Source organism: Vigna unguiculata, chromosome 6, assembly GCF_037176805.1.
Source record: "Vigna unguiculata cultivar grain cowpea cultivar isolate G323 ecotype 2 chromosome 6, ASM3717680v1, whole genome shotgun sequence".
Lineage (NCBI taxonomy): Eukaryota > Viridiplantae > Streptophyta > Magnoliopsida > Fabales > Fabaceae > Vigna > Vigna unguiculata.
Genome location: NC_140797.1, coordinates 13354732 through 13426820, shown reverse-complemented (window position 1 = coordinate 13426820; position 72089 = coordinate 13354732). Strand labels below are relative to the sequence as shown.

General features: G+C 36.8%; 3 protein-coding genes and 1 pseudogene across 3 annotated transcripts; 1 reads left to right on the top strand and 3 right to left on the bottom strand.

Moving 5' to 3' along the window:
• Positions 1-18900: 18900 nt before the first annotated feature.
• Positions 18901-38279, top strand: LOC146885534 (uncharacterized; annotated as a pseudogene).
• A 10963-nt stretch (positions 38280-49242) lies between these two features.
• On the bottom strand, positions 49243-49650 carry LOC114171461 (uncharacterized). Its single transcript, XM_028056469.2, has one exon. The coding sequence runs from the start codon at positions 49648-49650 to the stop codon at positions 49243-49245; it is 408 nt and encodes a 135-aa protein (XP_027912270.2).
• Positions 49651-49986: 336 nt separating this feature from the next.
• LOC146885533 (uncharacterized) lies at positions 49987-50643 on the bottom strand. The gene is made up of 2 exons (XM_085674976.1): positions 50556-50643; positions 49987-50468 (listed from the first exon to the last, which is right to left on the bottom strand). The coding sequence occupies exons 1-2, from the start codon at positions 50641-50643 to the stop codon at positions 49987-49989; spliced, it is 570 nt and encodes a 189-aa protein (XP_085531102.1).
• On the bottom strand, positions 50644-57295 carry LOC146885532 (uncharacterized). Its single transcript, XM_085674975.1, has 3 exons — positions 53864-57295; positions 53343-53737; positions 50644-50785 (listed from the first exon to the last, which is right to left on the bottom strand). The coding sequence occupies exons 1-3, from the start codon at positions 57293-57295 to the stop codon at positions 50644-50646; spliced, it is 3969 nt and encodes a 1322-aa protein (XP_085531101.1).
• Positions 57296-72089: the final 14794 nt, after the last annotated feature.

Sequence of the window (72089 nt, the reverse complement as noted above, 5' to 3'; positions counted from 1 at the left end):
ACCAGTATGAACATAGCCACTCTCTTTGGAAAACCGAGGGAACATGAACTAGAGCTTGAAAGAATCAAGGAAGAAGAGGATGGAGAAAAGAGGCACACTATAGCCTTGAAGAGTGTTGCGAAATCTAGAACAAAGCTTAAGAAAACATAATCTGCAGATGACTCAAATGATGGAAATTCTGACAGTGAAGCCTTGAGTTTAATGGTAAGAAGGTTCTATAAATTCTTGAAGTTTAAAAATAAGACTAACAATAGCTATGCAGACAATAAGAGACTGTCCAGAAAGCAAAAACGTTCTAGCACTCCAACCTGCTATGAGTGTGGCAAAACAGGACACATCAAACCAGATTGCCCTGTACTCAAGATGAAACAGAAGCTGGAAGAGAAGACCAAGGCAAAGAAGCACAAGAAGAAAAAGAAAGCTTATATTGCCTGTAGAAGACAATGATTCCAGCACATCCAGTGAATTGGATGAGAGCACTGAGGAGGAAAACAATGTGTCTGATGGCTGGAACAGGATCCTCTAAAAGTAGTGTGAGTAGTTTCAAATATGAACATGATGAAAATAACTACTATGAATTGCTTGATGCCTTTAATGAATTACATAAGGAAGCCACGAAACTGCAAAAGTCAAATAATAAACATAGAGGAGAAACTAAATGGCTTGAAAGTAGAATAAAGCAACTAGAAGAGGAGAATGAAAATTTAATGTCAACACCCAATTTCGTCCGGATAAATGCATTTGTTTGGTTAAAATAATAATAATAATAAGAATATAAATAATATATAATATAATATAATATAATAATAATAATAATAATAATAATAATAAATAATAAAATAAAATAAAATAATATGTTTGGATTGATGGTAGGTTTTTTTTAACTTTAATTCTACCACGGGAAAAAGAAAAAAAAAGAAAAAAGAAAAAAACCAAGAGAAGGAAAATCTAATTTATTATCACACTCTTTTTATGAGCCCAAATATTTTACATATTTTTACCCCTAGTATTTGCTATTTACACTCCACATGACATGACAGAAGAGAACGTTTCACAATTTCTGTTTTTAGAAAAGGGTATAATATTAGGAGCCATTTTTTTTATAATAATTTGAATAAATATCTTGTATTTACACTTATGTGTCTCTTTCCGTTGTTAGTCGGGGAAGATATTATTTTAATTAGAAGCAAAAAGTATTTTTGATAATAATGCTTTTAGAGAATGGTACGATTTTAATATTTAGAAGAAAGTATTCCTGATAATAATTAGAATCAATTATATGAATAATATGTTATGATTACGATCTTTATGTGACAGAAAATATGATTCTAGTAATTACAGGCAATATTTCATTAATAATTATAATCAATACTGTAGATATTATGCAACGATTTAATAAGACCAATTCCTTCCCCATATATTTTTTTAAAATTAAATAATAGAATCTCAATCGTACCCCAAGGGGCCTATATAAGTACAAAATTTCTCTAATACAAGGGATAGAAAAAAAATTCGAAAAACCCTATCTCTTTTTTATTATAGAGCACACACACAAAAAGGGGTCACCTTAAGGTAAATTTTCTTTGCACGTAATGCTTTTCATGATTCTCTTATAACATCACATATATGATCGTTTGAATTGTTGTATGATTAAATGTGTTCGGGGTCCTCATGTTAGATGATTTTGGGTTTATCATTGATGTGTTCAACCTTTCTCTTTTCCTTTATTTTTTATCTTGGTACTTAAAAAGGTGTTTTTCGTAGACTTTAGTTCTCTAAAAAAAAATAATAATAAATAAATAAATAAAATAAAAAATTATATTTTCTTTTATATAAGTTGTGAATGTCATGTCAAGTCTCGGACTTGCTTGATAATCAAAACACTCTTTTATAGGCTTTTAATTCTTTTTTTTTTGAAAGAAAATTAGAAATAACAAAAAATGAAAAAATTATAAAATCATCTTAAATATCATGTCAAATCTCAGATTTGCTTGATAACTAGATATTTATCATGTAAAATCTAAGGTTCTCTTGATATTATTAATAAAATATACATATACATAAAAATCTAGAAAATTAAAAAAACAAAATAGTAATATCAAACAACAAATTTTTTATAAAGAACTATGTAACATCTCGTCTGGATATTACAAATTTTTTTAATAAAATAAGATAATAATATTAAATCCTCATTTATTAAGCTCCATTTTTCAAAACATGGGCAGTATAAAACTTTTATTACATCCGAAGTTAACTAAAATCCATAAAATTTAAAACTCAATTACAATGTCTACGGGTAGTAATATGAAATATTACAAATTCTTTAAAAACTCATAAAATATAAAACTCTGAGAATGTCCTCTCCCAACTAGCCCCGCTCCGGCTCTATGCCTCACTAGATCCACCTGCAACATCGACTGCTCCCGTGTACCGCGTACACGATCATCGCCAAACACAAGCAGATAGGGTGAGCTAACAAAATAAAACATATGCATCAATTTATATAACAAAACACACACAATCCAAGGAACTCCATCCTTTGATCTCATTTCACATGGACGCCAACATGTAATCCATGTTTTACATCTTTGATTGATAGTCTCAATATATCATTGCTGCCAACCTACAAGCCACCACTCGTAGGACACATACAGGAACATTCACTACTTCGAGCCACAACTAAAAGAATGCTCGTATTACCCTCCATCTTGAGTCATAACTCCATGAATACTCCAACATTTGACCCTTGAGATATCGCCCAAAGCCACGTAGACCACGCACATCCAAAGCAAGCAAAACACGATGTCTGCTTCATCAAAAATCGCCTGGCATTCCACACGAGTCGCCAGACGCAAAAGGTTTCTAGAACGTCTGGCGGGGGACACGTGCTGTCAGGCGCTAAGTGCCTCTGATGCTACTGTTTCCACAAGCATCGCCTGACGGGACAACCCTTATCGCCAGGCACAACACGCTTCAATTCTCTACTGGTTTTGTAGCCATCGCTTGGCGGTCAAACAACACCGCTAGGCGCTACACCAGTACTTGCATAATACTAGTTTTTAAGCACCCAAAACAAAGTAAAATAAATCCATTCACATTTCATATATATTCTCCACCTTTAAACCCATGCTAGCATTCAACTCTAACTTATGAATAACGCATGCTCAAACAAGTATAAGCAACATCATTCTAACAATTTAAGCACATGATCTTAGGCACCAATGCAAATTAATATTGACACACAAGCCTTCATCAATAACCAATTCTCCACATGTGACTAATCTAAAGGAACATTCAAATTGATATAGACTTACCACATAACCCAATAATGCTTCATTAGAAGTTACTTGAAATTATCAAGAGCTTAGTCATGTATTTCAAAGACTCAAAAATCAGCAATATGGAGTAACGTATATCTCTAGCTACTATCCTCCAAATCCAATCTCCACCGTTCAAAGTGAAGAACTTCATGTTATGGACCACCTGCCAAAATTTCACCTAAATCGGACGGTTAACGAATTGACAATTGCAGTTTTACGAAAACTGCGCAAACTAGAAAAAAATGGTGGCGCCTAGCGCCCATAAATCACGAAGGTTGCGCCTGGCGGTGCAAAACAGGCGCCTGGCGGTTCCTGTACCGCGAAAAGTACGAAAAACAATGTTTTTCGTGAACAGAACACCATGCACGTCTCTCGTATGGCGCCTGGCGGCCAATTGGGTGCTGCCAGACGGTTCCTACAGTTTCAGGAATCCAACAACCCTTCCCTTGCGCCTACGAACCTCAACCAGTCCAACCATCATGATTTCCTTCAGTTTCGACTCAATACTCACCACTCAAAGGTTTAGGATCACAATTCATCCAATAAGTTTGTAGTTCATTACGCAATTTGTTATACAATTTCCGAAAACCCCAATTCTTCCACCCTAACATTCATTCTTAGCCAATCTCATTTGATTCCTTCGCACTACCATGACTTTTCATAATTAATCCCTTCCTTTTCGTCCAAATGTTGTTAAAATGCCTTTTCCACCGAACCAAAGCAACCTAGAATATGCAAAACCCGAAAATCGAACCAAAACAAAAAGCATCGCTTGGCGGGTGTTCTTCACCGCCAGGCAGTTCATGATCAACCCAGAAACCTAGGTGGCGGGGCTTGCGTTGCCTGGCGGCACTAAGCTCACTGTCAGGCGATTCCTATTAGGAACTCAGAAAAATAGGCAAAATGCATGTGTCGCCTGGCGGCAGTTCATCACCCGCCAGGCGGTTTCTGGAAAAATTCCCAGAAACGCGAAATTCAACAAAAATAGACAGTGATCATGCAATAACATACGATACAACATACATTTAATTATTAACCAATTAAAACGACGTTAATCAGCTCCCCTAACCTGGAATTTCCTTTGCTTAGAGTTTGAATTATGAGTCTTCCCTTAAGCACCAATGACCTCGCTTTGATTCCTTCCAAAAAAAACTCTTCTTTTCATACCATACATACACTCACATGCATGTACTTGACACGTAACCACACACTTATCCTTTTGTACTCCTGGGCAAAATTAAGCAATTTCAAAACTTTGTTCTGAGGTGTTTTACTTCATATCAACACTAGATCAAAGGAATGAACCTTACTTTAGACAAATCAATATTCTAGAAATTAAGTTACCATGCATAAACAAATGGAAAGATTCTATTTTTCACACAGGAGTTAATCTTTTGAATTCACAAGACAATCAATTATGAAAGAAAGCACTCAAGTTAGATGTGTATTTTCTCACCAAAATTTGCTTAAGTGTTTTGGCTTGTGTTTTCACTCAAAATACTCATGCAAGTAAACACTTGTAATACTTAACAAGACTCTAATATTCACAAACTTTCAGAAAACATGCATTCAAAGATCATGAGGAATTTTTTACAGGTTATAATGGGGCCAAAGGTAGGAAAAAATTTAGGATTTTTGGGTTTTTGAAATAGTAATGTAGGAAGAATAATGGAGCATAATTTCAAAAACAACTCTTTTTCGTTGATTGCTTTGTTGCTCTATCTTTTTTTAGAAAGCAATTATTTTTTTCCTTTCAACACTTTTTCATCAACAATTTTTCCTTTTGCCATTTTTATTAATTTGTGGCTGAGGTACTCACCCACACACTTTATTCCTCAATCATTCCTGAACATAATCCATTAGCTCCTTCTTTCTTCCTAAGGTAGAATATGGTCTTTTTCTTTTCAAGGTTATGCAATAGGCTTAAAACAAGAAAAAAGAGGTTTAAAGCTCAAAGGGGCTACCAATGGATTAATATCAAGGTGGACTAATTTGGCCAAGTAGCTAAAAATAAGAAATGCCTCAGTCATATCAAATCATGCATATTCACCTAAGATGCAAAACAAAAGAGTCAAGTTAAACATTTGAGTATAAACAAACATGAGCAAGTCACTCAAGAAAAAATAGGAATGGCACATAGCGGTCCATCCTTTACATTAAGGCTCAAGACTCACAAGGTCAAATTCTTTCACAAAAGATTTAATCAAGAAATTCTCAAATCAACTCATTTAGCAAATCATAGAAACAATCCACTTATATCAACATGACTTTTATTTTTCCAGAATTATGATCATCCCAATTACTGAATCAAATCCTAAAAATCCAATGTCAATATGTTTTATTGAAAGCAAGGAAATATTTTTGGTGGATTTCTTATGAGATATATTGTTTAAAAGTTTCACTTAGTAAAAAGTTAATACTTTCACAATTTCCTCAAAAAGAAATCACAATTTTTTTTTATGAAAACAAAAAGGAAAATCCTACCTACAGTTTGTCTCCCCCACACTTATTTCAAAAAAAATGTCCTTAATGGACTTATTTTAGGAAGGAAACGAAAAAATTTGTGACTTTTGGCTCAATATGGTCATATGTCAAAATTTATTTTCTTTAATTTTACAAAGTACAAATCAGCTTGTACCATTTTTTTAATTATTAAATTTTTATTTTTATAAAAACTAAAAACAAAAACACATTTTTGAATTTTTTTTAAATTTTTCACTAAAATTTGAAACAGAAAACAAATATGCATGCAATTTAACTTTTCTATCAACAATGCTTTCAAAAGAATTTGAAACTAACCTCTTTTCCTTTTGAAGCAACCTTTCCTCTTGCTCTGCAGCTAAGTCAACAAAAATCATCACTAAAAATCTATTTTCATCATTCATATCAATAAACTTGATATGTGGAGTATGTGGCTTCATCTCAATTTGAGCATCATTAGGTGCATTCAGATGGTTAACCAGATCATCAGTAGTCCTTATAATCTCATCTTATGAGCTAAAATATGCACCACTTGAAGTAGTTGAATTTGCTGCTTCATCATTAACCAAGTCAGTTGTAGTAGTAGATGCTTCAGCTGCATCTATGAATATCGTTGGCTCTTCAACTGCACTTGGTTCCTCCATTGTATTGTCCTCACAACTTTGCTCCTAAAAAAGATCACCTATACTCATATCATCATCAATAGATAAAACTTTATATTCACATTGAGCATCATCAACATATCCATTAGTAGATATGTATGTGTGAGAATCTTCAATTTCTTCATAAGCAACATTTTTAGCAAAATTGATATGTCCATCAGTAGACATATTACTATGAGCATCATTATATCTATCAGTAGATATATCAGTGTGATGTGATTCTGGTGTTGGTTGATCTAACATTTGAATCGTGTACTCATTCACATCAGAGCTCAATTGTTCCATCCTTTGATTCATGCTCGTTAACATTATCATTTCATCCCTTTGCTCAACTATCGTCTTCATAAGTTTTTCTAAGGTGGCCTCCATAGCTTTGTCTTTCATTAGTTAACTTAAATCTTCTGACATTTGTTCAGCTCTAATGGCCAACTTTAGAAGCATATCTTCTATTTCTTGACAAAGTGCACTAAATTATGGGATTTCAGCAAATCTTGGATGGCATTGGAGGGTGGTATTAACAGTACAAAGTAATTCTACAAAGTTGTTGTTACTTGCATCCTCCATCATGTCATACAATACTTTATCATTTCCATACCATTTTTGCTCAATATCTTTGCATCGTTGATCAGCTCGCAACCTTTCTTCTGTGGTGTCTAATTTCTCTCTCAGTCCATCCATTAATAACACAACTTCCTTATAGGATGGTCCATTGATTGCTGCAACTTGTTGTGATGTTGCATGTTGTTGTTGTTGAGAACCAAATGGAACATATGATGGCTGGGGTGGACACTCAGAATATGGTTGTTGCTCATGGTATGATGGCTGCTCATATTCAATAAAAGATGATCTAGGATATAGATCATTTAGTTGACGTATAGTTAACCTACTTAAATCAGGTGCAGAAGTAGGTGTGACAATTTGCTGCTGATAATCATATGGATCATGTGGTTGCTATGGATAATAATTATAGTTCACTTGAAAATCACATTGTTGATTATTTTCATATGAAAAATGATTTTGCATTTTTGAAAGAGGTTTTCTGAAAAGAAATAAGTTGAAAGCTTGTTTAGTAGACTTCCAGGAAAGAGAGGTGTGTCTCAATGGACAACTTAAGTACCTTGTCTTTCCTTAGCCAAAGTGTTTCTCAACTAGTTTCACAAATTTCCCAACAAAAATCCTCAAACAAAAATTATGCTTAAAAAAAAGTAACTAAAAAAAATAACTAAAGAAAATAAAATAAATGTTAGAAAAAAAATTAAGATAAAAAAAAATGTTAGTGATAAACAAAAAATAAAATCAAAAGAAAAAAAATAAGAACTAAAATGATAAAAATTATAACCGTGTTCCCCGACAACGGTGCCAAATTTGATAACGATGTCGTCAAGCGATCAAATTAATACTACTTATTTATAACAACTTCAGTATTGTTAAGAAAGTAGCCAAAAAAATTAATATGGGTTAAGTTAACCCTAAGTCGTCTCCCAACGAACACGGAATTGATTTTTAACAAGTTAGTTCTTATAAAATCTTTACAAAATGGTTAGTCAAATAAAATAATAAAAATATAATAGATAAAGATAAGAAGATAAAATAAGACAGAAACAATATTAAAAAAAAATAGGTCGATTCCACTGCTTTTTCAAAATAGGATTCATCATTGGTTTCCTAAAGATTATTGTTATTGATTTCTTGTTTAAGACTTCAAATTAATCAATGTAACTTCTCAATTAATTTGTTGGCGTCCTTACTTTCAACCAAAGTAACTTCTCAATCAAAAGTAAAGACTTTGTAGATTAATCTTAGTAAATTTAACCAATGTAACTTCTCAATTAAATACTACTAATCCTAATCATGTCCATTCTTTTACCTCTTATATCTAGTAAAAAGCTAATTAACCAAAGTAACTTCTTGATTAATTCTAATCTAAGTTTTCACCTTTAATCAAAGTAACTTCTCAATTATTAGCAAAAATTCATTCAATCATATGAAGGTTTCTAAAATTAATCAAAGTAACTTCTCAATTAAAATTTAAAAACCCTTGGACTCATACGCAAGATCCAATTTTTTGTTGCTCTCTTCTTGGCTTAGCCAAACTTCTTCATTTTTTCAAGCTTTTCTTATCATCTTCATGCAATGCTTGGCTTGGATTTTTGTGCTTTTGATAATTTCTTATTCTTGGATTTATCTTTAAGGTGTCATGAAGCTTTAATCAATTTATTTCCGCACCTCCATGAGCTCAACTTAGCTGCAGCTGCACTAACACACCTCAAAATATCCAAAGAACATTTATGCAACTAAAAAGCTATTTTTAACATGTTTTGGTATCTCATGCTTAATAAACCCAATTATAGGAAATCCCAATTAAATCAATCTTTAAGAGCACAAATTCAATTAAATACCCAGAATTAAACATTAAATGAGGGCAAAAATACGCACTCATCAATAGTACATACCAAACATGCACTCACACGCATGTACTTGACACCTAGCATGGATTCACTTTGGATTCATGTCACAATGTATAAAGCATAATATTCATCCCATTGTTTTTTCATGCCACCTTGCATAGTACATACCATACATACACTCACATGCATGTGTATAGGTAGTTTCCAAATTTGTAGCATCTTGCATTTTCATGTCACTTTGCATAACACATAACATGCATCAACATATCTTGAAAAAAAGTTGCACTAAAATTAATTATTTCCTATTTTTTGTTAATAAATTCATGGAATTTTGCGAAAAGTGAAAAAAATAAGAGAAAATAAATTATTCTTTGGTCAAATCAGTTTGTTGAATAAATGGATAATTTTTATGAAAAGTGACACACTTTTGAAACTTTGCTCTAATTTGGGTACATGGAATTGCTAAAATTCACTTCCTTTCCCATCCCATTTCCCATCACCGTTCTCCAATAAACCTTTTCTTTGTATTCCATGGAGGATCATCATAAAGGGCATGTGCCTTAAAATGAATTAAAATTGAAGTAAGTCTTTGAACACAAAAAAAAAGGAAAAAATGAAGAAAAGTCTGCTAGACTGAAAACCCAAAAGGGCGGTCTAGGCAAAAAGTAAGACAACAAAAAAATAGAAAATAATACAAAAAAAAAATAAGGGCAAAGTAGGGGCAACCTCTGATGTGATTGAATTTTTTTTCCTTATGGATTAAAGCTTTTGAAATTAAAACAATCATGAGTTGAAATGATGTGTGGCCATGTTTCTTTATAAAGAAAAAATGATATTCCTTTGTTACCCATTTTGAGCCTATAAAAAAAATTAAAATTTCTTTTTAGTTACCCTTAACAAGGGTCACCTTCCCACTAAAGTTAACATGATGTTTGCATCTATTTCATTTGACTTGTTTTAAATAACCTTTATACCATTTACTTTGAGCCTTCATTATCCATTTTTTTATATCCCTTAGCCTTGGTCACAATACAAGCCTAATAAAGTCTACACAAATCAATGATTGGTTGTTGTTTTTCCAAAACTTTAATTTAGAGGAAAATATTTTGTCATGTTAAGAGGTTTGTCAAAAAAAAAAAAAGATTGAAAAAGTGTTCAAAGATTTGCTTTCAAACACTGGGGAGTTTATTTTTGGTTGACATGTTTCAATAGAGATCAAAATTAGCCCGAGTAGTCAAGTTAAATCAAGGTCATGCCTTCTCATTCTTTCATTCTTCATGTGTTTTCTATCATATTTTCTACTTTGATCTATCTTTCTCCTACCATTACTCATTATTCTCACCTTGAAATAAATTGGAGAGACATTTCACTTATTGTTCCTACGTTATAGTCAGATATCTTGAATTTGGACAATTATTGACTTTGTTTGTCAGGCTTACATTGCAGCAACTATTATGAAGTCTCCCATTATTTTCAACATTCTCATGCTATCAACAACTGGGCAAGCTCAAACACATTTTGCACCCCGAGACTAATTTGTACCCTCAAACTGGGGCAAATTTTAAAGTCTCCATCTTTTTTATCAATAACTAGACAAGCCCAAACACACCTCATGTCCTGAAGTTAACTCTTAACTATCAAATTGCGGTAACTCCTTAGTCAATTATCTCATCTTATCCCTTCTAAGATCTTTGGCAATTTCATGTATGTCACTCAAATAGTGTTCAAAAAGCAATGATTCAGGAAAAAGTTTCTCAATAAACTGATCAGACCAAAGGATACTTTTCAAAGCAAAAAATTAAAACAAAAAGATTCCAAAAATCTAAAAATAACAACAAATTGGGAATCAATTGAAATAAGTTTCATACAATGTAAAAAGTGAAAAAATACATGAGGGCATGCTTCATGCATAGATTCATACCTAATCATACATACATCATTCATATTTGTGAAAAGAAAAAAAAATTAAAAAACAAAGGAACTTTCATCATGCATTCGTACACTAATTCATACATCAAAGTTTCAACTTTGTTCATGTAAAAAAAACATCATAACATGTGCATCATAAACTAATATTGTTAGTGTTCAAAAAGAAAATCCATAAGTCATGCCAACATTATCATTCACCATGCATATTCGAAATAAACATAACAACATTATCACACATCATAATCAATGTTAAAAATAAATACAAAATATGCGCAAACATTTTTATGCACATATCATGTAAACGTTAGAAAAAGAAAGTCATAATAAGCATCAACACATTCATGCACTCATAAAAAGGAAATTCATAACATATGTTAGCATTTGCATGCATTCATACACATGACGTCAATTATCAAAAAAAAAAAAAACCAAGCATGTGTTAGAAAAATTAGGTTCTATGTAGTATTTTGTTCAAAAAGAAAAAAAAGTCATATACATGCCAACATATTCGTGCATATATCATATTAGCATATTCATGCACATATCATGTTATGTTAGCATATTCATGCAAATATCATATTATGTTAGCATATTCATGCATGCACAATCATCTAAACTCTCAAAAAGAAAAATTCGTAACATATGTCTTAATCATCATGCATCATGTACATACATCATAGTTCTTTTTCATGAAATGAAAATTTCTTGTCACTTTTGGGATCAAAACCCTCTTCATTCACATGAACGGTTGTCGAATCCTTCTGTTTCAAAACGAAGAAAAAAAGAAAGATACAAAATTTTGCTTCTTTAATATTTCTTGGATTGATAGTCCACTTCATTCATATGAATGGCCTACATGCCCCCTAGCCCAGTTTATCTGGCCCAAGCCCAGTTTCGCATGGGCCCCTAAGCCTAGCTTTGTTTAGCTCCTAAGCCTTGTTTATCTGGCCCAAGCCCAGTTTCGCACTGACCCCTAAGCCTAGCTTTGTCTAGCCCCAAGCCCAGTTTATCTGGCCCAAGCCCAGTTTCGCACTGGCCCCTTAAGCCCAAATTCATCTAGCCCTTCAAGCCCAGTTTAGTCCGTCCCAAGCCCAGTTTCATCTAGCCACCTTAAGCCCACTTTGGTTTGGCCCAAGCCCAATTTTGCATTGGCCCCTCAAGCCTAGTTTCATCTGGCCACCCCAAGCCTAGCTTTGTCTAGCCTTCAAGCCCACATTGATTGAAAAATAATTCTTCTATTTTTTCATAAAGCTTAAGTTGGAGACAAAAGAATGTGGTTGTAAATGTTGTTACTAAAGAAAAAAAATGATAAAACCTATGGGGTAAAGTCTTCCCATTAGCTTATTAGCAAAATACCCTAGGGCGATCCTTTCCATTTTACCAACGCTCAATAGAACAAATGCACCAAAATCACGTTTTTATACGATGAATCTAGACAAGGGCAATTTTTTTGTCCTCGTATAAAGTTTATCCTCCAACTTCATAAGTCTGCTTGTGTAGAATAATACAATTACATTATGATTTAAGTTATACCATTCATTTCCGATCCGCTAGAGGATCACATGATGTGTCGAAAGGAAATATTAAGCAAATGGTTTCTTGTGTTGACATTGGGTGTTAGCATTTGTTACGGCCTTCATCTTGTCTTTTGAGATGGCGAAGCGACATTCAGATGGAGTCGATGATCAAGGAAACAAAATGATTATAAATGCTAGTAAAAAATAATAACAAAAATCTTAATAATAAAGAGAGGAGCGAAGTAAATAGAAATATAACGAAATGGAAAAGACAAAATTGGCATAGGGAAATTTTGGAAAACAAGGTTAATTGGAATTCATTCATACATTCATGCATCTATGCATTCTTTTTTTCTCAAATATCAACTTGGTTCTCACGGGGTGATAAGTCCTTTTTGGAACCCTCTTCACAAAGTGGTAACAAACTGTTATTCTATATCGGCCCTCTACGAGGCAATGGTCAAGCCTAGGTTTTCTTTTCGTATCTCGGCCCTCTGCAAGGCAATGGTTGAGCCCAGGTTTTCTTTTGGTATCTCGGCCCTCTACGAGGCAATGGTCGAGCTCAGGTTTTCTTTTGGTATCTCGGCCCTCTACGAGGCAATGGTCGAGCCCAAGTTTTCTTTTGGTATCTCGACCCTCTGCGCGGCAATGGTCGAGTCCAGGTTTCGTTTGGTATCTCGACCCTCTGCGAGGCAATGGTCGAGCCCAGGTTTTCTTTTGGTATCTCGGCCCTCTGCGAGGCAATGGTCGAGCCCAGGTTTTCTTTTGGTATCTCGGCCCTCTGTGAGGCAATGGTCGAGCCCAGGTTTTCTTTTGGTATCGCGGCCCTCTGTGAGGCAATGGTCGAGCCTAGGTTTTCTTTTGGTATCTCGGCCCTCTGCGAGGCAATGGTCGAGCCCAGGTTTTCTTTTGGTATCTCGGCCCTCTGCGAGGCAATGGTCGAGCCAGGTTTTCCTTTGGTTATATTGGCCCTCTGTGAGGCAATGTTCGAGTTCTCCTTTTTTTTTCATTTTTGAAACCCAAACGAAATTAATGTTTTTATCTTTACTTATCTTTTACTACGATAATATAAAAATTTCACTTTCATATTATCTAGTCAAATCTAAGTAAAGAGGGGCAACTGTCAACACCCAATTTCGTCCGGATAAATGCATTTGTTTGGTTAAAATAATAATAATAATAAGAATATAAATAATATATAATATAATAATAATAATAAATAAAAAATATATATATATTTGGATTGATGGTAGGTTTTTATTAACTTTAATTCTACCACGAGAAAAAAGAAAAAAAAAAGAAAAAAGAAAGAAACCAAGAGAAGGAGAATCTAATTTATTATCACACTCTTTTTGTGAGCCCAAATGTTTTACATATTTTCACCCCCATTGTTCGCTATTTACACTCTCCACATGACATGACAAAAGAGGATGTTTCATAATTTCTATTTTTAGAAAAGGGTATAATATTAGGAGCCATTTTTTTATAATAATTTGAATAAATATCTTGTATTTACACTTATGTGTCTCTTTCCGTTGTCAGTCGGAGAAGATATTATTTTCATTAGAAGCAAAAAATATTTCCGATAATAATGCTTTTAGAGAATGGTACGATTTTAATATTTAGAAGAAAGTACTCCTGATAATAATTAGAATCAATTATATGAATAATGTGTTATGATTACGATCTTTATGTGACAGAAAATATGATTCTAGTAATTACAGGCAATATTTCGTTAATAATTATAATCAATACAGTGGATATTATGCAATGATTTAATAAGATCAATTCCTTCCCCATATATTTTTTTATAATTAAAGACTAAGATCTCAATCGTACCTTAAGGGGCCTATATAAGCACAAAATTTCTCTAATGCAAGGGACAGAAAAAAAATTCGAAAAAACCCTATCTTTTTTTTATTATAGAGCACACACATAAAAAGGGATCACCTTAAGGTAAATTTTCTTTGCTCCTAATGCTTTTCATGATTCTCTTATAACATCACATATATGATCGTTTGAATTGTTGTATGATTAAATTTGTTCGGGATCCTCATGTAAGATGATTTTGGGTTTATAATTGATGTGTTCAACCTTTCTCTTCTCCTTTATTTTTTATCTTGGTAATTAAAAAGGTGTTTTTCGTAGTCTTTAGTTCTCTAAAAATAATAATAATAAATAAATAAATAAAATAAAAAATTATATTTTCTTTTATATAAGTTGTGAATGTCATGTCAAGTCTCGGACTTGCTTGATAATCAAAACACTCTTTTATAGGCTTTTAATTCTTTTTTTTGAAAGAAAATTAGAAATAACAAAAAATAAAAAAATTATAAAATCATCTTAAATATCATGTCAAATCTCAGATTTCCTTGATAACTAAATATTTATCATAATATCAAACAACAAATTTTTTTATAAAGAACTACGTTATCCCTGATTTTCCAAATGGAAATACGTAGGAGCGACTAGGTACAATCCTCGTCGGGCCAAAAAAATAAAAAAATAATTTTGTTTGAATCTTTAATATTTTTGTGTGTTTTTTTATTTTGTTTGATTTTTTTGGGAATAACAAATATTTTAAACATCAAAATTATACTTTTCACACTTGATTAAAGAGGGAACCGTCTTAAGACGAGCGTTGTGAGGTGCTAATACCTTCCCCATACGTAACCGACTACCGAACCCAAATTTGGTTTCGAAGACCATTGTTTTAAGGTTTTTCTATACTTTTCCATAATAAACTATGGTGGCGACTCCTCTGTACTATTTAAAATTATTTTCGTCGTCCCGCCGCGATCTCGGTTGCGACATTTAATAACTAGCTTGGAAAAACTAGAAAAATCTGAGAAGCACTTTAGGTCCAAAGATGAAACAATCTCTCCCCAATGTGAACATTGCCTAGGACAACTAGAAAAGATAGAGTATTTGATGAAAACTCTCTCAAAATTCACTCTAGAAAGATCAAACCTAGATGTTGTGTTAGGATCTCAAAGGAGTGTACTTAATAAAGAGGGAATAGGTTACAATGGCAAATTTAATCCATTAGGCACCAGAAATATTCTAAATATGAGTAAACCAACATCTGTTATTTGCTCCTACTATTCTAAATTTGGTCATGCATCAAATTCCTGTTATTTTAAAAGTTGTGGGGTTTCTAAAGGAGAGTACAAATGGGTACCTAAAGGATATCTTACAAAGCCAATTAATAGTCATGTTACAAGAGGTGATAATAACAAAGGTCAAATTTTAGGCATTGCCAAGGTGAAAAGTGCCTCTTCCATTGTGATCAAGAACAATTGTTGGTTGAAGTACTCCCATATTTTGAATTTACTATATGTTTGTTCATTATAAAGGAAGTAAAATGTGCATTTTTCATATTTCCGCATAAATTAATCAATTAGAATAGCTTCAAATTGATTAAAATGGATTGTTATTGTGATTGTGTGTTTTGAGGGCTTGATTAAAATTATGTGCCTTGATTGCTACTAAATCACCTTTTGTTGAGATGCATGAGTTGATATTATACTATGTTTTGATAATGTGAGTGAAATTGCGTACCTTTATTGTTATTAAACCACATTCTGCTGATTTATATTATGTGTTTTACTAGCTAGCTAATCCATTAGGTAATTCTCTAATCGATTATCGTTTTCCTGCTATGGCTCATTTGCTTCTGAATAATACATAATTCATTAGATTAGTCATCTACTAGTATTATAATCCTTAACTGATTGTATGCACTCTGATGTCTTCATACTTTGCACTCTAATACTGCACTACTTAATTGCTCTTATGATTTATGCCTGTATGCACTCAGAGATACTGTTGTTGGATCTACTCATGCAATCAATACTTGCTCATTTGTTTATGCTTGTTTTTGTGCTGTTTATCTTTGCTGCTTGTATTTGGTACTTATGTTTGCCGCTCATACATATCATTTCACATATGCTTAACCCCTGCTGCCATGAATAAATTGTTATACTCTATGAGGTGATCTTAAATGTTACTACTCTTTTTGCTAATGTCCAAAGGGGGAGAAAGGTTGTTTTTCTTGTCTCTATGTTGCAGGACACATTTTGGCCATCATAAAAAAAAGGGAGATTGTTGAGAGGGGGAGCTTGTTCAACTCAAGTGAATATGGTTTTGATGATGTCTAAGGCTATGCATCACGTGCATCACTAGTTTAGGATTAGTCCTGATTTTCTATCTTTTGCATTAGGTGTTATAGATCAAGTATTACATGTAAAACAAGTTTGCATCAAATTGTGTCAACCATCAAACTCTTGAATGTGAACTCGTGAATAGATTAGCTACTTAACTAATAGATTAGATGAGGGCACTGCACTGATGCAGTGAAAATACACTCACGATAATCTATTAGGTAAATTCCTAATCTATTAGTCACTGCAGCAGAACTCTGGTATAAAATTAGTTTTGAAATCATTTTTAAAGATAGAGAGAAAAATAACTGAATTACTGAATTACGAATTGAGAGACTGCTTTTCTGAGATCTATAGAGTTCTTGTGCTTTCTTGAGAGATCATTCAAGTGAACCTTCAAGAAGATTGATGGTGGATTCAACCTTGATGGGTCAAGCTTGGATCTAGGATCAAGTGAAAAATCTACACATCCACTAGGTGTATTCGTTCCTATTCCTTTCTTATTGTATTTCTGTTTACAATTGATTCACTTTGTGAAATGAAGGTCTAGGTGCAATTGTGTGGATGCATTGCATCTAGGGGGAGTTCTTGCTTTGTAGATCAAGCTCCTTAGTCTTTAGGGTCTTGAATTATATAGATGCTCTTGTAATTCTTGTATCTCTATTGATTTAGTGAAATCCTCCTAAGTGGGTTGCTTAGGAGAAGACTGGACGTATTGAATCGAACCAGGATAAATTGTTGTGTTCTTTGTTTCTCTCATCTTTTATGCCTTTCTCAATTGCTTTACACATTTCATTAACACAGAACTATAAAACTGATTATTTGTAGTATAAAGATTAAAGAAACTTTCAAGATTCATTTAAAATCAGTAAAAGATTCAATAACCAATTCACCCCTATCTTAGTTGAGTTATATTAGACATATTTGTTTTAACATCATGATCATAATGAAATTGCAACACACATGTAATGGCATGTTAAACACTATGAATAAAACTTTGACACATGTTATGGTGCAATTACGCAATGTCATAAATATCTTTTAAAAGACCTTGTTCACACTTAGTGACATAATATGATATATTTCCATGGTTTAATTATATAATATATATGCAAACCAAGAGCAACAGTCAAAACATACTGATGAGTTCAAATTTTTGCCCTCATTTAATATATAAATTTGGGGAATTAATTGAATTTTATGTGCTTAAAGATTGATTTAATTAGGATTTGTGATTATTGGATTTATTGAGTAAGTTTGGTAAAAGTGGCGTAAAAATTGATTTTAGTTGCATAAAATATTATTGGATAATCTAAAAGTTCTCACTTTTAATTGAGACTGTACTTTGGTTAAAAGTGAGAACGCCAACAAATTAATTGAGACTTTACATTGATTAATTTGCAAATCTACAACAATAATTAATTGAGCAATAATCTTTAGATAACCGATGATGAATCTATTTTGAAAAAGCAATGGAATCAATCTATTTTCTTTACTATTGTTTATATCTTATTTTATCTTCTTATCTTTATCCTTCATATTTTTATAATTTTATTTGACTAACTCTTGTATAGTTTTATAAGAACTAACTTGTTAAAAATCAATTCCGTGTTCGTTGGGAGATGACTTTGGGTTGCTTTACCCTTACTATTTTGTTGACTACTTTCTCAACAATACTGAAGTTGTTATAGATAAGTAGTATTAATTTGATCGCGTCAACGACAGCGTTATCAAATTTGGCGCCGTTGCCGGGGAATACGGTTAGTATTTCTTTTATTTTGATTCTGTTTTTATTTATTTATTTTATTTTATTTTATTTTTTTATTTTTATTTTTTTATTTATTTTACGCATATACGTTTGATATAGTTTGTTATTTTGTAGTATCTAGTTTTCTGTTAATATATTCCAAGCAAAGTTCTATTTTTGTTTTGATTAAGAATTTCTTTTAAGAAATTTTTTGAGACTAGTTTGGAAAACTCTGTCTAGGAAAGACTTGGTATTTAAGTTGTCCACTGTGACGCACCTCTCTTTCCTGGGAGTAGACCCAACGACATCTTAACTCATTTCTTTCTTGAAATCTTTCTCCAAAACAAGAATAGGAAGAAAAAAAAATACACAGGGAAACACTTTCAGGTGGACTGCATAGTGCATGACTCTGGCCAATCCGGGTTAATTTTATCAACTTGATTCAGAACTTGAAAGGAACTTGCGTAAATCACGTAGGAGACTTGAACTCAGGTGTTCTACTGAAGGAGCACCATCATCATCTGAACCTACCACTGAAAGTGTACCACTAGAATCACCTCCGGTGATTAACATATCTTCTGATCCATCACCTGAACCAGAAATTCAAGAAGATAGAATGGAAGAAAGAACAATCAGAGAGTTGGCTTCACCGGATGCAGCAATTACACAAAACATGTGCATCCAATATCCAGATGGAAAATATGAGCTTAAGTCTGGGTTAATCCATCTTTTACCCAAATTCCATGGATTAGCAGGAGAAGACCCGTACCATCATTTGAAGGAATTTCATGTTGTTTGTTCATCCATGAGACCTACAACAGTGACAGAGGAACATATCAAGCTTAAGGCTTTTCCATTCTCATTACAAGATGCCGCTAAGAATTGGTTATACTGCCTTCCGCCAGGATCCATCAATACTTGGGAGACTCTGAAAAGATTATTTCTGGAAAAGTTTTTTCCAGCATCTAGAGTTGCTGCTATTCGCAAAGATATTTATGGGATAAGGCAACAAGAAAGAGAAAGTCTTCACGAGTATTGGGAAAGATTCAAAAAGTTATGTGCTTCATGTCCTCATCACCAAATAAACGAGCATCTCCTCATTCAGTACTTTTATGAGGGATTGAGTATCATGGATAGACAAATGATAGATGCTGCAAGTGGAGGGTCATTGGTGGACAAAACGCCAACAAATGCAAGACAATTGATTGAAACTATGGCATCGAACCATCAACAATTTTCCACAAGGAGTAATTCTATAACTCTATTGAAGGGAACCCATGGAGTAGAAGCTTCATATCTTGCAGATCACAAGAAATTAGAAGGGAAGTTGGATGACTTAGCGGCAATGGTAAGGACCTTGACAGACTTACAGAAAAAGCCTATCCCTTCTACTTTATGTGGAATTTGTGCTTCTACTAATCATCCTACAGAGGCTTGTTCTATGTTAAAAGAGACAGGGACGTTAGACAATGAACAACGTCAGGCATATGCTGCAAACATCTATGGCAATAATAGACCACCTCGGTAGCAATACAACCATGATCTGTCCTCCAACAAGTACAACCCAGATTGGAAGGAATATCCCAGCCAGAAATGGGGAAATCAACAGCCTCAACACCAACAAGTCTATGTTCCACCTCAATAGAGGTAACAACCACAACCAGCGGCAACCTCTGGTGATTCAAACATGGAGGCAATGATGAAAATGATGGCTGACATGATGAAGGGACAAATCAATGAGTTGAAACAGACGATGGAAGCAACCAATCAAAACTTGCAGAACCAGATTGGACAAATGGCAAATGAGTTAAATCAGATGAAGTCTCAACAAGGCTCGAGCAATTTGCCTGCACAAACTGTAATCAACCCGAGAAATGTAAGTGCTATTACTTTAAGATCGGGTAAGCAAATACAAGGCCTTGGGGATACTCAAGAAGATGAAGATAAGGACAATGAAGTGGTACCTAATAATGAAAGAGGAAGATCAGATGAAGCAACACAAGCAACATCTGAAATGCCTGCACCCAGTGATAACTCCAGGTTGGTATCCCCTAATACTTCCTCTGAAAATCCTTCTCCTTATTTTCCTCCTCCTCCCTATCCAAACCGTTTGAAACCAAAAACTAAAAAGATGGAGGAGTTAGACAAAGAAATCCTGAATACTTTCAAGAAAGTGGAGATAAACATCCCTTTGTTGGATGCTGTGAGACAAATTCCTAAATACGCCAAGTTTCTCAAAGAATTATGTACACATAAAAGGCGTATTATGGACAAAGAGGTAGTGAACATGGGAAGAAACGTCTCTAGCTTAATTAAGAAGCCTGCAGTCAGAATGCCGCAAAAGTGTAAGGATCCAGGTATGTTTTCTGTTCCTTGCATTATAGGAAGTACTAAGTTTGATAATGCTATGTTAGATTTAGGAGCTTCCATTAATGTAATGCCTTTATCTGTTTTTACTTCACTTCATCTTGGACCTCTTAAGTCTACTGGTGTGGTCATTCAATTGGCCAATCGTAGCACAGTTAACCCTGCAGGTATGCTAGAAGATGTGCTTGTCCGTGTGGACAAGTTAATTTTTCCTGCAGATTTCTACATCTTGGACATGAAGGATGATGAAGGAATGAGTTCAACCACAATTATCTTGGGAAGACCATTCATGATGACAGCACGTACCAAGATAGACGTGCATGCAGGATCCTTGACTATGGAGATAGGAGATGAAAAGGTGCAGTTCAACGTGCTAGAAGCCATGAAGCACCCAATTGAAGACCATTCTTTGTTTTGTATTGATTTATTGAGTAATGTAGTAAACAATTATGCTTTTGGACTTTTAGACGCTTTATCTGGTTTTTCTTCTTCTTTGGATTTTTCTTTTTCGAATATTTCGAGCTCAATTTTAGATGAAAGAGAAAATTGTAAAACAGGTGATGATGAGGACGCGGTGTCACTATTTGATACCTCTGTGGCGTCCAAGTGTGATGCTGAGGTGGCTGAAATTACCTTAGGCAGTAAAATGTTGCCATCTGTGGAACAGCCACCCACTTTGGAGTTGAAACCTTTACCATCTCATTTGAAATATGTTTATCTTGAGAGGGATGGGAAACTCCCTGTTATTATATCTGCCTTGCTTACTGACGAGCAGGAACACAAGCTATTGCAAGTTATCAAAGATCACAAGCGAGCAATAGGCTGGACTTTGGCAGATATTCCTGGTATTAGTCCTTCTTTCTGCATGCACAGAATACTCTTGGAGGAGGATGCTAAGCCAGTAAGGCAACCTCAGAGGAGACTGAATCCTCAGCTGATGGAGGTTGTGAAGAAAGAAGTCACCAAGTTGCTACAAGCAGGTATTATATATCCTATTTCTGACAGCACTTGGGTGAGTCCTGTACATGTGGTCCCCAAGAAATCTGGGATCACCGTGGTCAAGAATGAGAATAACGAGTTGATTCCTACTCGTATTCAGAATAGCTGGAGGGTCTGTATTGATTATAGAAGACTAAACCAGGCCACCAGGAAGGACCACTTTCCTTTACCATTCATGGACCAGATGTTAGACCGATTGGCAGGTAAGTCTCATTACTGTTTTCTTGATGGATTCTCTGGGTATTTTCAGATTTGTATTGCCCCAGAGGATCAACATAAGACTACTTTTACTTGTCCATTCGGTACATATGCTTATAGGAAAATGCCATTTGGCCTTTGCAATGCTCCTGGAACATTTCAGCGATGTATGATGAGTATTTTTACAGATTTGTTGGAGCATTGTATTGAGGTTTTTATGGATGATTTTAGTGTATATGGTTCATCTTTTGATCACTGCTTGTCTAATCTTGCTAGAGTCTTGGAGAGATGTGAAAAAACTAACCTTGTTCTAAATTTTGAAAAATGTCATTTTATGGTGGAACAAGGTATAGTTTTAGGTCACGTTGTTTCCAAGAATGGTATATCTATAGATCCTGCTAAAATTGATATTATTTCACAATTGCCTTACCCCTCTTCTGTGAAAGAGGTTCGATCTTTTCTTGGACATGCAGGATTTTACAGGAGATTTATCAAGGACTTCAACAAGATAGCCAACCCTCTCTCCAACCTGTTGCAAAAGGATGTACTATTTGACTTTGGAGAGAGGTGCAAAGATGCATTTGATACATTGAAAAAGGCGCTTACCACCACTCCTATCATCCAGCCACCTGATTGGACATTACCATTCGAGTTGATGTGTGATGCATCAAACTTTGCAGTAGGAGCGGTGCTTGCACAAAAAGATGGGAAGCTATCACATGTAATATATTATGCTTCCAGAACATTGGACACAGCGCAGGCCAACTACACCACGACTGAGAAGGAATTATTGGCTGTTGTGTTTGCCTTGGACAAATTCAGACCGTATATACTTGGTTCCAAGGTAATTGTTTATACTGATCATGCCGCATTAAAATTCCTTCTGAAGAAAGCAGATTCAAAACCAAGGTTGATCAGATGGATGCTACTGCTCCAAGAGTTTGACATTGAGATTCTAGACAAAAGTGGAGCACATAACTTAGTAGCCGATCATCTTAGCAGGATTGAAAATGGAGAAGATAACATTCCTATTAAGGATGACTTTCCTGATGAAGTCCTCCTAGCATTGACTGCTGTGAAAGGTATGTTACCTGAACCTTGGTTTGCTGACATTGTTAATTATTTGGTTGTTTCTGCTATTCCTCCTTCCTTCTCCAAATATGAAAGAATCAAGCTAAAAAGTGAGGCAAAGTACTACATCTGGGAAGACCCAATCTTATGGCGCATTGGTAGTGACCAAGTCATAAGGAGGTGTGTTCTCGATATCGAGATACCTCATGTGCTTGAGTTCTGTCATTCGTCTCCTTTTGGTGGACATTATGGCACACAAAGAACAGGTAGGAAGGTGTTGGATTGTGGATTATATTGGCCTACCATTTTTAAAGATGCACAGAGGGTATATGAAAATTGTGAGCAGTGCCAAAGGGCAGCCAGATCCATTACAAGAAGGGATCAAATGCCTCAACAACCCATGCTATATTGTGAGGTATTTGATATTTGGGGTATTGATTTTATGGGTCCTTTTCCTCCTTCTTTTGGGTTTTCTTATATTTTGCTTGCTGTAGACTATGTCTCCAAATGGGTGGAAGCCATAGCTACAAGGACTAATGATTCTCGAGTTGTTATGAGTTTTGTCAGGTCTAACATTTTCTGCAGATTTGGCATACCACGAGCCATCATCAGTGACCAGGGGACTCATTTCTGTAATAGGCTACTTGAGAACATGTTGAAGAAGTATGGGGTGACACATCGCATTGCTACACCATATCACCCCCAAACCAATGGACAAGCAGAGATCTCTAACAGGGAGATTAAAAAGATACTAGAGAAAGTAGTGAAGCCTAGTCGAAAGGATTGGGCCACAAGATTGGATGAAGCACTTTGGGCACACAGGACAGCCTACAAAACACCTATAGGTATGTCACCTTTCATGGTGGTTTTTGGAAAGGCTTGTCATCTACCTGTGGAGATTGAACATCGGGCCTATTGGGCCGTGAAAGCATGCAACTTGGATTTGGAAGAAGCAGGAAATGAGCGAAAACTTCAGTTGCAAGAACTAGAGGACATTAGGCTTGCAGCCTATGAAAATTCAAAGTTCTACAAAGAGAAAACCAAGAAGTTCCATGACCAAAAGCTTGTGGCTAAAAAGGATTTCAAGGTAGGCCAGAAGGTGTTACTATACAAATCCAAGCTTGGTCACATGAGTGGTAAGTTGCGTTCTACCTGGGAAGGACCATACATTGTTACAGAAGTCTTCCCTTATGGAGCAGTGGAGATCAAGGAAGAATCTTCAGCAAGAACTTTTAAAGTTAATGGACATCGTCTTCGGATATTCAATGAAAATCAAGATATGCTGAACAAGACGATGGATGGGATGAACTTGACTTCTCCCTCATACCTTCCACCTTGAGGAGGTAAGTACACTTCATGCTTTTTCTTTGCATTTTATACATATTGAATACATTGAGGACAATGCATGGATAAAGTGTGGGGGTGTGGGGAGATTTCCCCCTTTTCTGTTTTTGTTTTCTATTTGTTTTGTTTTTCCTTTTCTAATTTTGTTTTTTGTTAAAAGAAAAAAAGTTTTTGCTTTCAATAAAACATATTGACATTGGATTTTTGGATTTGATTTACTAATTGGAACGGTCATAATTCTGGGAAAATAAGAGTCATGTGCTATGAATGGATTGTTTCTGTGATTTACTGATTGAGTTGATTTGAGAGTTTCTGGAATAAATCTTTTGTGAAAGAGTTTTTGACCTTGTGAATTTTGAGCTTTATTGTAAGGATGAACTACCATGTGTCATTCCTATTTTTTCTTGTGTGACTTGCTCATGTCTTGTTGGTACTCAAATGTTTAGTTTGATTCTGTTGTTTTGCATCTTAGGTGAACATGCATGATTTGATATGACTGAGGCATTTCTTGTTTTTAGCTACTTGGCCAAATAAGCTAACCATAACATTGATCCATTGGTATCCCCTTGAGCTTAAACCTCTTTTTCTTGTTTTGAGCATATTGCTAAACCTTAAAAAGAAAAAGACCATGTTTTTCCTTACCTTAGGGAGAAAGAAGGAGCTAGTGGATTATGTTGAGATTGGTTGAGGAATAAAGTGTGGGGGTGAGTATTTCCCCCACAAAGTTGTAAGAATGGCAAAAAGGAAAATAATTGTTGATGACAGAGTGTTGAAATGAAAAATGATTGCTGTCTGAAAAAGAGAAACAAAGGATAAAAGAGAAAAAAAATAAGAAGAAGTAAAGATTATTTTTTGAAACTGTGCTCCATAACTCTTTCTTCCTTACTATTTCAAAAACACACAAATCCTAAAGTTTTTCCTACCTTTGCCTTGGCCTCATTATAACCTGTGAAAAGTCCTCATGATTTTTGAATGCATGTTTTCTGAACGTTGTGAATATTAGAGTCTTGCTAAGCATTGAGAGTATTTACTTGCATGGGTATTTTGAGTGAAAACACAAGCCAAAACACTTGAGCGAATCTAGGTGAGAAAATATACATTTGACTTGAGTGTTTCTCTTTCATATTTGATTATCTTGTAAACTCAAAAGATTAACTCATGTGTGAAAAACAGAATATTATCCATTTGTTTATGCATGACAACATGATTTCTAGAAGATTGATCTGTTTCCATTGGTATTCATTTCTTCAATCCACTGAAAATATGGAATAAAAGACCTCAGAATAAAGTTTTGAAATTGTTCAATTTTGCCCAGGAGTGCAAAAGGATAAGTGTGGGTGTGTGATGAGTTCAAATTTTTGCCCTCATTTAATATTTAAATTTGGGGAATTAATTGAATTTTATGTGCTTAAAGATTGATTTAATTAGGATTTGTGATTATTGGATTTATTGAGTAAGTTTGGTAAAAGTGGCGTAAAAATTGATTTTAGTTGCATAAAATATTATTGGATAATCTAAAAGTTCTCACTTTTAATTGAGACTGTACTTTGGTTAAAAGTGAGAACGCCAACAAATTAATTGAGACTTTACATTGATTAATTTGCAAATCTACAACAATAATTAATTGAGCAATAATCTTTAGATAACCGATGATGAATCTATTTTGAAAAAGCAATGGAATCAATCTATTTTCTTTACTATTGTTTATATCTTATTTTATCTTCTTATCTTTATCCTTCATATTTTTATAATTTTATTTGACTAACTCTTGTATAGTTTTATAAGAACTAACTTGTTAAAAATCAATTCCGTGTTCGTTGGGAGACGACTTTGGGTTGCTTTACCCTTACTATTTTGTTGACTACTTTCTCAACAATACTGAAGTTGTTATAGATAAGTAGTATTAATTTGATCGCGTCAACGACAGCGTTATCACATACATTCAAATAAAGTCAAATCAAGCATGCATTCTCAAATAAAAATAACCTTTATTTAATTTCTCTTCCCAAATAATTAATTTAAATGCAAAATCCTTGGCATTTTATCTCTAACCCTCAACTAGGCAGTATCAACTTTTTGCTTTAAAAAAAATACTGAAACTGGTTTTGAATCTCCAAAGTGCTCTCAACTACGCGTATTCATTAGAAAACTAAAGTATTATATTAAAGAAGGAATGCATACCAGTGGATTAGCTTACAATTGAGCTTCTTCCTCTGCAACCTTAGTTGAAGACAAAACATTAATTCACAAAAGTTAATAATAATAATAATTGAAGAAAATGTATCAACTTTAGAAGAAAAATAAAACATGTAAAGTCTATTTATTCATTCTGCAACAAGAGAAGAAAAGCAAGTAATCGAAGAAAGTGTTGAAATTTATATATTTCAATATATTAAAGACATTTATATTTTGTCAATATTCTTTATAAACTCCAACATAGAATTATGGCATACAGAAAAAATAAAGTATCTTTCAAAAGTCCCTTGAACATTTTGACCCTCTGTTAAAAACTGCAGTTAGAGAACTTTCAATACAATCTATCTTTCTGTCATCTTACCACTATTTTCTTCGAATTTTTTCAAAAGAAACAAGAAGAAAAAATGAAACATATTCATCCCAGAATTAAGGATAGGGTATAGATAACTTACCTTAATAAGAACACACACGCCGCAAACCAAACAATTATCTTTAGGTAAGATATTTTTAAAGGAATGAAATACAGTCTTTGGTTTTGGCTTTCCGAAAAAAAAGTAATTCACAGTCACCATTGCCGATATGAATCTTTGGCTTGCCTGCAGTATCACAAGTTTTAAGAAACTGATTTTTTGTGACTTTTTTATTTTTTTAATATTTTTTTTATATACTTTATGTTAATGCTGGATTTTATAATTAAGAGTTTATTTTTGTCTGATACTATTTTATTTTTACTTTTTTTTCTAAATTATTAATTTACAACTTCTAAATACCTAGTAATATTAAATAATGTTCTTTTAATATTATCCTCAAATATATAAAATTCAACGATTCCTTCGATTAATTTCTCTTTTTTTTTTATTACAGAATGAATAGGTAGACTCTGCAGGCTTCTTCTTCTTCTTTTTTCTAAAGTTGATACATTTTCTTCAATTATTATTATTCACTTTTGCATATTAATGTTCTTTCTTCAACTAAGTTGTAGAGAAAGAAGTTCAATTGTAAAACATTGTTTTGACTATTTGTAAAGCACTGGTATATTTTCATTATAATATAATACATTAGTTTTTTTTATATAAATTTTATTTTATTGATAGAATGTTTTATAAATATAATATATATATATATATATATATATATATGATTAATCAATTTTCTTAATTGTTCTACGTATCATCAAAAGAAATTAATAAATACACTAATATTCATTGCGCAACAAACTCGGTCTTTGCGCAAAGGAGTGGTAACGCTGTGTTAGAGAGAATGGATACAATACTGTGAGAAGTAGAGGAAATTTAATATACCAAATAGAAATTAAAAGTTTTGAAAGGAAGGAACAGCCATTTTGAAGGGAGGGGAAGAAAGGAAGAACATTCAAGGGAATAAGATTATTTTTTCACTAACATTTTGGTCCAAAAAAGTTCATCCTCATATCAACATTAATTTACTCATCTCCTTTTCAATTCAATTGAGAGTTCAATTAAGAGTCATGATCTAAGAAAAGCAATTCGAAAGTGCATTTCAGAGACATTTTTGAGATTGAACAATAAGAATACTTTAGGAAAAAGATAATAAGAATACTTTAGGAAAAGCACAAGGAACGAGAACAGATTGGCAAGTAACAGGTTACACGGTTTTGCTTTCTACTTTGCTACGATGCTCTGTTACATTTTGTGTGGTCATAGAATTGTATGAAATACATATAGAAAGAACAAAATATTGTCATCTTAGGCTTCTAAGTTAATAAACCACAATTAAAAATAAAATTAAACTAGGTTTAAGGAATTTGAAATGGAGAAGACTTAGGAGATGCCGCTGGTGAACGAGGAAGGCAGAATAGTTTTTAGTAATGAAATTAGCAAAAAAACAAACAATTATTACAAGAGATAATTTCTCTCATAAAATTTATTAATTAAAGGTTTAAATTTTTTTAACAAATTCACTAATAAAATGGACTCCATTACTATTTGAAGAATAATAAGTATAGAATCTTATAATTAAATATTTTTTTTATATAAAATATATATTTTTAAACTGGAAACCATGTGAATTAGAATTTTCAATATTTTATTCCCTAAAACATATTTATTTACATTTTATCTTCAATATTATTTTAATTGATATTTTAAATATTTTTAAATTTCTCTTTTAATATATTAACTCGTTTTTTATCAAATTCCGTATGACTTTAATTCTTTTGTATTACATTTTGATTTCAACATATTAATAAATGTAGAGTTAAAATTTTGATATATGTAAAAATAACTAAAGATAAAAATATTTATTTGAGAAGGTTACACCGTATTACAAAAAAAATAGTACATATAAAATAACATAAAAATTAAGGAAATTTATTTATTTTATGGACTTTGTTTAAAATTTATGAATGTTATGCATTGTATTTTATTTGAATTTACAATTAAAATATATTTTTAAATATTCACTTTTATTTTATTTTAATACTCGCAGGTACCCCTGTAAATATTAAAAAATTATGCAAGTACCCGCATAACGGATACCCGACAAATATAGATACGAGTACATGACACATAATTATACAATGAGTAAGGTATGAGAGAGCTACTACATATACTTTACCCGCCCACACCCCGTTGACATCCCTAATTACAACCGAAAACTTTTCTCATGATCCTTCTTAATTCTTAATTAAAGATTTTATTTCCTTTTAACAACTCATTAATAAAAGATTTATTTGCCATTTGAAATAATTTATATAAGCGTATAACTTTATATTTCAGTAATATTTTTATTATAAATATATTTTTTAAATTACTACTCAATGAAATATAATTTTTACAGTTTTTCTCTCTAAAAGGTATTTATTTACATTTCTTCTTTATTCTTGTGTTAATTATTTTAATTAATATTTTAAATATTTTAAATTTATTTTTTCGTATATTAACTCATTGTTTTTCATGAAAATCAATGTAATTTTAATACTTTTGTAATACATTCTGTTGAAGAGGAGTTGAAAAATTGTATATAAAAATAACTAAAAATTATATATTTAATTCAAAAGATAATTTTAATATTATTATTGTGGATTTAAAAAATCATTTTGGAGATGAGTACCATTTGGGTCAAATATGAGAACAAATAATCATGTATGTAATTTAAATTTGAAAAGCCAATTAGGTTTTATTTTTACTTTTTGGTATGGTTTAACCATTATTGTTTATATTTTTAGGAGTCAAATGAAACTTAAAGATAACATTTTTCTTTATATTCTACTCAAAATTAAGGTGTCCAAAAGTTATGTCATTCTTAATTATATCAGTTATGCATATTAATGTTTTATTTTTTTTCTAAAGTTTAAAATGGTTGTTTTATATCCAAATGTTTGCCCATGTACATGTAATGTACATGATGATAATTTTTTTATATATTGTATAGTATCTGTTAGTTAGTTTTTTTTATTTGTGTTCTAAATTGATATTCTATCCACTGTTTCTTCTAAGAAACGATTTATATTTATAGAAAAAAAAAAGAATAATAAATGCGTAGCAAACAATAAATAAAGTCAAAATTGACTTGATTTGAATTAAATTTAGCAATAAAATAATTTAATTTGTTAAAACTTTAGTATAATTTGTTAGAAAAAAATAATAATAAACTTATTGTAAATGAAATTCTTTGAAAAAAATGAACTGAAAAATCAAATATATAATAAAATTTTGAAAAGAAATGAAATTATAAATTAGAATAATGTGCTCATCATATTTTCAAAATAGTGGAAATCACATATCTTATTCTCAATCCATTTATATTTATTTTCATTACTTTATTTGAAGATATATTATAAATTAGAATAATGTGCTCATCATATTTTTTTTGTTTGTTTTTTTACTAGAACGTGCATATATGTACATAGTTAAGCAGATTTTAATATTTAAAGGATTTTAAAAATAAGTTTTTAAAATATAGATTATATTTTTAATTATGTTAGAATCTATCTATTACACCAGTCCTAATATTTAAAATAATTTTAGTTAAAATATTTAAAGTCTTAATATTTTTAATAATATTTAAAGGATTGGCTTCACTTTGAATTTCCTTCTAAAAAAACACTTCTTACTTGAATTTTTAAACTTTTAATAAAATCACAAGGACTCACTTGTCATTTGAAGAATCAATCAGTACAAAATTCTTTTATTTATTTTCAATTGTTGGATTGATTTTTTTTTCAAGGAAGTATAAAAATTCTTAGTGAAATTTTATAAAAATTTTAAAATACAAAACTTATAAAATTAAAAAAATTCAAATTCAAATTCAAATTAGATAATTATTTGTTGATGTTATTATTGATTTAAATTAAAGTTAATAATTAAAAAAATAAATTACTTAGTAATAAAATTTTAGTTTTGAAAATTAGTAATAGATGTGTAGCAAACAATGAATAAAGTCAAAAAATGACTTGATTTGAATTAATTTTAGCAAATGTATATGATAAAATAATTTAATTTGTTAAAATTTTAGTATAATTTGTTAGAAACATAAAATTAAATAATAAACTAACTGTAAGGGAAATTATTTGAAAAAAATGAAGTAAAAAATTAAATATATAATAAAAATTTGAAAAAAAATGAAGTTGATGTAGTCCAACATTTAAATTTTTCTTTTGACGGAATATATTTTTAAGATTACAAATTCATATATTTCGTTGACATCCCTCTCTTATTTAAATACTGTAATGATAAAAAGTGAAAAGTATACAAAGATGGATAAAAAAAAGTATTAGACAAAAAGAATAACAATTCGGTGTTTTATGATTTCAAATTTTTAAAAATTCATATTTAAAATTTAACTTAAATGTTTTCAAAATAGTGGAAATCACATGTTTTATTCCCAATCCATTTATATTTATTTTTATTATTGTATTTGAACATATATTATAAATTCGAAAAATGAGCTTATCATATTTTTTTGTTTGTTTTTTTTACTAGAACGTGCATATATGTACATAGTTAAGCAAATTTTAATATTTAAAGGATTTTAAAAATAAGTTTTTAAAATATAGATTATATTTTTAATTATGTTAGAATCTATCTATTACATGAGTCTTAATATTTAAAATAATTTTAATTGAAATATTTAAAGCCTTAATATTTTTAATAATATTTAAAAGATTAGCTTTACTTTGAATTTCTTTCTAAAAAACACTTCTTACTTGAAGTTTTCAACTTTTAATAAAATCACTACTTAAAAGGATTCATTTGTCCTTTGAAGAATCAATCAGTACAAAATTCTTTTATTTATTCTCAATTGTTGGATTGATTTTTTTGTTTCAAGGAAGTATAAAAATTCTTAATGAAATTTTATAAAAATTTTAAAATACAAAACTTATAAAATTAAAAAAAATTCAAATTAAATAATTATTTGTTGATGTTATTATTTATTTAAATTAAAGTTAATAATTAAAAAAATAAATTACTTAGTAATAAAATTTTAGTTTTGGAGATTAGTAATAGATGTGTAGCAAACAATGAATAAAGTCAAAAATTGACTTAATTTGAATTAATTATAGCAAATGTATATGATAAAATAATTTAATTTGTTAAAATTTTAGTATAATTTGTTAGAAAAATAAAATTAAATAATAAACTAATTGTAAGTGAAATTATTTGAAAAAAATGAAGTAAAAAATTAAATATCTAATAAAAATTTGATCATCATCAGGTAGAGCCATCAAAATGGGTTATAACCCGCGAGCCAACCCGGCTCATCACAGGTTTGGGTCGGGTCGGGTTGAAAAAAAATTACAAATTTCAGTACGGGTTAAAATTGAACTTGTCCACTATAAAATCGGTTCATTCGGGTTGAACACGTGATGAGCCGAGTTAGCTCACCAACCCATCAATAAATTTTATATATTAATATATAATATATATATATATATATATTATATGTATATTATATATAATATATATATATATATAATATATATATATATATAACATAATATATATATATATATATATATATGTATATATTATGTTATATATATATATATATTATATATGTATATATATAACATAATATATACATATATAATATATATATATAACATAATATATACATATATAATATATATATATATATATATATATATATATATAACATAATATATACATATATAATATATATATATATATATATATATATATATATATATATATATATATATATATATTTGGGATGTTAGATAGTAATTTTTATTTTTGAGATTTTGGTTTGTATTTGTAGTTTAATATAATTTGGGATTTTATTTGGATTGTATTAAAGTTTATTTATATTTTAATCGGAATTATAATATAGTTTTCTTGAGATTGAAGAACAAATATTGTGTTTATTTTTTTAATTATGTGAGCTAGTGAGCCAACCCGTTTAACCCACCAACCCGTGGTGGGTCAAGTCAGGTTCTAATTTTTTTGGCTCGCTAGTAAATGAGCCATATTGGGGTGATCCACTAAGTGGCCAACCCGTTGCGAGCCGAGTCGGGTTGGGTCGGGTGACCCGTTTTGATAGCTCTATCTAAACTCATCCAAATCTTTTATAATTGTCTCTTTCTTTCTACATTAGCAGAAAAATATTTTTTAGTCACAGTTAAATAGAGTCGGTAATAATGAAACAACGCTATATTTAAAGAAAGAGTAAAATTATAGGATATTTCTAGTCGGTTTAAAACTGACGGTATCATCTTATATGATATTTACTACTATTCTCATTGTGAATAGTAAACCAGTGGATGAGTAATATCAAAAGGTGGAGCAGATGCCAACAGAGATTTTTGAAAGCCACGTTCTCTTCTCCTCCGCACTCATATTCCTTCAAAACATTTTCTTTTCTCGTCGTAAGCCATGCATTCTTCGGCAACATCTTATCTTCTCTTCTTCAAAGTTTTTTCTCTTGTCCTCGAAAGTCATCTTCTCTCTATGGAAGTTATTTTCCCGCGTAAGTCATTTTCTTCTATCTGTAATATGATTTTCTCTTCCCGGAGTTATTTTTGTTTGAAGTCATTTAAAATTCATTTTGTTTTGAAGTTTCAAATACTCATAAACCCTAATTTCAATCACTGATATGAGTTTTTGTATTGGTTCAAATTGATTTTCTTCATTGCATATTTTCAATGTCAAGTTCCTCACATCAATCCCTACCAAATGTAAATATTGTTTCAAGTTTCTCCATTCTAACATGTAATAGTTTAATAAAATCAGCTATAATGAATTTGTCAAAGAAGAAAAATCATACATGTATGAATCTCCTTTGCTTTTCCAATTTTAAACTCTTTTAAACTGTTATTTTTTCTTAAGGATATCATGTTATGATGTTTGCTTGAAAGTTGGATTGGAAGCGATATTTGATCCTTTTAGAAGTCTGTTTCCCATGGTTCTGGTTCCAACAATAAAACAGAGATCGTTGTGTGGGCACCTAAGGTAAATTCAACTTTAAAATATATTTGAAATCTCTTACGCTTGTGCACACACAATATAAGGGTTTGTAGAAGTTTAAACTCTGATAGTACTTGTTGTCAATGTTCTTCGCTTCTTCACACTAAACGATTACGATAACTTATTTTCCTGTGTGCTTCATAGATATGAAGATAAATTCTAACTTGTGTATTTTTGTTCTAGATCATTTATATATTCAAAGAAGAGTAAAACCATGTAAAATATGTTTGTTACTGATTGATCTTATACCCCTGTTCCTACAATCAAAGGTGAAAACTATTGTTATATAGGTGTTTGAGAATTTATGTTTCATTGGCTTTCATGGATATGTTGTTAAAAAATTCAAAATTTCTTATAACGAACCAACATGTTAATGCAATCTCATTTTTTGAACTTGATCCTCCTTTATTTAGTTTGGGCCTCAAAATTAGTTTGTGCTTACTTATGTGTGCTATTTTGGTCTTATCACTGGTCAGTACATGATCTTTGACTCACACTCCTCACATTTGGGATTGCACATCTCAATTAGATTTGTAAGACTAGACATCTACCATACAGGTGATCTTATAATGACCCATTTACAAGTGATCCAATTGGTTTAATAACAACCATTAGGATAAAATTTTGATGTTGTGTATGTATTAGAATTTTGAGTTTGTGTTAATTTGAGGTTAAAGTTGGAGACCACAAAAGAATTTTGAAGGGAATAATTTCTTTGTTCTTCATTTGGTGCATCGGAATTCATGAAGGCACTCATCCAAATTTTATCCAAACATGACAATTAAAGTTGGCCTGCGCTTACTATGAGGTGAATTGTGGCAAGTATTGAGTGCATGAAAGTGTTTATGTATCACGTAAGCTTGGCATTATTTTCCTTGTGAACCAATTCTTTCTATATTTTAATTGCTAAAATCCACATGGTTTATTTGACAACTTTTTTTTACGTAGGATTTGGTAGTCCAACTATTGAGATGCCAAATAATTTTGTTCACTTTTTCTTATTTCCTTAAACCAAGATAGATGAGTTACATGATTGCATTGTCATTTGGTCATTTATCACCATCAAGATTTCTTTTATTTCAAATACCAAGGCTCATTTCAGTTTCAACAATTTTTTTTTCTATATTTTGTTTCATCATCATACGTTTTACAAAAACTTAATTTTTTTTCCATGTAACTACTGTATGTCATTTTTTATGTCACTGTTTAAATGTGTCAAATCTTGGTCTTCTTTTATATAGTGTTCTTTTATTCCTTGCATAAAATAGTAGTACCAAATCTCATTATTCACAACATATTTCTAGGTTGGTGGTTGTATGCTGATTAATTTTCCATCATTGTAGATTTATTATGAGACAATGGGCCTTTGATATCTGCAAAGACTCAGGAAAGAAAATTGATGCTTTGGTTGCATAGATAGGAATTGAAGGATCAATAACAGGTGCTAGAAAATTCTTCAAGCAGAAAAATCCAGACATCAAGGTATATTTTTTTATAGTGCATAATATGCTAGCAGTGATCATGGGATAGGTTTTCTTGTGCTAACTTTACAATTTCTTCTTCGTTTCCCCAACTATATGGTGTGGAACCAGCTGAAAGTGCAATTTTGAATGGAGGAAAGCCAGGTAATTTTACCACCTTTCACCAATTTATTTGATCTAGCATTGGTGAGTCTGCTATACTGCACTTATGTATTCTACGTGTGTACTTTAATTTATGTTACTATTGTTTCTTCAAGTATAACGTGTTAGTTGAAGGTTGAAACAATAGGGTTTTATTTTTATAGTTAGTTGCTCTGGATTTTCTTTTTTTCAAAAGGTCTTAATATTTTCTTTTTTTCAAAATTTTCTTAACTTTAAGGACACCTTATAAAGAACCCTAGCATGCTTCTAACAGGGATAAACGTGTTGGTTCATCTATAGCACAAGTAAGGACTATTTGTGTTCAAAATATAGAACACAGTTCACAAAAAAATTGAAAAGCAAAGAGATAACGGTATGCTTGAAAATGATCGAAGATTTCCTTTTTACCCACTAATGATCAAGATGAATGAATTATGTAACCTTTACTTTATGACAATTTTCACTTAATTAAAAATTCTAACGAACTTTTATGTTCTTTAAAAAGGTGTCTGATTCTCATTACTTGGAAACACCGGTAGCAAAAACAATTTAACATCAGAGCTTGGAAAGACCTTGTTCATGGCAAGCTTTCTGTTAGAAAAGACTAGTTAGGCTTTCATGCAGAGAACAAAGTTCTCCCAAACACTTCAATCAAACATGGTTTTTAGAAACGACTTACTCGCTGGTCTAACCATAGCAAGTCTCTGTATTCCTCAAGTACAACGTATAATAGTATATTTATAACTCTACACTGATAAAATCACGAGATTTGTTTATTTCCTTTTCATATAGAATTTAACCAGCTGCTTGTAACAAGAGAATTGTTACCTTTACCTGTGGATACTGATTAAGAAATTAAAATAATGAAATGGTTTATACTAGACAACAATCAAGAGAAAATATACCATTACATTCTTTTGATAAAACTCATTTTTAATTCCTCAAGAAATTCTATTGGTATTGGTTATGTAAGTGCTTTGCCCTCACTAACCTTGGTAATTCCTTAAATGTTCTTTTGTCTAATAGGTCACCTATTTTTTGGATTTCAGAATTCCCAAGGTGTGGAGCTTCTATATTTATCTAGACGTCTCATATTGGTGATTTGGGACTTACACTTACAAGAGCAGATCGTGTGATCGTGTGATTGTTGTTGATCCTACTTGAAACCCAATGTGTGTCTTGAGGCACTTTAAATTTTTTATAAATTTGTTGTATAATATACAAAAAGAAGTAGCATTATTGGTATTTTCTAATTTAGAAACTGTTATCCACTTAATTATTTTCTGCTATGTCAGTAAATAAATATTATTTGAACACCTTTGACATGTTTAATAAATAGATTTTAGGTTTTTTATTTTTTTTTTATTTTTAAAAAAATATGACTTTAACTGTAGTTAAGGTATTCAATATAATTATTTTAACCACCAAGTATTAAATATAATTTTTGTAAAATTCACTTGGTTACAACCATCGCTAAATTTTTTAAATTTTTGAATTTACTAACGATTACAACTGCCGCTAAGTATTAAATATACCTTTTTTAAAATTTACTTAACGGTGGTTAAAATCGACTTTAATATTTTTGTTGGCGGTTATAATTAACCAACGTTATGATGCTTTGTGACGTCAAATTCTGTGTCAGTTATTTAATTGACAAAAAACAAATAGTGATGGTTCAAATCGCCACTAAATTATATATCAAACTGACGTTAAAATTTAAGATTTTAGGAGTGTTAGGTAAAAAATAATTATAATAACCGCAGATACAAGGGAGAATTTTTCTCTTGATCCTTCTTAATTCTTAATTAAAGATTTTATTTTATTTTAACAACTCACTAATAAAAAATTTACTTGCCGTTTGAAAGAATTTATATAATTGTATAATTTTATAATTCAATAATATTTTTATTATAAATATATTTTTTAAATTATTACTCAATGAACTATAATTTTTACAATTTTTCTCTTTAAAAGGTAAATATTTACATTTCATCTTTATTTTTGTGTTAATTATTTTAATTAATATTTAAAATATTTAAAATAATTGGATTAGATTTTCAACCCAAATCCATTTCTTTAGAAAAACTAGTTTGGATTTTTTTTAAATCCAGATCCAAATCTTTGGATCAAGATTTAAATCCAGTCCTAATATTTGGATCAAGTTCAAAATTCATAATCCATTTGGTTCTTTCCACTTCCATCCTAGTCCATTTGAGTCTTCGGGCCCGCTGTGCTCGTTTGGGTAATCAGGCTCGGCGTGCCCGTTCGGGTCATCAGGCCCACCCAGCCCATTTTGTTCTTCGACCTCGTTTGGCCCGTTCAGTTCTTTGGGCCCATTTGGCATGTTCGGGTCTTCGGGCCCACTTGACCTGTTTTGGTCATTAGGTTTGCCTGACTAGGTTTGGTCACCGGGTCCGCTTGGCCCGTTCGGGTCTTCGGGCCCGCTTGACCCATTTGGATCTTCGGGCCTGCCTGACCAGTTCGGGTCTTCGGGCTCACCTGGCCCATTGAGGTCTTCGGGCCTACATGACCTGTTCAAATCTTCGGCCTGCTTGGCCAATTCGGGTCTTCAGGCCCGTCTGGCCCGTTCGGATCTTATTGCCCGCTTGACCCGTTCGGGTCATCGGGCTCGCATGGCTCGTTCCGGTCATTGGGCCCACTGGCCCGTTCGGGTCATGGAGCTCACTCGAATTTTCCTAGTCGTTGGGCCCATTCGAGTCATTGGGCACTCCCGAATTTTCTGTGTCGTTGGACCCGATCGACTCATTCGGTTTGTCAGGCCCTCTTAGCCCGTTCATATCTTTAGGCCCGTCCAACCTTTTATGGTCGTCGGGCCTGCTCGGTCCGTACAGGTCATCGACCATGGCCCATCTGAGTCTACATTTAGCCTAGTCCATCTCAACCTTTACCTTAACCCAACTAAAAATTTAAACTGAAAATTGGGATTGGATTTTTTGGATTATCCATATTTGAAAATCTTGATTTATAGAATGGATATCCAATCCATAAAATATATAAGATTTAAATTAGATTGAAATCCAGATCCATTAAATGAATTTTAAATGGATTGGATTTTTAATAAAATGGATTTTAAATGGATTGGATCAAAGCAAAAGTGGATTGGATCAAGAAAATTAGATTTTTTTGTCTACCCCTAGTCTGAGAAAGAGTTTATATTTGTAGAAAAGAATTTTAAAATAAAAGATAATTGTTCATAAACTTTCCCTACAAGCCTAAAATATTATAATATAAAAAACAAAAAGAATGAAAATAAAATAATATGAAAAATGAAATCTTAAATTTAAAATTGAACACTTAACATAAAATATATAAAAGAATAATAAATAAAACAACACGTTGCCACATGTTACTGCATTCTTATTTACAATAATAACGATACATCTCTAAGATAGACGAAAGACGAGAGAGTAGGTTTTCTTCTCGTTCTTTTAAGAGAAGAGAGAAGGTTTGGTGAGATGAAGAACATGTAATTTGTAACCTACCTAGAGAGAAGAAGAACAGACACTACAAAAAATTTATTTTTTATTAGTGTTTTTTTAGCATTTTAATAAACCGCTACAAATATTTTTATTAATGTTATTTTTTTAACCGTCACAAAATTTAAATTATTTTAAACTTATATGCTTTTAGAGTTGTTAAAGTTTCAAAAAAGAGAATTGGAAACTTTGTAAATCAAATATTCGTGACTTGTCTCATCTTCTCCTCTCCTCTCAGGTTTTCTCTCTCAAGGGCTTCTTCATTTCCCTATAGCAGGCGTTATCATTTCTTTTCGTTGTGCATTCTCAATTCTTATTTTTCACTTTTCTCTTACGATGGTGGAAAATTACTGCGGGGATTTCTTGGTTTGAAATAGCAAAAAGGTGAACCATCAAATACTTTTTCCCCTTATAATTTGTGTTATTATTAGTTTGCTATTTTAAAAACTAGAAGGTAAAGCTTCGATTAACCAGAATTTTTTAATAAGCAAATTTTGGTTGATACTGTGCTATGACAAGTAACATGCGTGGAGCTATCTTTTTTTTTTTTTGACTTATTTTAGAATTTGTAACAACTGCATTTACTTTATAATTAATGTTTATTTATGCATAGCTTGAAGAAAAATTAAATTGAAACAGTGAAAAAGAAAATCTAATTTTGAGTTTTCTAATAGAGTGCACCACCATTTGGGTGAGATAGATAATGTTAATTTGATATGGTCAAAAACATAGGCGAAGCAAGCTTGGGAGATGCATTTTCTGTGAATCTATGTGAGTTGCTTCTTGAACTATCCGACAACATCATTTGTAAATGTGCTCTTGGACAGAAGTACACTAACAACATGGTCAAAGAGCTTGCAAGGAGGTTGATGATTCAACTTGCAACTGACACTTGGGGATCTGATGTAATCATCTAAAATTGCAAGCACTGTGTGTAGGATTCTTCTGGTATTTTCTAGGACAATGATAGTTTAAGGATCTCCTTGTTTTATTGAGTTGAGGGCCTTTACAGTGGTCCTCCAAGTGACCCAAACTCAAAGTTGATCACCTTTAACCCTAAAGCATGAGAAGGCAAGCGTTTAATTGTTTGCATACTGTAGTTGAATAGCGAAGCATAAAATGCATAATTTTCTTTGCTGTTATTGTCAATATAGTTCTCTCTACCTTTGTTTTCTTCTCTTGCAATATAGTTTCCAATCGGTTGAGTGATATCTAAGAAAATTCTCCCTGCATGTGTTCCCACTTTGTTGGAAGTCATGCGAGATCCACATGTAGTTGTAGATGGTTTTACTTATGAAGCTGAGGCTATACAAGGATGGCTTAATGGTAGTAATGACAACTCACCAATGACTAATGATAAGCTTGACCCTCACAATCTTGTTCCCAATTATGCTCTTCGTTCTGGAATCCATGACTGGCTTCAAAACCGTCAAAATATGATGTATTTTGTGACAATTTTTAACCGTCAAAATATGATGAAATATAAATAAATTAGACTACATTTTGTGGCGATTTTTAACCGATATTATTTTTTTTCTTCTGACAATACCAGCAGTTAGAATATTTTTGTCACAATCTATTTTTGACATTCGTAATTCTGACAGTTATTTAAACCGTCAGAAATGTCATTTGTGACAGGTTTTAACCGCTAGAACTTGTAGATGGTTTTACTTATGAAGCTAAGGCTATACAATGATGGCTTGATGGTGGTAATGACAACTCACCAATGACTAATGATAAGCTTGACCCTCACAATCTTGTTCCCATTATGCTCTTCATTCTATAATCCATGACTGGCTTCAAAACCAATTATCTAGTGCTTTTCTCCCATTTTAATTGAATTGTATATCTACTTTTTATAGGCATATCTAGGAAAGAAAGTTATCATTTCATTTTGTTAGCTTGGATCAGGTTCTTCAATCACAATTTATACCTATCGTCTTGTATAGGTTAGACAACAACATGATTATCCTACAATAGTTCTGAAGTACACATTATCTAAGATATATATCATAACAACTCTTTATGTGATTATGTTTATATTTTTGTTAGTTTTATATAAGGAAATTTTGATTCATGTGAAGGAACTGTCTAAATTCGATAGCAGTAACAATTTTATAAAGTGAGAATCTCAAATGGTCATGATGTGGTTGGTTATTCCTTTATGTATGGGTTTATCTAAAGCAAATAGTAACATAGTGAAAAAAGATTTAAGTTTTTTTTTTTTAAAAGGGAATGGTTGAAACAGGAGCTTAAATGTATTTTATTTGTCATGATTTTTAACCGTCAAAATATGATGCATTTTGTGGCGGTTTTTAACCGTAAAAAATATGATGCATTTTGTAACGATTTTTAACCGTCAAAATATGATGCATTTTGTGGTAGTTTTTAACCGTCAAAACATGATGAAATATAAATAAATTAGACTACATTTTGTGGCGATTTTTAACCGCTATTATTTTTTTTCTGACAATACCAGCAGTTAGAATATTTTTGTCACAATCTGTTTTTGACATTCATAATTCTGACGGTTATTTAAACCGTCAGAAATGTCATTTGTGACGGGTTTTAACCGCTACAACTTGTAATTTTAACCATCACAAATATTCACTTTTTTTGTAGTGAGAAGAGACAATGTTCTTCTTCAACTAACTTTTCTATACTTTTATCTTTTTAATAGATTTGTCACAAAAATGTTTCACATTTTTTTCGTTTCTTTATATCGCTAGTTTTATGTATTCATAATCAATACTTTTATATATTGAAATATTGTGCATTTTTTTATATTTAGTTAAGCTAAAAGGAATGTTAAGGTTATCGAAAAATCAGAAGAGAAAATTCAATGAAATCTCAAATTGATACTTTAATATTTTTTGATATTTAGTTAAGCAGATTTAATATTTAAAGAATTTTAAAAATAAAGTCCTAAAGTATAGATTATATTTTCAATTATATTAGAGTATGTTTATTACACGAGTCTTAATATTTAAAATATTTAAAGTCTTAATATTTTTAATTATATTTAAAGGATTGGCTTCTCTTTGAATTTTCTTCTAAATAAAAAAACACAAGTTCCGTCACTTCCGCGTTTTAAAGGATGGACTTGATGCTTCCAATTTTTACAATTAATTAGATTTGATGTATTTTTGTTTCTCTATTTTAATATAACATTTCTTCATTTTCTTTTTTCTTGGGTATATTTCCTGTTCCCTTATTTAGGACACATAACGGGAATGTTAATTAAACATTTGAATACTGTCTTTGTAAATTTTGGCACTCCACGTTAAATGTCCTAAACACAAATACTTAAAACATACGATGATTTGATATTGTGTTAGATGTGGTTGATTTGTAGGTTTGTGATTTGAACAGGTGTAATGTTTTGTCAATAATTTGAATAATTATTGGAATATTGTATTCTGAATTTGTTTACCAATTAAGATTTAGAAAATTATTTTGTTTTAGTTTTGCTAGGTATTGTGTAGTTTCGAAACAAAAATGGCCTTTAATTATATTTTTTAATGTAATAAATTAAAAGTATAACAATTTGGATAAAATATATAAACCAAAAAGAACAATTCCGTGTTTTATGTTTTCAAAACTTTAGAATATCATACTTAAAATTCAACTTCAACTTCTTCAAAATATAGGAAATCAAAAGTTTTCCTATCTATTCATTTCTATTTATTTCCATTACTTATTTAGACCTATTATAAAATAGAAAAAATTAGTCATTTTTTTTACAAGAATGTGCATATACGTGCACAGTTAAACAAATTCTATTGTGTAAAAGGATTTTAAAATAAAAGATAATTGTTCATAAACTTTCCCTACAAGCCTAAAATATTATAAAATAAAAAACTAAAAGAATGAAAATAAAATAATATGAAAAATGAAATCTTAAATTTAAAATTGAACACCAACATAAAATATATAAAAAAATAATAAATAAAATAAAAAGTTGTCACAAGATACTGCATTCGTATTGGTAGTAATAAGGATGCATGGTTAGGGTTTCTTGTAAAGCCAAAATCAGAGAATAGGTTTCTTATTAACCATAATAACGATACATTTCTTGATACTGGTGATAGCATTGCTTTAAGATAGACGAAAGAGTAGGTTTCATTCTCGTTCTTTTAAGAGAAGAGAGAAGGTTTGGTGAGATGAAGAAAAAGTAATTTGTAACCTACCTAGAGAGAGAAGAAGAATAGAAGAGACGGTGTTCGTCTTCAACTAACTTATCTATACTTTTATATTGTGTATTTCTTGATATTTGGTTAAGCATGAATGTTGCAAAAGGTTATCGAAAAATCAGAAGAGAAAATTCAATGATGTCGCAAATTGATACTTTAATTTTTTTTTTTTTGTAAATTTTTTAGATATTTAACACCAATCTTTGTTGGTTTTTCTATTAATTTAAACTTTTTATATTTAATTATATTTTAAATATTAACAATATTAAAATATAATTATTTTATCATTTAATTGTTTTTTAACTTTTATTCGTGAACATTAAATAAAATATTAAACATAGCAATAATATTTATGGATATTTTTGTTCTTTAAATAAAATAAAATTGTATTGAAGGTTATCATGTCGAATTTGATTTAATATCATAATTAATAATAAACTTTTACGATATTCGATGTATATTAATTATTCTTAACTAGTGTTCTAAAATAAAAGTCTCTCGCATCATGAATTTCTTCACATCATATATATATATATATATATATATATATAACAAATAAAATAAAACAAAAAAATGTCACGTGATCGGTTTCTAAAGCCTGTGGTACTACATTAGTATTGATAGTAATAACGCCGCATTGTTCAGATTTCTTGTAATAATTTGCTAGAAAAGATTTTTTTCTGCTATTTATTATAAGAATTTTAATTGGCAAGTAATTCCTTCATGGGTAATTATTTGGGTTAAATATGTTTTTGGTCCCTCAAGTTTGAGCGAAATTTAGGTTTAGTCCCTCATCAAAACTTTTGACCAATTTAGTCCTTCATCTTCCAAAATACATGAATTTAGTCCTTTTAACCAAATTTTGTTAAGTTTATCTGACATTTCAAGCGCATTTCATGATAGTATTTAAATTATTTATACTGTTTGACACATTTTTGCTTCAATGTTAACTTAAATACTATCATGAAATGCGCTCGAAACGTCAGATAAACTTAACAAAATTTGGTTAAAAGGACTAAATTCACGCATTTTGAAAGATGAAGGACTAAATTGGTCAAAAGTTTTGATGAGGGACTAATTCCAAATTTCGCTGAAACTTGAGGGACCAAAAACATATTTAACCCTAATTATTTCCTACAAAATTATAAAATTCGCAAGTATTTTCTACGAAATTTGTTACGAAAAGTTTTTTATACAAAATATTTTGTAAAAAAATTGGCAACAATTTCCTACAATTTTTTTTCATAACAAAATTTATAAGTATTTCTTACAAAAAAAAATCAAAACAAAATTGGCAGGAAATATGAGTTTTTTTAGTAGTATAGGGACAAAGTCCTCTTGATCGTTGAAAGGGAATTTAGGTTGCATATTTTGACAACCAACGATGCATATTGCTTTAAGATAGAAGAGAGAGAGTAGGTTTCGTTTTTGGGATCGTATTTGTTCAGAATGACTATTGGCAACACGTATTAAAAATGTATTTTTTTCTGGACTAATTTAAAGAACCACCAATTCCATGAAATGCATCGTTATTACTATCAATACAAAGCCTATTTTCTGATTTTAGCTTTACAAGAAATCTGAACAATGCACCGTTATTACTATCAATACCAATGCAACACCACAGGCTTTAGAAACCGATCACGTGACATTTTTTTATTTATTATAATTTTATTTTATTTGTTATATATTTGATGTGAAGAAATTTTTTCACTCAAATTTGTGTATTCAAAGATTTTATTATATTGTATTATATCTTTATAAATTATATACTTTATTGACAAGTATCGGTAAACTATATAGTGACTAATTATTTTTTCACTAAAATTTGTCACTATTTAAAGATTTGATTGTATTGTACTATAACTTTCCACCAATCTATTTTAAGCTTCCATACCACATAAAATCTCATCTGAAAAAAAGTTTGAATTTATAAAACAATGAATAAGTTAGACTCCCAAAATTAAGTTAAATGATATCAAATATTTTAACATTTTTTTTAACATTGACCTGATCCTTTCAGAAGGGGATCTTCTTAAAACACATACCAAACTTTTCACTCATCATCACCTTATTAATATCTACTCTATTGTAATGAAAAAAACAAAGTGACAAATATATAAATTGTGTTCTTAATCTTTTTGTTACATTTTACTCTCTTACCCTTCTCTTATTCCACCACCATATATAAATTCTCTATTTCTTTATTTATCAACAAGAACAAATATATTAATAGGAGCAATAACATTGCTTTAACCTAAATACAAAAAAAAGGAAAAAAAAATCATCAAGAACATATCTAAATTATACATCTTTCTCTACAAATCAACATTAAAACATAGATGAAGTTGTGGTTAGTGAGGTGAAATAAAAAATGTTTAAATTCTTGTATATTTTAAATGGAAAGAAATGAAAAATTTGTCATCACGTCTTTTTTTTTTTCATGTTTTAAATTTTCATTTTGCATATGTTAGAGTATATTATAGAGTGGAGTTAAATATGTTTTTTGTAACATCCTGTTTTCATAGTTTTTAAACTATTAAACAAAACATTTAAATTTTAATAATTTAGAAGTAGATGATGACGTACGCCAGTATAATATATAATACAGTCATCCTAAAAAAATAACCATACATACGCTGATCAACATATACAGCCCATACACTACAAAAGGGTTACAAAATACCTGATCAGCTAAGCAAAAGAAAGAAAAGGCTACATATACTACTGGTACGTCTAATGTAATCATCTCACGTCCCGGAGGGGTATATCCTCACCTGCACGATTATCTGTTCACGCCATTCAATAGGGACGATCATTGCAAAAGTAGAAGACACACAGAACACACCATAGAAACTAGAAGGGTAAGCTAAGTTGAATGAAGAGCAAACCATGCAATTTATTTTATCCTAAGGCAGAAAATAGGATCTATTACACAATCTATCAAAAATCATCCAATTAATCTCAACTATAACACCACACATCATTCTAGACTTGATATCCGGATTATGTAAGTGGCATTGGAGCTCTTGGTGACTTGCACTTGAGATGGTTCCTAAACTCTGCAGAGTTTTAGGAACAAGGGGTATTCACCCAACCACTCTCAAGGTAAATCCCATCACCTCTATGATGGATCGGATTCATAGACCAGGACCTCCTGCTACTTCCCCCGACGTAATCCATTATACTCTACTTGAGTCTTAATGGTTACTAGGAGCGTCAGGATGTCACCAATCTGAGTCCTCATGCCCTTACATTTACTAAACCACATTCCTTAGGATTTCCCTTGAAACCCTATCTCCAACATGTTCGCATTCTCATCAAATTCACACTCAATCCCATCACATAGTCTAACATGCATAAAGATCACATACAAGATCAACTATCATCATCTTAAAGCAATCAATATAGCATCATGTAAGCAAAACAGTGAGAAAACTAAGTTCTGCAGGGAATCTCGCTTAGGCTAGAGAGTCTCGCCTAAGCTAGAGAGCTTATCTCGCTTAGGCGAGTTGATCTCGCCTAGACGAGACATCATACAGTGGCGAATTAAAAATCCTGGGCGAACTCTCGCTCAGGCTAAACTGGCTAGCCTAGACGAGATGTTATCTCGCTCAGGCGACTCCAGCTCGCCTAAGCGAGATTTCGCGCAGTGACAGGGGTGATCTTCTGGTATTTTCGCTCAGGCGAGAGCAACTCGCCTAGGCGAAACTACCAGGAAATCCTCCCTGTTCTTCACATGCAAGCTCGCTCAAGAACATCCCCCACTCAATTTCACACACCAGCAGTCTCAAACACCAATTAAACAAGCAATCATTCAATTAAAGCACTCACGAACACAATCCACATCAAAATGAGTTAAAAAGTTAGTTTCCCTTACCTATTCTTGAGTTAAAGTTTGGGTGAAGACAACCTAGGAGAGGGGAGTAGAATTCCTCAGCCCAACCTAGAAGAATTCATCATCCAATCACACAGAAAGGATGAGCACTGGGTTAGACTCTGAATGGAAGCAAAATTTCGAGTTGAATTTCGAAATCAGAATTGAGGCTGCAAGGAAAACTTACCTAGGAGATGAACGGAGGCAGCAGAAGGTTCAGGCGTGGCTTCCTCTCTAGGACCTAATCAAGAAGCAAGGTTGGTGAGATGGAGGCAAGGGTTAGAGAGAGAGAGACAGAGGGGAGAGTTGAGTTTGTAGAGAAGAAGAAAATGAGAGTGGGTTTGACTTTGTTTCTGGAAAAAGAGGAGTGTTGCATTCTCCCCAACAACAAAAATTTTCGACCCAAAAATTGAGACTTACCAGACAACAAGTGTGGATATGACTTTCTCACATCTCCTTCCAATTCCCAAGTGAAATCGCCTGTCCTCTTGTCCTAGATGACCTGGACTAGTCTAATGGATTTCCCTCTGAGCTGCCTCATCTGAACATCTCCTAAACCAACAGGTTGAACTTCCACTGTAAGATCTCCTCTAATCTGCAGATCTTCCATCTCGAGTATATGGGAAGGGTCGGGCACATACTTCCTGAGCTGGGAAACATGAAACACTGAATGGAGGTTGGCCAAAGGAGGAGGTAGGGCAATCTCATATGCCACTAGTCCAACTCTTCTCAGAATCTGGTATGGACCAACGAACCTAGGAGACAACTTCTTCTGATGTGAGATGCGTGAACCGCCTTTCTGCTTAAGGCGTCAGCCACCACGTTCGCCTTCCCCGGGTGGTACAACAACTCAAAATCAAAGTCTTTTAGGAACTCCATTCACCGCCTCTGCCTCATGTTTAACTCTTTCTGGTCAAACAAATATTTCAAACTCTTATGGTCATTGAAAACTTGAAATTGTGCACCGTAAAGATAGTGTCTCCAAATCCTTAGTGCAAACACCACTGCTGCCAACTCCAAGTCATGCGTAGGGTAGTTCTTTTCATGATTCTTCAACTGTTGTGAGGCGTATGCCACCACTCTCCATTCTTGCATCAGAACACATCCCAATCCTGATGAGAAGCACCAACACTGGAGCGCCAGTCAACTTTTGCTTTAGCTTTAGAAAGCTCTCTTCACACCGGTCGGTCCAAGCAAAAGGTTGATCCTTGCGGGTTAACTGGGTCAAGGGTCCTGCTATCTTGGAGAATCCTTCAATGAATCTCCTATAGTAACCTGCCAGCCCCACGAAGCTCCTTATTTCAGTCACTAACTTAGGGCGTTCCCAATTTAGCACAGCTTCTACTTTAGACGGATCTACTGCTATGCCTTGAGCCGCTATCATGTGCCCGAAGAACTGAACTGAAGTCATCTAGAACTCACATTTTGACCGTTTTGCATACAACTGCTTCTCCCTCAGTATGCTTAGAACTATCTTCAGATGCTCCGCATGTTCCTCTGGAGTCTGTGAGTAAATCAAGATGTCATCTATGAAAATCACCACGAACTTATCCAGGAATGGCCTGAAGATTCGGTTCATGTAGTCCATGAAAAAAGCGAGGGCGTTAGTCACACCAAACGGCATCACTACATACTCGTAGTGTCCGTACCTGGACCTGAAAGCGGTCTTCTGCACGTCATCAAACTTGACTCAAATCTGATGGTATCATGATCTCAGATCAATCTTGGAGAACACTGCAGCACCGTGCAACTGATCCATCAAGTCATCAATTCTTGGCAGAGGGTACTTGTTCTTGATGGTTAGCTTATTCAGCTGCCTGTAATCCACACAGAGTTTGGAACTACCATCCTTCTTTTTAACTAGTAACACCGGCGCTCCCCAAGGCGATACACTCGGCCTGATAAACTATTTCTCTAGCAGCTCTTCACTCTGTTTCTTCAACTCCACTAGCTCAGCAGGGGCCATTCTGTAGGGTGCTATGGACACTAGCCCTGCTCCTGGCACCAGGTCAATGGAGAACTCTATCTCCCTAGTAGGGGGTAGGCCAGGCACATCCTTAGGAAACACATCTGAGAAATCCCCCACTAAAGACGCCTCCAAGGGTCCCATCTCAGTCTCAACGGATAACTGAGTCAAAATCAAGAAGCATTGAGACCCTTCCTTCATTGCCTTGTCCACCTGCTGTTAGGACACCAACAGATCTTCATCTTCTAGGCTAGGAAACAACTCTTTCCTTTCGTTGCAGTCAAGGAGAATGTGATTGGCAGATAGCCAATCCATGCCCAAGATGACATCTAGCCCCACCAAGGATAAACAAATGAGGTTTACCCTATACTTGCACCCCTCAACCTCGATCTTACACCTAGCACACACGGTCGAGGTTCTGACTAACCCAGAAGCAGGTGTGGACACCACAAGGTCATACTGGAGCTCCTTCACCGGAAGACCCAACTCCACCACTCTAAATTCCGACACAAAAGAATGTGTCGGCCCCGAATCGAACAGAACATGCAAGTTCCTACCAGCTATCACACAAGACCCGATGATGAGGTTACCTGATCCAGCTGCCTCAGTACCAGTGACAGCGTACATCCGACCCTCCGCTTGTGGTCTCGCACCTCCCCTTGACGGTTGTGACTAAGGCTGTGGTGAAGGCCTCGGCACTATGCTCCTGTCAACTAGGCAATCCCTAATGAAGTGGCCCACCTGGCCGCATCTATGGCAAGTCCTCTTGTCAGAAAGCTAGGGGCAGGCACTCCTCAGATGGGGCCCCCTACAGTGGAAGCACTATGGCCTAGAAGGTTGGGACTGTTGGGGCTGATGTGGGAACCTCCTGGGCCCCTGGGGTTGAGGTCTATAGTATGGCTTCCTCTTGTCGTCGTGTCTGCTCGTGGACCCAGATGGCCCTCCAACCTTCAGTTGAGACTTCTATTGAGCTTCAGCTTCAGCCTTAAGCTTCTCCATCACTCTTGCCTTCTCTACCAAGGCAGGGAATTCCTTGATAGAGAGCGAAGCCACCATGAGCTTGAGGTCACCCCTCAACCCATTCTCGAACTTTCTACACTGCCAGTCCTCTGCCATCTTCAGGGTGTGAAATCTACCCGAGTGTTTGAACTTTTCAGCGTACTCCGACACTGACATGTCTCCTTGCATCATCTGGAAGAACTCAACCTCATTCGCATACCTCACACTATCGGGGAAGAACTCAACATAGAACTTCTTCTTAAATAGTTCCCAAGTGATGGTCTCATGGCTGTCCTCCAACATTATCTTCATGCTGGACCACCAATGCACGACCTCTCCAGCAAGAAGGTACTTAGTGTATGCCAACCTGTTCTCTGCAGGACGTCTCTTAGCATCATAGATTCGTTCCATGTCCCGCATCCACTGATCAGCTCCATCCGGGCTAACTTTTCCATCAAAGCGGAATGGATGGTGTTATAGAAAATCCTCCAAACTCCACTCTTGCACTCGTGGTAGTGAAGCTTGGGAAGAACCAGCGGCTAAACAGTTTTCCCCTATCTGATGTAGGGCTTCCAAGTGCCTTTGCTGAGTCGCTTCTGCTGCTAGTCTTGCAAACTCCATCTATTGCAAGGCTAGATTCTGCTGATTCACTATGTTAGCATTCTGCTGCTGCATGGCTGCTATCATCGCCTCAATTGCTCCCACCAAATGAGGATTATCTGGGTTTGGAACAGGAGGTGGAGGAGGTCTAGCTGCCATAGCTCTGATCACACAAAGAGGAACCATCAGATTAGTTAACAGGTACAACAACTCATGCCAAACACACTACGAGGAACACACAACAGAAGCTAAGCAAGCTCACACCTACAGATCATAAAGGAATCACTGCTCTGATACCAAAATTGTAACATCCCGTTTTCATAGTTTTTAAACTATTAAACAAAACATTTAAATTTTAATAATTCAGAAGCAGATGATGACGTAGGCCAGTACAATATATAATACAGTCATCCTCAAAAAATAACCATACATACGTTGATCAACATATACAGCCCATACACTACAAAAGGGTTACAAAATACCCGATCAGCTAAGCAAAAGAAAGAAAAGGCTACATATACTACTGGTACGTCTAATGTAATCATCTCACGTCCCGGAGGGGTGTATCCTCACCTGCACAATTATCTGCGCACGCCATTCAATAGGGACGATCATTGCAAAAGTAGAAGACACACAGAACACACCATAGAAACTAGAAGGGTAAGCTAACTTGAATGAAGAGCAAACCATGCAATTTATTTTATGCTAAGGCAGAAAATAGGATCTATTACATAATCTATCAAAAATCATCCAATTAATCTCAACTATAACACCACACATCATTCTAGACTCGATATCTGGATTATGTAAGTGGCATTGGAGCTCTTGGTGACTTGCACTTGAGATGGTTCCTAAACTCTGGTGAGTTTTAGGCACAAGGGGTATTCAAAGGGTTTACCGATATCAAGAATCACCAACACTGGAGCGCTAGTCAACTTTTGCTTTAGCTTTAGAAAGCTCTCTTCACACCGGTCGGTCCAAGCAAAAGGTTGATCCTTGCGGGTTAACTGGGTCAAGGGTCCTGGTATCTTGGAGAATGAGAGGCTATGAGCGGAGGCAGCAGAAGGCTCAGGCGTGGCTTCCTCTCCAGGACCTAATCAAGAAGCAAGGTTGGTGAGATGGAGGCCAGGGTCAGGGAGAGGGAGACAGAGGGGAGAGTTGAGTTTGCATTGAAGAAGAAAAGGAGAGTGGGTTTGACTTTGTTTCTGGAAAAAGAGGAGTGTTGCATTTTTTATCTCTTAACTTCTAGTGAAAATTGAAATTGGTCCCTTTTTGAAACTTTGACCCAATTTAGTACCTCAACCTTAGAAATGCATGAATTTAGTCATTTTAACCAAATTTTGTTAAGTTTATTTGACGTTTCAATGTTAACTATTTTACATTTGAGTTGTTTATACTATTTTACATATTTTCGCTTTAATGTTAACTAAGAAGCACATTTGAAACGTCAAATAAACTTAATAAAATTTGGTTAAAAGGATGAAATCCATGCATTTCTAATGATGAAAGACTAAATTGGTCCAAAGTTTCAAAGTTTGGTTAATTCTAATTTCTGGTATAAGTTAAAAGACCAAAAATATATTTAATTTTTAGAATTAGAATTCTTTTAGAATGTGAAAGTTATCAAAAGTGGAAATTTTAATTGATGGTGATGAAATTCTTTTTTTTTTCAATTTGTGTGTTTGTTTCTTGATTTCATGTTGCATTTCGCATAATAAAATAAAAAATAGAAGGCACAGAGTAACCGCATCATTAGTATCATATCATCAATCAAAGTTCTCGCCTTCAACGCATACATACTTCAAAGTAAAGAGAAGATTCCAAGAGTAATTTAAATTTTTATGATTTATTAAATAAAGGGGTGACTCTCTTACCACATAACTTTGTTATTACATATATAATAAATAAATGTATTAAAATTTTTAAAATAGTGAAAATAAATAATGAGATAAAGGAACGTAATATAGAATATATACAAATATAATATGTAAAACAAAAAGTTTGTGCCACGATCAAATTGTTTTTCAAAATCTGAAACTATTCAGGTACTCATGGGCAGTAGTGGAACTTCATGCAATATGTTGGGGGTGTCAAAATTTTGATTAAATTATTCTTTGGTCCATATTTTTGTCTAAAAATATTATGTTGGTCATCTAGTGTTTTTTAGTTTCAATTTGGTCTCGATTTTATAAAAAATAATGCAATTTTATCTTTTTCGTTAAATTTCTTGAAGCGGAACAAGAATTTTTCATTAAAATTGATACTACAATTATGCCAATTACACCCACAAAGCAAATCATTCACAACTTCAGTTTTGATGAAAAATTCTTGATTTGATTCAATAAATTTAACGAAAAAGGACAAAACTACATAATTTTTTAAAATTCAGACCAAATTGAGATTAAAAAAAACTAAATGAGTAACTTAATATTTTTGAACGAAAATAGGAACAAAGAGAGTAATCCTAAAATTTTTATATAAACTAGTCAAAATATTGTATTTACTTTTTTTATTATAATAAAAAATAATAAAATTACAATTATTATTATTATAATTATAAAATTAGATATAAATACTTTTTATAATTTTAATATAATTAATTTTCATTTATAATGATTCAATTTTAAAAAATAAAAAATGATTAAATTAAACAAATAACAATTTAAAAAATAATATTAATAAAATAAGGCTTCCTCCTTTCTTCAACTCGTGGCCTGGACCCAGATGGTCCGCTAACTCTCTGTTGTGGCTGCTGCTGAGCTTCCACCTCTACTTTCATTCGCTCCATGACCCTGTCAGACACTATGCTACTAGGCACTCCATGAAGTCTCACTATCTCTCGGATGTAGAGCTGGGCCAACTTGGTCATAGACATTCTGAGATTCACCGCCAAAAAGTGAGCACTCTTCGTCAAACGATCCACCACTACCCATATAGCATCATGTCCTCTCACGGTGCGAGGCAAGTGGGTAACAAAATCCATGGCTATGCTATCCCACTTCCACACCGGAATATCTAAGGGTTGAAGCGTCCCACCGGGTTTCTGATGCTCCACCTTCGCCTTTTGACAAGTCAAACAGGCCGATACAAACTGTGCAACCTCCTTTTTCATGCCCTGCCACCAAAAGTTCTCCTTGAGGTCTTGGTACATCTTAGTCATGCCAGGGTGCAGACTAAGACGACTCTTGTGTCCTTCCTCAAGGATCAACTTCCTCAACTCGACATCCTCTGGTACACAAACCCTGCCTCTGAATCTCAACACACCATCACTGCCCAAGGCAAACTCCTTGGCCTGATCCGTCCTCAGTAGTTCTTTCACCTTCTGTAGACTAACATCCGTAGCTTGTCTCTCCCTGATTAAGCCCAAGAAGTCACTAGATATAACCAAGGTGCTACACCTAATGAATTCCGGCTCCAACTCATACTGCAACTTCATGTCTCTGAAGCTCTCTAGCAACTCCATCTCTTTTATCATTAAGTGTGCCACATGCATTGTCTTCCTACTCAATGCGTCTGCCACCACATTCGCCTTCCCTGGGTGATAGAGAAGTTCGAAGTCATAGTCCTTTAAAAACTCTATCCACCGCCTCTGCCTCATATTTAACTCTTTCTGGTCGAAGAGATACTTCAAACTCTTGTGGTCACTAAACACACGGAACTGTGCACCATACAAGTAGTGCCTCCATATCTTCAAAGCAAAAACCACTGCTGCTAACTCTAGGTCATGAGTGGGGTAGTTCTTCTCATGAACCTTCAACTGCCTTGAAGCATACGCCACCACCTTCCTCTCTTGCATCAAGACACACCCAAGACCTTGATGAGAGGCATCACAGTAAACCTCAAAGGGTTTACTCACATCTGGGATTACCAACACTGGAGCACTCGTCAACCTCTGCTTAAGCTCCCTGAAGCTCTCTTCACATCTATCAGTCCATGCAAACGGTTGGTCTTTCCTGGTTAGCTGGGTCAAGGGTGCTACTATCTTAGAGAACCCCTCTATAAATCTCCTGTAGTAGCCAGCCAAACCCACGAAGCTTCGAATCTTGGTCACTGACTTGGGACATTCCCACTGTATCACGGCCTCTACCTTAGCTGGATCCACGGCTATCCCCTGAGCGGATATAATGTGCCCCAAGAACTGCACCTCTCTCATCCAGAAGTCGCACTTTGACAACTTGGAAAACAGTTGTTTCTCTCTCAAAAGGCTAAGCACTATCCTCAGATGCTCGGCATGTTCCTCCTGCGTCCTGGAGTAGATGAGAATGTCGTCTATAAAGACTACGACAAACTTATCTAGAAACGGACGAAAGATCCAGTTCATGTAATCCATGAACAAAGCCAGGGCATTAGTCACACCGAATGGCATGACAACATACTCGTAATGCCCGTATCTGGATCTGAAAGCAGTCTTCTCAACATCTTCTGCCTTCACCAGAATCTGATGATAACCTGACCAGAGATCAATCTTGGAGAACACTGACGCCCCATGTAGCTGATCCATCAAATCATCTATTCTCGGCAAAGGATACTTGTTTTTAATAGTCAGCTTGTTCAGCTGCCTATAGTCCACACACAATCTCGAGCCGCCATCCTTCTTCTTTACCAACAAGACAGGCGCTCCCCACGGCGAAGCACTCGGCCGTATAAGCTGTTTCTCAAGCAACTCCTCTATCTGCTTCTTTAACTCCACCAACTCTGCCGGGGCCATGCGATAAGGAGCTATCGACACAGGACCCACTCCTGGTACTAAGTCTATGGAGAACTCAACTTCTCTCCTCGGGGGCAAGCCTGGTACCTCTTCGGGGAACACATCCTCAAACTCTCTGACCACTGGTATCACTGATATCCTTTCTTCTTCCTCAACCTCTATCCTGGCAAGAACAATATAACACTGTGCACCGTCCCGGATTTCCTTCATAACCTCGTGGGAAGATATTAGCTCGGGTTCCTCTGAGCTGTGGAACAACAACTTCTTCTCTCGGCAGTCGATGAGAACGTGATTGGCAGAGAGCCAATCCATTCCCAAGATCACATCTAACCCTTGCAGAGGGAGGCACATAAGATTAACTTTGTATACGCGTCCCTCTATCTCAACTGGACATCTAGAACACACTGAAGAAGTCCTAACCAACCCAGATGCCGGAGTAGATACCACGAGATCAAACTGTAGCTCACACACCGGCAGACCCAACTCCCGCACACAAGACTCTGACACAAATGAGTGTGTCGCTCCAGAATCAAAAAGCACACAACAAGACTTGCCAGAAATCACACAACAACCAATCACAAGGTTACCTGAACCCGCTGCCTCTGATCCGGTCATAGCCACAACCCTGCCTGTAGCCTGAGGCCTGCTGCCTCCTCCTCTCTGCTGAGTCTGGCCTGAACTCTGACTCGGAGTCTGTGGTGAGGGTCGTGCTACTGCCCCTCTCCTGGAAGGACAATCTCTGCCGAAGTGGCCTACCCTGCCACAAAGGTTGCATCTACGGAAACCTGGTAGTTGTGGGCAGAAATTCTTCGCATGCGGTCCTCCGCAATGATAACACTGTATTCTGCCGGGCGGGGAAGAGAAACCTCCAGATCCTTGTGGCTGTGGATGTGGTCTAGCATAAGGCTTCCTCCTTTCTTCAACTCGTGGCCTGGACCCAGATGGTCCGCTAACTCTCTGCTGTGGCTGCTGCTGAGCTTCCACCTCTACTTTCATTCGCTCCATGACCCTGGCCTTTTCCACCAAGGCCGCAAAGTCCTTGATGGACAGCGGAGCTACCATCAAGCGGATGTCTCCTCTGAGACCATTCTCAAACTTCCTGCAGCGCCACTCCTCATCGAGCGGCATGGTGTAGAAACGCCCCAGATGCTTGAACTGCTCGGCGTACTCGGCCACTGACTTGTTCCCCTGTGTCAGCTGGAGGAACTCTACCTCCTTAGCGTACCTCACGCTGTCAGGGAAATACTCAGACAAGAACCTCTTCTTGAAGGCTCTCCACGTGATGTCCTCATGTTTCTCCTCCATCACCAGCTTCATGCTGGCCCACCAATGCTCAGCCTCCCCAGTGAGCATGTAAATAGTGAAAGCAAGCCTGCTCTCATCCGGGCACCTCTTGGCATCAAAGATGCGTTCCATGTCCTTCATCCACTGGTCCGCCTGGTCGGGACTCTTCTTGCCATCAAACTTGGCAGGTTGGTGCTTCAAAAAGTCTTCCAAACTCCATTCAGGGGGTGGAGGTTGGGGATGAGGACCATACATCGGAGCACCAGCAGCATTCTCCCCTAACTGACGGAGAGCATCCACATGCTGCCTCTGAGCATCCTCTGCAGCCTGCCTAGCAGCTTCCATCTGCTGCATCATGAAGTGCTGCTGCTCAAGTGAGGCTTCCTGGCGCTGCATCGCCGCCTCGTGCTGTTGCATCATAGCATTGCTCTGTTGCGTCAAGGCTGCAGCCATAGCCTCGATCGCCCTAGCTAGGTCTTGTCCATCACCCTGAGAAGGTTGAGGAGGAGCTACACGAGGGGGTGCCATATCACTGGACACACAGAAAGCACCATCAGAAACTGGATTAGACTGGAACTCATCTAAACACGACAAGGAGGGCACAACAAAAACTAAGCAAACACATAACCCACAGACACTTAGGAACGAAGGCTCTGATACCATAAAAGTGTGACGTCCCATTTTAGAAGATTAAACTGCTAAATAAAACATCACACAATTATAATAACGAGAAGCATTCAGATGAACATAAAACGTAGAGGAGATAACTATTACAGTCATCCGGAAATACTTAACAGGAATCTTAGGCATACCACATAGTCCTAAGCAAAAGAAAATTTAAAGGAGTGCAACAGTTTTGAAAAAGGGTTGCTTCTAAGGCAACTAATACAAAAGGCCACATGGCCATGGAACTACTCTTGAAACTTCCATACAGGGAATCTAGGCCGCACTGCTGCGTCTCCCGGATCCATCTCGAGCCTCCCTCTCATCTGCTCCCACCAGAAGGTGATCATCGCAAGAGAGAAAACATAGTAGAAAGCAAACACAAACATGCAAGGGTAAGCTAGTGTAATATAATACTTATCATGGTATAAAAGGAATAAATGTATAAACATTTCCAGACGTACAACACAGAGGCACATAGATCATGTTATGACAAACAAGCAAGACACTATGACTCTATTATCCGGATACATACATTAAGATCGGATTCACTGGATGCCTGCACTCGTGGTGGCCTCTACTGCTCTGCAGAGCCATTGCCAATGGGTTTCACCCTACCACTCACGAGGTTAGCCTTTAAGCGTCTAAGGCCATTATCCTGCCAAAGACTAGGGCCTCCCGCTACTCTCACCACTTGGGTCAGTTTACTCTACTTGAGACTCACTGACCCTTTAGAGTTTCGGGATGCAATCCTTACTTGAATCCTTATCTTAATATATACACTACACGCCACCATAGAGTCTCCCCATGGGACTCATGGAATTACGCCTATCACACCAAAATCATGTTTCACACCATACCCACCACCTTTATCTTGAAACATCCAATTTTCATGTTAAAACATCACGAAGTCACAAACTCGTGATCAATCTCGTACCAAACATGCCAAATTCGTTCATAAAAAAAAAGCCAAACACCCAAGCATATGCACTTATATCATATTTAGGAAGGATACCCTAATCAAGACATGCAGCAAACCATCCAAACAGCAAGGAACCCAGGGCACGCCTTGGCGAACTCGCTCAGGCGAGATGCTGCCTTCACAGAGGCAGCGAATTCTCGCCCAGGCGAGATAAGCAACAGGTTTTTCCACGAACTCTCGCTTAGGCGAGATGCTGTCCTTCCTGAAACAGCGAATTCTCGCCCAGGCGAGACGCGCGACAGCGGAGGCTTCACGGGATCTCGCTCAGGCGAGGCCTTCTCGCCTGAGCGAGACTATGCGTCGCTCAAAACGAAAAAGGGTCGCCTAGGCGAGTTCTCGTGGCAGTGAGCACTCTGGTACTCTCGCCTAGGCGAGACGAGCTCGCTTGGGCGAAAATGACAGAGTTCACCACTGTCCACCCACATGCAACGGCGGAAACCGCCCAGATCCACTCCCAAACACACATGCAAGGCAGGAAAAAGACACAGAGCGACATCTAGAACATGGCCAACCATTTATTTTCACGATTCAACACCATTCAAGCACCCCCAACATGGGACAGAACATAAACATGCCACGGTAACTTTAAACTTAAACACATAGCTCCCCTTACCTCTGTTTTGGAGTACCCAAACGCAAGCAGACCCTAACTAAGGGGTTATTACAGGTCCAGAAACTCGAGTATAGCTGAAACATGGAAAAAGGAACAAAACGAAGTCAAGAACTCAACCCCAACTTGACCCACGCGTTTTAAACGGAGAGGAAAAGGAAAAGAACGGACCAAAAGTCCCGAAGCTTACTTACTTGGAAAAGAAAGAGTCTTGGTAGCTCGGAGGCGTGTGGCTAGTGTGCCCTAGCAGAGGACAAGAGAGCAGAGAGAACTGTTTTCTGAGAAAAGAAAAGTTGAGGAATGAGGAGAATGGAGGGCTTGTGGTAGGGTAGGGTGCCCTTCTGTAGGGTAGGGCCTTGGGCCTCCGAAAAGGCCAGGCCCATAAACTTTACTGAAAGGAAAAAGGGGCTTACAATATCTCCCCAACAACAAAAATTTTTCGTCCTCGAAAAATTAGACTTACCAGAACAGATGTGGGTATGAACTCCTCATGTCCTCCTCTAGCTCCCAAGTGGCGTCACCTGTCCTCCGGTCCCAGATGACCTTCACAAGACTCGTGGCTCTTCCCTTCTGCTCCTTAACTTGACGATCCTCTATAGCCACGAGCTGTACCACTACCTGGAGATTCTCCCTGACTTCCACATCTTCGGCCTCCAAGACATGTGATGGGTCAAAAACGTACTTCCGTAGCTGCGACACATGGAAGACTGGGTGTAGATTAGCTAACTGGGGTGGTAATGCTATCTCATAAGCTACGGGCCCTATCCTTCTCAAGATCTGATATGGACCCAGAAACTTAGGAGACAGCTTCCTTGAGCGGATAGCCCTCCCCACACCAGTGGTTCGGGTCACCCTCAAGAACACATGCTCCCCAGCCTCAAACTCTAGGGGCCTCCTTCTTCGGTCCGCATATGCTTTCTGACGACTCTGGGATGCTTGCAACCTGTCTCTTACTAACTGCACCTTCTCTGTGGTCTGTTGCAATAACTCTGGTCCAACCAAAACTGACTCACCATCCTGGTACCAACATAAAGGAGTCCTACACCTCCTCCCATACAAAGCCTCATAAGGCGCCATCCCTATACTCGCCTGGTGACTGTTGTTGTAAGTAAACTCCACTAGCGGTAACACCTCATCCCAACTGCCAAGGTGGTCCAAGATACACGTCCTCAACAAGTCCTCCAAGGACTGAATCACTCTCTCTGACTGGCCATTCGTCTGAGGATGATAAGCAGAACTCATCCTCAACCTACTACCCATAGCCTCCTGCAGTGCCTGCCAAAACCTGGAAGTGAACCGGGGGTCTCTGTCAGACACTATGCTACTAGGCACTCCATGAAGTCTCACTATCTCTCGGATGTAGAGCTGGGCCAACTTGGTCATAGACATTCTGAGATTCACCGCCAAAAAGTGAGCACTCTTCGTCAAACGATCCACCACTACCCATATAGCATCATGTCCTCTCACGGTGCGAGGCAAGTGGGTAACAAAATCCATGGCTATGCTATCCCACTTCCACACCGGAATATCTAAGGGTTGAAGCGTCCCACCGGGTTTCTGATGCTCCACCTTCGCCTTTTGACAAGTCAAACAGGCCGATACAAACTGTGCAACCTCCTTTTTCATGCCCTGCCACCAAAAGTTCTCCTTGAGGTCTTGGTACATCTTAGTCATGCCAGGGTGCAGACTAAGACGACTCTTGTGTCCTTCCTCAAGGATCAACTTCCTCAACTCGACATCCTCTGGTACACAAACCCTGCCTCTGAATCTCAACACACCATCACTGCCCAAGGCAAACTCCTTGGCCTGATCCGTCCTCAGTAGTTCTTTCACCTTCTGTAGACTAACATCCGTAGCTTGTCTCTCCCTGATTAAGCCCAAGAAGTCACTAGATATAACCAAGGTGCTACACCTAATGAATTCCGGCTCCAACTCATACTGCAACTTCATGTCTCTGAAGCTCTCTAGCAACTCCATCTCTTTTATCATTAAGTGTGCCACATGCATTGTCTTCCTACTCAATGCGTCTGCCACCACATTCGCCTTCCCTGGGTGATAGAGAAGTTCGAAGTCATAGTCCTTTAAAAACTCTATCCACCGCCTCTGCCTCATATTTAACTCTTTCTGGTCGAAGAGATACTTCAAACTCTTGTGGTCACTAAACACACGGAACTGTGCACCATACAAGTAGTGCCTCCATATCTTCAAAGCAAAAACCACTGCTGCTAACTCTAGGTCATGAGTGGGGTAGTTCTTCTCATGAACCTTCAACTGCCTTGAAGCATACGCCACCACCTTCCTCTCTTGCATCAAGACACACCCAAGACCTTGATGAGAGGCATCACAGTAAACCTCAAAGGGTTTACTCACATCTGGGATTACCAACACTGGAGCACTCGTCAACCTCTGCTTAAGCTCCCTGAAGCTCTCTTCACATCTATCAGTCCATGCAAACGGTTGGTCTTTCCTGGTTAGCTGGGTCAAGGGTGCTACTATCTTAGAGAACCCCTCTATAAATCTCCTGTAGTAGCCAGCCAAACCCACGAAGCTTCGAATCTCGGTCACTGACTTGGGACATTCCCACTGTATCACGGCCTCTACCTTAGCTGGATCCACGGCTATCCCCTGAGCGGATATAATGTGCCCCAAGAACTGCACCTCTCTCATCCAGAAGTCGCACTTTGACAACTTGGAAAACAGTTGTTTCTCTCTCAAAAGGCTAAGCACTATCCTCAGATGCTCGGCATGTTCCTCCTGCGTCCTGGAGTAGATGAGAATGTCGTCTATAAAGACTACGACAAACTTATCTAGAAACGGACGAAAGATCCAGTTCATGTAATCCATGAACAAAGCCAGGGCATTAGTCACACCGAATGGCATGACAACATACTCGTAATGCCCGTATCTGGATCTGAAAGCAGTCTTCTCAACATCTTCTGCCTTCACCAGAATCTGATGATAACCTGACCAGAGATCAATCTTGGAGAACACCGACGCCCCATGTAGCTGATCCATCAAATCATCTATTCTCGGCAAAGGATACTTGTTTTTAATAGTCAGCTTGTTCAGCTGCCTATAGTCCACACACAATCTCGAGCCGCCATCCTTCTTCTTTACCAACAAGACAGGCGCTCCCCACGGCGAAGCACTCGGCCGTATAAGCTGTTTCTCAAGCAACTCCTCTATCTGCTTCTTTAACTCCACCAACTCTGCCGGGGCCATGCGATAAGGAGCTATCGACACAGGACCCACTCCTGGTACTAAGTCTATGGAGAATTCAACTTCTCTCCTCGGGGGCAAGCCTGGTACCTCTTCGGGGAACACATCCTCAAACTCTCTGACCACTGGTATCACTGATATCCTTTCTTCTTCCTCAACCTCTATCCTGGCAAGAACCATATAACACTGTGCACCGTCCCGGATTTCCTTCATAACCTCGTGGGAAGATATTAGCTCGGGTTCCTCTGAGCTGTGGAACAACAACTTCTTCTCTCGGCAGTCGATGAGAACGTGATTGGCAGAGAGCCAATCCATTCCCAAGATCACATCTAACCCTTGCAGAGGGAGGCACATAAGATTAACTTTGTATACGCGTCCCTCTATCTCAACTGGACATCTAGAACACACTGAAGAAGTCCTAACCAACCCAGATGCCGGAGTAGATACCACGAGATCAAACTGTAGCTCACACACCGGCAGACCCAACTCCCGCACACAAGACTCTGACACAAATGAGTGTGTCGCTCCAGAATCAAAAAGCACACAACAAGACTTGCCAGAAATCACACAACAACCAATCACAAGGTTACCTGAACCCGCTGCCTCTGATCCGGTCATAGCCACAACCCTGCCTGTAGCCTGAGGCCTGCTGCCTCCTCCTCTCTGCTGAGTCTGGCCTGAACTCTGACTCGGAGTCTGTGGTGAGGGTCGTGCTACTGCCCCTCTCCTGGAAGGACAATCTCTGCCGAAGTGGCCTACCCTGCCACAAAGGTTGCATCTACGGAAACCTGGTAGTTGTGGGCAGAAATTCTTCGCATGCGGTCCTCCGCAATGATAACACTGTATTCTGCCGGGCGGGGAAGAGAAACCTCCAGATCCTTGTGGCTGTGGATGTGGTCTAGCATAAGGCTTCCTCCTTTCTTCAACTCGTGGCCTGGACCCAGATGGTCCGCTAACTCTCTGCTGTGGCTGCTGCTGAGCTTCCACCTCTACTTTCATTCGCTCCATGACCCTGGCCTTTTCCACCAAGGCCGCAAAGTCCTTGATGGACAGCGGAGCTACCATCAAGCGGATGTCTCCTCTGAGACCATTCTCAAACTTCCTGCAGCGCCACTCCTCATCGAGCGGCATGGTGTAGAAACGCCCCAGATGCTTGAACTGCTCGGCGTACTCGGCCACTGACTTGTTCCCCTGTGTCAGCTGGAGGAACTCTACCTCCTTAGCGTACCTCACGCTGTCAGGGAAATACTCAGACAAGAACCTCTTCTTGAAGGCTCTCCACGTGATGTCCTCATGTTTCTCCTCCATCACCAGCTTCATGCTGGCCCACCAATGCTCAGCCTCCCCAGTGAGCATGTAAATAGTGAAAGCAAGCCTGCTCTCATCCGGGCACCTCTTGGCATCAAAGATGCGTTCCATGTCCTTCATCCACTGGTCCGCCTGGTCGGGACTCTTCTTGCCATCAAACTTGGCAGGTTGGTGCTTCAAAAAGTCTTCCAAACTCCATTCAGGGGGTGGAGGTTGGGGATGAGGACCATACATCGGAGCACCAGCAGCATTCTCCCCTAACTGACGGAGAGCATCCACATGCTGCCTCTGAGCATCCTCTGCAGCCTGCCTAGCAGCTTCCATCTGCTGCATCATGAAGTGCTGCTGCTCAAGTGAGGCTTCCTGGCGCTGCATCGCCGCCTCGTGCTGTTGCATCATAGCATTGCTCTGTTGCGTCAAGGCTGCAGCCATAGCCTCGATCGCCCTAGCTAGGTCTTGTCCATCACCCTGAGAAGGTTGAGGAGGAGCTACACGAGGGGGTGCCATATCACTGGACACACAGAAAGCACCATCAGAAACTGGATTAGACTGGAACTCATCTAAACACGACAAGGAGGGCACAACAAAAACTAAGCAAACACATAACCCACAGACACTTAGGAACGAAGGCTCTGATACCATAAAAGTGTGACGTCCCATTTTAGAAGATTAAACTGCTAAATAAAACATCACACAATTATAATAACGAGAAGCATTCAGATGAACATAAAACGTAGAGGAGATAACTATTACAGTCATCCGGAAATACTTAACAGGAATCTTAGGCATACCACATAGTCCTAAGCAAAAGAAAATTTAAAGGAGTGCAACAGTTTTGAAAAAGGGTTGCTTCTAAGGCAACTAATACAAAAGGCCACATGGCCATGGAACTACTCTTGAAACTTCCATACAGGGAATCTAGGCCGCACTGCTGCGTCTCCCGGATCCATCTCGAGCCTCCCTCTCATCTGCTCCCACCAGAAGGTGATCATCGCAAGAGAGAAAACATAGTAGAAAGCAAACACAAACATGCAAGGGTAAGCTAGTGTAATATAATACTTATCATGGTATAAAAGGAATAAATGTATAAACATTTCCAGACGTACAACACAGAGGCACATAGATCATGTTATGACAAACAAGCAAGACACTATGACTCTATTATCCGGATACATACATTAAGATCGGATTCACTGGATGCCTGCACTCGTGGTGGCCTCTACTGCTCTGCAGAGCCATTGCCAATGGGTTTCACCCTACCACTCACGAGGTTAGCCTTTAAGCGTCTAAGGCCATTATCCTGCCAAAGACTAGGGCCTCCCGCTACTCTCACCACTTGGGTCAGTTTACTCTACTTGAGACTCACTGACCCTTTAGAGTTTCGGGATGCAATCCTTACTTGAATCCTTATCTTAATATATACACTACACGCCACCATAGAGTCTCCCCATGGGACTCATGGAATTACGCCTATCACACCAAAATCATGTTTCACACCATACCCACCACCTTTATCTTGAAACATCCAATTTTCATGTTAAAACATCACGAAGTCACAAACTCGTGATCAATCTCGTACCAAACATGCCAAATTCGTTCATAAAAAAAAAGCCAAACACCCAAGCATATGCACTTATATCATATTTAGGAAGGATACCCTAATCAAGACATGCAGCAAACCATCCAAACAGCAAGGAACCCAGGGCACGCCTTGGCGAACTCGCTCAGGCGAGATGCTGCCTTCACAGAGGCAGCGAATTCTCGCCCAGGCGAGATAAGCAACAGGTTTTTCCACGAACTCTCGCTTAGGCGAGATGCTGTCCTTCCTGAAACAGCGAATTCTCGCCCAGGCGAGACGCGCGACAGCGGAGGCTTCACGGGATCTCGCTCAGGCGAGGCCTTCTCGCCTGAGCGAGACTATGCGTCGCTCAAAACGAAAAAGGGTCGCCTAGGCGAGTTCTCGTGGCAGTGAGCACTCTGGTACTCTCGCCTAGGCGAGACGAGCTCGCTTGGGCGAAAATGACAGAGTTCACCACTGTCCACCCACATGCAACGGCGGAAACCGCCCAGATCCACTCCCAAACACACATGCAAGGCAGGAAAAAGACACAGAGCGACATCTAGAACATGGCCAACCATTTATTTTCACGATTCAACACCATTCAAGCACCCCCAACATGGGACAGAACATAAACATGCCACGGTAACTTTAAACTTAAACACATAGCTCCCCTTACCTCTGTTTTGGAGTACCCAAACGCAAGCAGACCCTAACTAAGGGGTTATTACAGGTCCAGAAACTCGAGTATAGCTGAAACATGGAAAAAGGAACAAAACGAAGTCAAGAACTCAACCCCAACTTGACCCACGCGTTTTAAACGGAGAGGAAAAGGAAAAGAACGGACCAAAAGTCCCGAAGCTTACTTACTTGGAAAAGAAAGAGTCTTGGTAGCTCGGAGGCGTGTGGCTAGTGTGCCCTAGCAGAGGACAAGAGAGCAGAGAGAACTGTTTTCTGAGAAAAGAAAAGTTGAGGAATGAGGAGAATGGAGGGCTTGTGGTAGGGTAGGGTGCCCTTCTGTAGGGTAGGGCCTTGGGCCTCCGAAAAGGCCAGGCCCATAAACTTTACTGAAAGGAAAAAGGGGCTTACAATATCTCCCCAACAACAAAAATTTTTCGTCCTCGAAAAATTAGACTTACCAGAACAGATGTGGGTATGAACTCCTCATGTCCTCCTCTAGCTCCCAAGTGGCGTCACCTGTCCTCCGGTCCCAGATGACCTTCACAAGACTCGTGGCTCTTCCCTTCTGCTCCTTAACTTGACGATCCTCTATAGCCACGAGCTGTACCACTACCTGGAGATTCTCCCTGACTTCCACATCTTCGGCCTCCAAGACATGTGATGGGTCAAAAACGTACTTCCGTAGCTGCGACACATGGAAGACTGGGTGTAGATTAGCTAACTGGGGTGGTAATGCTATCTCATAAGCTACGGGCCCTATCCTTCTCAAGATCTGATATGGACCCAGAAACTTAGGAGACAGCTTCCTTGAGCGGATAGCCCTCCCCACACCAGTGGTTCGGGTCACCCTCAAGAACACATGCTCCCCAGCCTCAAACTCTAGGGGCCTCCTTCTTCGGTCCGCATATGCTTTCTGACGACTCTGGGATGCTTGCAACCTGTCTCTTACTAACTGCACCTTCTCTGTGGTCTGTTGCAATAACTCTGGTCCAACCAAAACTGACTCACCATCCTGGTACCAACATAAAGGAGTCCTACACCTCCTCCCATACAAAGCCTCATAAGGCGCCATCCCTATACTCGCCTGGTGACTGTTGTTGTAAGTAAACTCCACTAGCGGTAACACCTCATCCCAACTGCCAAGGTGGTCCAAGATACACGTCCTCAACAAGTCCTCCAAGGACTGAATCACTCTCTCTGACTGGCCATTCGTCTGAGGATGATAAGCAGAACTCATCCTCAACCTACTACCCATAGCCTCCTGCAGTGCCTGCCAAAACCTGGAAGTGAACCGGGGGTCTCTGTCAGACACTATGCTACTAGGCACTCCATGAAGTCTCACTATCTCTCGGATGTAGAGCTGGGCCAACTTGGTCATAGACATTCTGAGATTCACCGCCAAAAAGTGAGCACTCTTCGTCAAACGATCCACCACTACCCATATAGCATCATGTCCTCTCACGGTGCGAGGCAAGTGGGTAACAAAATCCATGGCTATGCTATCCCACTTCCACACCGGAATATCTAAGGGTTGAAGCGTCCCACCGGGTTTCTGATGCTCCACCTTCGCCTTTTGACAAGTCAAACAGGCCGATACAAACTGTGCAACCTCCTTTTTCATGCCCTGCCACCAAAAGTTCTCCTTGAGGTCTTGGTACATCTTAGTCATGCCAGGGTGCAGACTAAGACGACTCTTGTGTCCTTCCTCAAGGATCAACTTCCTCAACTCGACATCCTCTGGTACACAAACCCTGCCTCTGAATCTCAACACACCATCACTGCCCAAGGCAAACTCCTTGGCCTGATCCGTCCTCAGTAGTTCTTTCACCTTCTGTAGACTAACATCCGTAGCTTGTCTCTCCCTGATTAAGCCCAAGAAGTCACTAGATATAACCAAGGTGCTACACCTAATGAATTCCGGCTCCAACTCATACTGCAACTTCATGTCTCTGAAGCTCTCTAGCAACTCCATCTCTTTTATCATTAAGTGTGCCACATGCATTGTCTTCCTACTCAATGCGTCTGCCACCACATTCGCCTTCCCTGGGTGATAGAGAAGTTCGAAGTCATAGTCCTTTAAAAACTCTATCCACCGCCTCTGCCTCATATTTAACTCTTTCTGGTCGAAGAGATACTTCAAACTCTTGTGGTCACTAAACACACGGAACTGTGCACCATACAAGTAGTGCCTCCATATCTTCAAAGCAAAAACCACTGCTGCTAACTCTAGGTCATGAGTGGGGTAGTTCTTCTCATGAACCTTCAACTGCCTTGAAGCATACGCCACCACCTTCCTCTCTTGCATCAAGACACACCCAAGACCTTGATGAGAGGCATCACAGTAAACCTCAAAGGGTTTACTCACATCTGGGATTACCAACACTGGAGCACTCGTCAACCTCTGCTTAAGCTCCCTGAAGCTCTCTTCACATCTATCAGTCCATGCAAACGGTTGGTCTTTCCTGGTTAGCTGGGTCAAGGGTGCTACTATCTTAGAGAACCCCTCTATAAATCTCCTGTAGTAGCCAGCCAAACCCACGAAGCTTCGAATCTCGGTCACTGACTTGGGACATTCCCACTGTATCACGGCCTCTACCTTAGCTGGATCCACGGCTATCCCCTGAGCGGATATAATGTGCCCCAAGAACTGCACCTCTCTCATCCAGAAGTCGCACTTTGACAACTTGGAAAACAGTTGTTTCTCTCTCAAAAGGCTAAGCACTATCCTCAGATGCTCGGCATGTTCCTCCTGCGTCCTGGAGTAGATGAGAATGTCGTCTATAAAGACTACGACAAACTTATCTAGAAACGGACGAAAGATCCAGTTCATGTAATCCATGAACAAAGCCAGGGCATTAGTCACACCGAATGGCATGACAACATACTCGTAATGCCCGTATCTGGATCTGAAAGCAGTCTTCTCAACATCTTCTGCCTTCACCAGAATCTGATGATAACCTGACCAGAGATCAATCTTGGAGAACACCGACGCCCCATGTAGCTGATCCATCAAATCATCTATTCTCGGCAAAGGATACTTGTTTTTAATAGTCAGCTTGTTCAGCTGCCTATAGTCCACACACAATCTCGAGCCGCCATCCTTCTTCTTTACCAACAAGACAGGCGCTCCCCACGGCGAAGCACTCGGCCGTATAAGCTGTTTCTCAAGCAACTCCTCTATCTGCTTCTTTAACTCCACCAACTCTGCCGGGGCCATGCGATAAGGAGCTATCGACACAGGACCCACTCCTGGTACTAAGTCTATGGAGAACTCAACTTCTCTCCTCGGGGGCAAGCCTGGTACCTCTTCGGGGAACACATCCTCAAACTCTCTGACCACTGGTATCACTGATATCCTTTCTTCTTCCTCAACCTCTATCCTGGCAAGAACCATATAACACTGTGCACCGTCCCGGATTTCCTTCATAACCTCGTGGGAAGATATTAGCTCGGGTTCCTCTGAGCTGTGGAACAACAACTTCTTCTCTCGGCAGTCGATGAGAACGTGATTGGCAGAGAGCCAATCCATTCCCAAGATCACATCTAACCCTTGCAGAGGGAGGCACATAAGATTAACTTTGTATACGCGTCCCTCTATCTCAACTGGACATCTAGAACACACTGAAGAAGTCCTAACCAACCCAGATGCCGGAGTAGATACCACGAGATCAAACTGTAGCTCACACACCGGCAGACCCAACTCCCGCACACAAGACTCTGACACAAATGAGTGTGTCGCTCCAGAATCAAAAAGCACACAACAAGACTTGCCAGAAATCACACAACAACCAATCACAAGGTTACCTGAACCCGCTGCCTCTGATCCGGTCATAGCCACAACCCTGCCTGTAGCCTGAGGCCTGCTGCCTCCTCCTCTCTGCTGAGTCTGGCCTGAACTCTGACTCGGAGTCTGTGGTGAGGGTCGTGCTACTGCCCCTCTCCTGGAAGGACAATCTCTGCCGAAGTGGCCTACCCTGCCACAAAGGTTGCATCTACGGAAACCTGGTAGTTGTGGGCAGAAATTCTTCGCATGCGGTCCTCCGCAATGATAACACTGTATTCTGCCGGGCGGGGAAGAGAAACCTCCAGATCCTTGTGGCTGTGGATGTGGTCTAGCATAAGGCTTCCTCCTTTCTTCAACTCGTGGCCTGGACCCAGATGGTCCGCTAACTCTCTGCTGTGGCTGCTGCTGAGCTTCCACCTCTACTTTCATTCGCTCCATGACCCTGGCCTTTTCCACCAAGGCCGCAAAGTCCTTGATGGACAGCGGAGCTACCATCAAGCGGATGTCTCCTCTGAGACCATTCTCAAACTTCCTGCAGCGCCACTCCTCATCGAGCGGCATGGTGTAGAAACGCCCCAGATGCTTGAACTGCTCGGCGTACTCGGCCACTGACTTGTTCCCCTGTGTCAGCTGGAGGAACTCTACCTCCTTAGCGTACCTCACGCTGTCAGGGAAATACTCAGACAAGAACCTCTTCTTGAAGGCTCTCCACGTGATGTCCTCATGTTTCTCCTCCATCACCAGCTTCATGCTGGCCCACCAATGCTCAGCCTCCCCAGTGAGCATGTAAATAGTGAAAGCAAGCCTGCTCTCATCCGGGCACCTCTTGGCATCAAAGATGCGTTCCATGTCCTTCATCCACTGGTCCGCCTGGTCGGGACTCTTCTTGCCATCAAACTTGGCAGGTTGGTGCTTCAAAAAGTCTTCCAAACTCCATTCAGGGGGTGGAGGTTGGGGATGAGGACCATACATCGGAGCACCAGCAGCATTCTCCCCTAACTGACGGAGAGCATCCACATGCTGCCTCTGAGCATCCTCTGCAGCCTGCCTAGCAGCTTCCATCTGCTGCATCATGAAGTGCTGCTGCTCAAGTGAGGCTTCCTGGCGCTGCATCGCCGCCTCGTGCTGTTGCATCATAGCATTGCTCTGTTGCGTCAAGGCTGCAGCCATAGCCTCGATCGCCCTAGCTAGGTCTTGTCCATCACCCTGAGAAGGTTGAGGAGGAGCTACACGAGGGGGTGCCATATCACTGGACACACAGAAAGCACCATCAGAAACTGGATTAGACTGGAACTCATCTAAACACGACAAGGAGGGCACAACAAAAACTAAGCAAACACATAACCCACAGACACTTAGGAACGAAGGCTCTGATACCGTAAAAGTGTGACGTCCCATTTTAGAAGATTAAACTGCTAAATAAAACATCACACAATTATAATAACGAGAAGCATTCAGATGAACATAAAACGTAGAGGAGATAACTATTACAGTCATCCGGAAATACTTAACAGGAATCTTAGGCATACCACATAGTCCTAAGCAAAAGAAAATTTAAAGGAGTGCAACAGTTTTGAAAAAGGGTTGCTTCTAAGGCAACTAATACAAAAGGCCACATGGCCATGGAACTACTCTTGAAACTTCCATACAGGGAATCTAGGCCGCACTGCTGCGTCTCCCGGATCCATCTCGAGCCTCCCTCTCATCTGCTCCCACCAGAAGGTGATCATCGCAAGAGAGAAAACATAGTAGAAAGCAAACACAAACATGCAAGGGTAAGCTAGTGTAATATAATACTTATCATGGTATAAAAGGAATAAATGTATAAACATTTCCAGACGTACAACACAGAGGCACATAGATCATGTTATGACAAACAAGCAAGACACTATGACTCTATTATCCGGATACATACATTAAGATCGGATTCACTGGATGCCTGCACTCGTGGTGGCCTCTACTGCTCTGCAGAGCCATTGCCAATGGGTTTCACCCTACCACTCACGAGGTTAGCCTTTAAGCGTCTAAGGCCATTATCCTGCCAAAGACTAGGGCCTCCCGCTACTCTCACCACTTGGGTCAGTTTACTCTACTTGAGACTCACTGACCCTTTAGAGTTTCGGGATGCAATCCTTACTTGAATCCTTATCTTAATATATACACTACACGCCACCATAGAGTCTCCCCATGGGACTCATGGAATTACGCCTATCACACCAAAATCATGTTTCACACCATACCCACCACCTTTATCTTGAAACATCCAATTTTCATGTTAAAACATCACGAAGTCACAAACTCGTGATCAATCTCGTACCAAACATGCCAAATTCGTTCATAAAAAAAAAGCCAAACACCCAAGCATATGCACTTATATCATATTTAGGAAGGATACCCTAATCAAGACATGCAGCAAACCATCCAAACAGCAAGGAACCCAGGGCACGCCTTGGCGAACTCGCTCAGGCGAGATGCTGCCTTCACAGAGGCAGCGAATTCTCGCCCAGGCGAGATAAGCAACAGGTTTTTCCACGAACTCTCGCTTAGGCGAGATGCTGTCCTTCCTGAAACAGCGAATTCTCGCCCAGGCGAGACGCGCGACAGCGGAGGCTTCACGGGATCTCGCTCAGGCGAGGCCTTCTCGCCTGAGCGAGACTATGCGTCGCTCAA

What these genes read in the sequence shown, in the direction of transcription:
- LOC146885533 (XM_085674976.1), bottom strand. Translation starts at nt 50,643, where the DNA reads ATGGAGTTTGCAAGACTAGCAGCAGAAGCGACTCAGCAAAGGCACTTG. An exon ending in GGAAAACTGTTTAGCCGCTG is followed by an intron (nt 50,469 to 50,555) that starts GTTCTTCCCAAG and finishes TTGATGGAAAAG; the next exon opens with TTAGCCCGGATGGAGCTGAT.
- LOC146885532 (XM_085674975.1), bottom strand. Translation starts at nt 57,295, where the DNA reads ATGGGACGTCACACTTTTATGGTATCAGAGCCTTCGTTCCTAAGTGTC. An exon ending in TGTTGAGATTCAGAGGCAGG is followed by an intron (nt 53,738 to 53,863) that starts GTTTGTGTACCA and finishes TTTTGGTGGCAG; the next exon opens with GGCATGAAAAAGGAGGTTGC. An exon ending in AGAGTTAGCGGACCATCTGG is followed by an intron (nt 50,786 to 53,342) that starts GTCCAGGCCACG and finishes TTGTGTGATCAG; the next exon opens with AGCTATGGCAGCTAGACCTC.
- LOC114171461 (XM_028056469.2), bottom strand. Translation starts at nt 49,650, where the DNA reads ATGTACGCTGTCACTGGTACTGAGGCAGCTGGATCAGGTAACCTCATC.